At 33.6% G+C, this 72089-nt stretch overlaps 3 protein-coding genes and 1 pseudogene across 3 annotated transcripts; all 4 read left to right on the top strand.

Annotated features, from left to right (window-relative positions):
* The first annotated feature begins 15527 nt into the window (after positions 1 to 15527).
* On the top strand, positions 15528 to 16457 carry LOC100019556 (olfactory receptor 4C12-like). Its single transcript, XM_001372332.3, has one exon. The coding sequence runs from the start codon at positions 15528 to 15530 to the stop codon at positions 16455 to 16457; it is 930 nt and encodes a 309-aa protein (XP_001372369.3).
* Positions 16458 to 25547: 9090 nt separating this feature from the next.
* LOC100019591 (olfactory receptor 140-like) lies at positions 25548 to 27728 on the top strand. The gene has a single exon (XM_001372356.3). It carries the CDS (start codon positions 26710 to 26712, stop codon positions 27643 to 27645), a length of 936 nt encoding a protein of 311 aa, XP_001372393.3. The 5' UTR covers positions 25548 to 26709; the 3' UTR covers positions 27646 to 27728.
* A 14334-nt stretch (positions 27729 to 42062) lies between these two features.
* Positions 42063 to 42968, top strand: LOC100015106 (olfactory receptor 4C6-like). Its single transcript, XM_016423533.1, has one exon. The coding sequence runs from the start codon at positions 42063 to 42065 to the stop codon at positions 42966 to 42968; it is 906 nt and encodes a 301-aa protein (XP_016279019.1).
* A 26882-nt stretch (positions 42969 to 69850) lies between these two features.
* On the top strand, positions 69851 to 70760 carry LOC100617533 (olfactory receptor 4C6-like; annotated as a pseudogene).
* Positions 70761 to 72089: the final 1329 nt, after the last annotated feature.

Raw genomic sequence — 72089 nt, 5'->3', positions numbered from 1 at the left:
TGAGCCCTTACCACTCCTATGCCTTGGAACCAACACACATTATCGATTCCTAGAAGGAAAGTAAGGGTTTTAAAATAAATTGTTTTTTTCTGTAATCCAGGAAAGTATACTAAAAATAAAGACAATCATCTCCTATAAAAGTATTTATATTGAGAATTTTTTTTTGCTTCTCTATCAAAGACTCTATAAAAGACTAGGACTTCTCAAGATTGAAAATATCATTGAAGTACAGATATAGCTTACTAAAAGAACAAACACCAGTACTTAAATGGAACTTAATTGATAGGAGTCCTTGCAATGATAGCAATTACTGTTCATCTGTTCTTCATCCTATAAATATATTATTCATGTCATCCTATTAATACCACATTTAGGTAAGATCTATTTATTTATTGTACAAGGCTACATCTACTAACTTTGAAATGATCAAGGAAACCATACAGTGAATTGCCCATAACGAAGTCGTACTTTTCACTTCAAACGCAAATTATTTCCTATTTCTATATACATCTATTTCATGGTATATCTATATAACATCCTCCCAGAACTATCGGTACTAGAGAAATGTTTCATTTTGTTTTCCCAGAAACAATTTAGGGAAATTGTCAGCTCTTATAAAGTTTCTCAAATGCATTCCAGATTTTGAGTAAGGTCCCAACTTTTCCCCTTTGTGTGTGCTCTAGGATAAGTCAGATAATCTTTCTGATCTCTAAGTTCCTCACATATATTTATGTGTAGTTGAGGGTAGGAGTTTTTTGACTAAGGATAATACATAGTTTTGTCTGCCCCACTTTCTTTGGCCCCCATCCTTAGGTGGACAGAACTTTTTTTTTTTATTAATCACATAGACACAATTTTGTATTATATTTCTTTGAGTAAATGAAGTAACTCCATTTTGTTTAATTTCAGTTTTTTGTTAATACTAGACTAAGTAAATAGAAAATCAAAATGCTTCCCCCCAAAAAAGCAAAAAGGAAAATGTTTTTGAAACAGTTACATATAATCTCCATGTTAGATTAGTTCTTATTCCAAGTTTAACAAACAATATCTTCTCAGATGCTGTTGTGGTACAAGCCCATTGACAGTCTTATCAAAACATGTATGCTAACAATTCTGTGGCATCTGTTCTTCCCAGATTATACTCTCCTTGATCTATCATTTTTCTGCTTGGTATTTACTTTGCATAATATTGTTTCCTGTTGCAGTTCACTTCTTTCCATATGGCAGTAGCTCAGGATATAACTAGGAGTATAAGAGACCCAGGTTGTTGTGGCTAGAAGAAGCAATTACATTTGGGATGGTAAAACTAATGTGCCCCTTCCTTTGAATCTTTCATTCATTCAAGCCAATGTTGGCACACTTTGTGCTGAAGGTCTTACTTTTCTCCCATTCCTCATAAGTCTAACAGTTTCACAGCTCTCTAATGGCCCAATGAAATAGTAAGAGGCCAGATCCAGGAAAATCAGATCAGATGAAATTAAATCCTTGGTTTAGAAATCCCATCAATCACCTTTCATATGAATGAAACCAAATAAAAAAAGAAAAATTAATGAAAAAACATCATCTAGGGAAGGAAGAATATGCTTACTGACTAGATGGTCATGCTGGTTTATGTCTTTGAACATCTAGTGATTCTGGCAATTCTAGTTTAGATGAAATTCTCTCCCTTATAATTCAAGATGGGGAATGTTATTTGATTCTGATGATAAGATCATAGATATAGATGTAGTTAAGTTATTTAATATGCAAAGAAAATTTAAATCACCTATGAAGATTAAATTTAACTCTCCCATGATTATGTAGATGAAAATAATTAACTCTCCCCTGATTGTGAAGATTAAATTGTAACCCCTGCCTATTTTTAGACTTAATCACCAAGAGTGTAAGTGCCCTACTCAAAAGCTGAGTGGAGAGATCTGTCCATTTTTAGATTTAATCACTAAAGGTGTAAATATCCCATAGTGGGAGAGGTCTGTGACCCGCGTATGCAATAGTGGGTGACAAATAAGAATTAAATTAACTGCCGATGGGCAGTTTTAAAGGAAAGCTTCCACTGTGATCAGTAGAGGTAAGATTATGGGAAGGTACAGGAAGTGACACAAAAGAAAGTGTCTTTAAAAGGGAGTGACAACTTCCTGAGTGCAGTTCTATTGTTCTTCCTTTCTTTGGAGTGGAGGCTGGTGGAGAATCTGCTGACTAGACCTGAGATGTGGTGAGTGAAAGACTGACACCTTTCATATTGGATTTTCTGAAGAGACTAGCCTCAGGAGAGACTTCCTCAGGTCCTCAGCTTTGCCAAGGTCTAAGGACTAACTCTCCCTGCCCCAGTTGAACCAGGGGCCAGGAGTAAATTACTTAGTGCTTAAGCTAGATATCTTACCTTATCCTCTCTCTGATTTTCTTACTTCACTCTTACTATATTTTGTGAATAAATCTCTTTGGAATTAATATAAATTCCTGGTGACTCTATTTTTAAATATAACTCAGTCTAAACTTTTTATATAATAACACCTTTCCCCCCTTACACATCAAAGAATAAAAAAGGAAATAGAAATGAAACAATAACAAGGAAAAATTAATGATTACAAAAATAAAATTAAAAAACAAGCAGAAAGAAATTATTTTTAAAGCCATCATGGCTTTATGAAGTTAGATAATAATGAGATACATCTGATTGCTATTTGAAAGACTACAGTATCCAGGAATCTGTATTCTGCTCTGGTGAGACTATACTGATCAGTTGGAGAGTCTAAAGAAAATAACAGAGGATTTCAAAGAACTTCAGTATCAAGACAGAAGAACTGATTGATAGAACTGGGAAAATTTAATTGGGAGAACAGAATTTTGGTTGTGGGGAGAAAGATAGGTATATTCTATTTGAAAGTTTGCTATATAATCAAAAGAAAAATATTTCTTTTTTTGGATTCAATTAAGTCAAAATGAGGAGGAATGGATAGACCTTATAAAAACGAGAATGTATAACTACTTGGAATTTATATCAGATTTACATATGACACATAACTAGTTGGGTTAGCCAAGAAGGAGCATGATAGAATCAGAACCTAGAAATTGTTGAGAAGCTCAAATGTTGAGTTTAATCCAATAAATTTTAGCCTATTAGTCAATTTAATATATTTATCATCAACATGATTGAACCTTCTTCTACAAAAATCCCAACCCATTCATGTCATTTCATTATATGTGAATTTTACCTATTCAGACTTATAATTCTTGTATGATCCCCACTGAAACTTAGAAACCTCTTTCTAGTAGGAAGAATCTAGTAGATTCTTAATATTGTTCGATGGTGTTGGAAAGAGTTACAACATTCATAGGCATTGTTATCTATAGTGGAAACCAGAATGAAGAGCATCATCATGCAATGTATGAAGTTGAGTTCCACTTGATAGCCACATCAATCAATCCATGGAAATTGCATTTCAAATGCATGAAAGAAAAAAATATTTTTCTACTCAGTGATCCCTCTGTAAGGTGTGAATGTCTTTTACTGTGCCATGAAATAAAGTGATGATGCATTAAGAAGATAAGTCACATCCAATGACAATCTATAAACTAGTACTCAGTCCATTAGGTATATTTATTCAGAAGTGGAAGACTTTATTTCAGTTATTAAGAATTTCATTTCATTATGTTACATTATATCAATATATTCCTTTACCAAAGAAAAGCATTTACTCTTCAACAAGATAGATATAATCTGTTTGTTTATTTGTGTGTGTGTGTGTGTATGTGTGTGTGTGTGTGTGTGTGTGTGTAAATATATATGGTAGGGAAGACATAAAGATAGGTAACCTTTGTTTCAGGGACACATATAGGGGGTAATTGCATCTGCCTACAGTACTTAGTTTACTATTATCTTATATTTTTATTCTTTTCCCTATTTCTGCTCCTGATGGTCTGATATTCCTTTTCATCTTTAGCAGCTATATACTCTTTGACAGGTGGTACTATGGGATGATATTGTAAAACTATCACTGGCAGAACTATCATTATCTTCTCTTTAGTCTCATGATCCCAGGCATGAATAAGTTGGTCATGATCTCTGCTTCTTACTTCTCATGCCAGCTGATATTCTTGTCTGTCTTCCCCATAAAAGATAGAAGAATTGATTTTCCCATCTATCCCTTATATTACACCATAGGAGGAAAAGCATCAAAAATTCTTTGGAAGTCTGAGTCCTCATATTTGGAGTCCTATATGGAGAATTGTCACACATAACTTCTTTGTATAACACCATTTTTCAGTTTCCAGGGAAATGACAATGAAAGACTTTTCCTTTCCAAAAGAAGAAGTTTGCTTGTAAGGGTCAAATTCTTATGGAACAAAGAGTAATTTCTCATCAATACCTATCTGAATTGGAGACAGCATGTTCTAATGACTTCTGCTTAATTCTCTTATAGGTAAATTGATAAAGACACCTAGAAAGAATAGCCCATAAGGCAATGAATTAGGAGTTAAATGGATTTGAGTTCAAATGGACTCAGGCACTTACTTGCTGTGGGAGCCAGGGCAAATCAGTTAGCCTCCATATACCTTCATTTATTCTGCTATAAAATGAGATAATAATAGCATCTACTAAGTATCTTTATGGTAGGTGTAAATGAGATATGAAATTTATAAATTAAAATAAAATTAAAGAACTTTGTTATTGTTCTTGTCATTTGATTATAGCACAATAATATTCTATTACGTTTATGTTCAATAATTTGTTTACCTATCACTGAGTCAATTGGCATCTATTTTTCTTCTGGTGCTTTGCTAACATAAATTATACTAATATGCATATTTTGAAAACTTTTGCTTCTTTGGGGTACATGTACAATATGAATGTACAATATCATGTATAATAGCTGGACTTCTAGGTCGAACTGTATAAATGGTCTATATGAATTTAATATACAGTCTCAAATTGTTTCTGGGAATGGATAAATTAGCAGTATTGACAATGATAAAATTTGTATTCTCATCTTATGACTTTTTCTGTTTTCATCATGTAGCATCATTTCTTGTCACAAATAAGGAATCTTTATAAATCGTCAGGAGCCTTGTTGTTTTGTGTAATGTATCATGAATACTTTTTTTTCTCTGCAAAGCAAAGTTGATTTTGTCTGATAAAAACAATGCCTTCAACTGTAGTTTCTACTCTCTGTGTGAAGTTCAAAATGAGGATAATTTTTGATAAATTTAAGATATGACTATAGATGAGAATTTAGAAATCCTTAGTCTCAGATCCTTATCAACTTTCCAATTCCCAGGGAGGCCGCTAAAATCACAAATTCTAATTGGAAAAACTAGCATTCCAATGTTGGCCATTTGTTTTTAATTGGTATACCTTTAATCTATCTTATCTCCTACTTTACTGTAAAATAAGATAGATTCTTCTATTCAACTGAGCTTTTATATTACTCCCTCTTTCAGAAAATTCTCATGAGAACAAAGTTCAAGTGTTTCCTGCCACCTCTTTAGCTGTCACTTCATTATAAAAGTTATTCCTTTCATGCCTCTTTTATATGAGATATTTTAGCCTATTGTCATTCAATCATAACCAACTCACACCTATGCTCTCTCTATATATATATACTCCTTCTAAGTGGACTAATAATGACAAAATTCTCAGGCATTATAAATGCCATATTCCTATGTATGAATGTAAATAGTTTAATTTTATTGAATCCCTTCTGATTTCTCTTTCCTGTGTAATTCTTCATGTTAGTTCAGGAGGCCTGTAATTTTTCATTTCTTTCAAAATGGCATGATTTATGGATAAATATGGCCACTGCTTTCGTGGCCTATGCTCTTGTCTATGAATGATCACAAGCACTCTTATTCCCCTGCAACTGCAGGCATTATTGAATTAATGCTACTCCTTATTCTGAGATTGTGACCAATGTGATATTTAAAATGGTTGATGTCTTAAACTGTAGTGAGTTAAAATGGTGGAAGATATAAATTGTGATAGATATAAGAGAGGGTGAGTAAATTTGACCGCAGAAATATGTTTCACTACAGTGTCTTGGTTTTTAAATCAAATATAAGGTGGTCACCAGGAAAATATTCCCAATTATTCAAATACCCAAGTCAATTGGGTTTTATAGAGATTTTAATTAACAATACAATGAGTAATCAAAGAAAGAGAGAGAGAGTAAGAAAGGAATAAGTATGAAGGGCCTCAAGCCAATATGGCCTAGACCTGAGTCTTAAGAGAGAAATCAGTCAGTTTTTTAACACTCACCACAAGGTCTGTCTAAACAAGGATTCTAGTGACACCAGGCCAGCTCCATCTCAGCTGACTTCACCAGAGAGAGTTCCAGCGAGACTTCCTTAGAGATTGTCCTCCAAGAGCTTCCCTTCTCCAGAGCCTCTCTCAAGAGATTCTTCCCAAGAGATCCTCATCAGAGATCCTCCAAAAGGAATTCCTCCAAAAGGATATATCCTCAAGAGATTCTGCTTTTTTCTTATATAGGGGTTTTTCTCCCATGTCACCTCTTCTAAGTCCCTACATCAAACAATCACTGTAGATGCTTTCCAAAGGACTGCCCATCTAAATTCCTGTTAAGTTGACCAATCTCCTCAGTAAGTCTGAATCAGAAAAAATGCTTCTGTGTCGACCAAATCTCCTCAGTAAATCTGAACAAGAGAAAACACAGCTGAGTGAACTAATCTCATCAAGAGAAAACTTGCCCGACCCTTTTAGGTACCTAGCAACCCATTGTATCAATTCTAAAAACAGGCCTTGCTCAAAGAACTCCTTGCCTTATTATAAGCATGGGTCCAAGTACTTTCATTGTTTAGCAAGGAGTTAATTTTCCCCCTAAAGCAGTCTTAAGTATGGTTGGAGTAGAGGTCCTCACATTTCTGTTCCTGGCGAGTTCTCACATCAAAATGGGGAATGTTTCTCAGTAGGGAATTTGTTCCAATTAAGAATTCCCTGATGGGGAAATTTTTAACATTCACAAGTCTGAGAGATTTCAAGATTTATACCAAGGACTACAGTCCAGATCTGTATGTGGGCAGTGCCACTGAAATCATGTCCTAGAGCTGTCAAAGGGTACCTTTAATCTCATTCTGAAAAGTCATTCCACTTCTTTACTATGTACAGGCTGAGAGCTCTAGAAGAGGTTGCTGCCAACTCGATCTCTCCCAGGAACTACTGATAGTTTTCTGGGGCAGCCTACACTTGTTTGCACTATGTAATAGATAATATTGATGGGGTAAATATTTGATGGGTAAATGATAACTACTAGATCAGTCAGCTATCTTCCTTTTGCCTACCCTCCTCCATCTATAACTCCCTGTTTCCCTCTTCCTCCCTCTTCTTCAGCCTCTTTCTTCTTCCCCTCCCCCTTTATTCTTCAGCCTTCTTCTAAGTCATTCAGAGTGAGCTATGATGTTTCAAATGATATAGTCTTTATCTTCTTTTATTTCTAGTAAAGGGTTTATTTGGAGAAGATAATAAAAGGTAGAGAATGGAGATAAGAGGGTCAGAGGTTTCCCTATTATCTACAATGAGCCTTAGGTTGCAAAATATTGAAAGAAATGTCAATTCAGTCACTATCATGAAACAGAGCAAGTCAGAGAGAGATATATGGATTATTATCCTTCTTCTGCTTTCAAATCAGCCAGGCCACCTCCAATTTGATTATCCAAAGTCCCAGAGATAAACCCAGCTTCTTCCATCAAAGTCACCACCAACAGCCAAGAAGACCAGAAATCAATAAGCAGTTGGCTCTTGCCCTCAACTGTTTCCTGGTAAAATTCCAAATGGAATTTTCCTTTGATTGACAGCTGATCAACCTCCAACCATTGCTTCTTGTCTTGCTGCATGCTTTCCCTCTCAAAAGCTAGAGGGAGCAAGCAAAAGCTCTTGCTTTCCCAATTTTTCATTCACAACTTCACTTTCACCTCAGTGAGAGAGACCTTCATTGCCAACTTACTAAGTTAGGAATATAGGAAATATATAAGAAAAACATAGGAAAATATATATAGGAATATATAGGAAAAATTGTTTCATCTCATCATTTTTTTCTTGTACTCCATAAATCATCTTTAGTCAAGATTTTAAAGTTTTTTGAAAGGGAATTTGAGAGAGCTGAAGTGATTCTTGGTCTTTAATCCACCTACATGGCTTTGCTTCTTAGTTCAATTATTTTAAAATTATCTCCCCTTGATCAGTTTCCCATGTCATATTTTAAATCTAATGAAATATTTCATAGTTTTCTTTTTTATTCCTTTGTTTTATTGTTTCTTGGTTTCTAATAGTTATTACCTTCTCTTTGCCCAATTCTAATTTTAAAGATTATATACTTCAGTGAGTTTTCATCTTGCTTTTTATATTTTTCCAATTCTTTTAAAGAACTTCTCAGTGAATTTTTTGCACCACTGATGTCTTGGGATTAGAATTGATACTATTTCTTTGGGTTTCTGTTCCCTTGGCATAGCAAGCAATACTATTCTTTCAGGACACTGATCAACTGTAAATGAAAGTGGTACTGCTCCTCAGGGCCCTTATCTCAGCCCTTGATCCATGACCCAGAAGTGAGTATAGGCAACAGAATTTCCAAACAATATCTGTTCCTGCATCTGTGGTCTACAGGCCAGTCCACATATCACAGATTTTTATTTTCATTTTGTCACTACAGAATTAAATTTCAGACTTATTTTAAAGTTTTGGAGGGGAATGTTGGAAGAACTGAGTGCATCCTCTAACCTCTCATCTAGACTCTGCCCCACAAACTATGAATTCAGTAATTCTGAAGAATATTCTGTATTAATGAAAGATGATGCACATAGAAACATAAGATTTAGTTATCTGATATGCCAACAATCCATAATATTTGCACAATATATATCTGAATGATTTTTATAATTTTATCTATCATAGAAATATCTATATATGCATATGTATAATGCTTTTTTGGACATAAAAGTCAGATTAATATAGAACATCAATATCTAATCAGTCAAAATTTAATCAGTCAATAAGTTCTTATCAAACCCTTCACATAGTTGGAATCGGATTAAGGAGAAACTAAATTCAAATTTTATATTAGACATGTAGTATTTGTAAGACCTAGGGCAAGTCATAATCTCCCTCAGCCTCATCATCTTCATCTATATAGTGAAAATAATGATAGCACCTACCTCACAGGGTAGTTATGAATATCAAAGGAAATTATATACCTAAAGTTCTTTGCAAACATTAAAATGCCATGTAAATGTTTGCTTTAGAAGCATCAATATTAGTAGTAGCAATAGTAGCAGCTGTAGCAGCAGCAATAGTAGTAGGCCTTGTGATAGGCCTTGAGGGTATAGAGATAAAATAGAAATTATTTCTCAGATCAAGGAGATTACATTTTATCAGAGATGACATTTATACATGAAGAATAAATATTTTTGAAAATACCTCCATTGAATAAATAGGAAATTAATACAAGTAGATTAAGAATTAAGGTCACTTATTACTGGAATGCAGGTGAGGATTCATACAGATAATGCTTGAGTTAAGATTTGATGGACATTAGGGTTTCCATGTATAATAGGACCAAGGTTCTATCAATTTCACCACAAAAAGGATTTATTTTTTCTAATAGGCAATAAAACTGTCTCTAGGGTATTATTGTCCCCTATTTTTCTTCATTTAACTTACTGGTCATATAAGGGTATAAAAGACTTACTTATGTGGATTTCAGTATCATAAAACTTGAATATCTCAAGATTCCACTCATAATGGCCTTCTCTATCCTACTAAAGAGATGAAATTCCATTTTGGAGACAGATGACTTCCATTAAAGCTTTCTATTTTTTACCTTTGGTGAATATCTTTGGTGCAATAGAGCTAAATAAATTCATTTTTAAAATGCTCTCTGAATTCCTTATTTCATCCTGGAATCAAGCCTAATTAAATGGGGTGACTGAATCTGTAAACCAGTAATATTATGTATTGAATATCAACAGGGAGGGCATTTCAATCATGAGGGACGGCCAAATATAGAAACCAGAGAAAAGAGAAGTAGTAGTTGAAGAATATCAAGGCAGATCAGGCTGAACCCAGGAGAGACAGAAGGAAAAAACAACCCAATAATGTTTGACCTTGCACTACATTGTACCAGAGAGACATGTGTCTAAAACAAAATTCGTAAATATCCAGTTGTTGAGTTATCTATAATTGCTTTTAGGACATAAGTTCTATAGGCCAATATTAAGTGCATGCCAGCAATAATATTAATATTTTCTATTGAAGTTTTCATCCACATCTACTACCTCATCACCAGTCACTTCCTATGAGCTGGGCACATCTTATAATTTATTACATAAGTTCTATTATCTGGATTTAAAATGCATTATCCACACATTTCTGTTTGTAAATCCTTTCCATCTGAGAGTTTTCTAGATCTCATTACTTCCACAAAACCTTCTCCACTTCTTCCAAATTAAAAGCATCTATCTTTTTTCCTGTCTTGGATTATTTTGCTTAAATATTTCCCTTGACCTTTTAAAATACTTATTTGTGAAGATATGCTCCATTAGATTCATAATCCAGGTGAGCAAAGACTATGGCAAATAACAACATCTTCCAGCCTACATTTCCTCATCTGAAAAATGGGGATTATAAAGCTTCTATCTCAGTTCTCAGAAGGTACTTTGGGAGATGAAATGAAATGATATACATACGAAACAACATCATGATACTTAAAATGTTCCCTAATGCTAGTAATTATCATTGACCTTGTTTTATGGAGTATGTTGAATAAGACACTCCAAATCTAGAATTAGGATATTTTCAGCCTTTCATTCCTGGCTAGACTTCTCATCCTAGTTATCTCTGCCTTGTGATTTCCCTGGCTTCCTTCAATTTATCTAAAATTACACCTTCTTAAATAAATTGCTCTGGGTGAATCTGTCACTATTCTTTGCTGCCATAGTCTTGTCTTCCACTGAATTACAACCCCTGTCTTCTGGAGAACTTCTTTAAATGGATTTATACTATGAAGTTACTGCTAGCTAGTAAACCCAAGGAATTCCTCAGTCTTTGGTTAAATCCATTTTTCTAACTTTCTTCATTCTAGTTAAGTTCCTACAATATGACCATAGTCTTTTTTTATTTAAATAAAATTCCTTTGAAATCCTCTCTATTCCTGTGGTGAAATCATGCTACATGCAAACCTCTAGTCTAAAACTTTCATTTAGGAATTTTGAGTAGCAGCCTTTAGATAACATTTTTTTTTAAAACTGGTAGTGATATTCCATTTTACTGCTACAGCAATGTTTAGTAGTTGTCCTAAATATTTAGATGATTGACTCAGATTCTCAAGATGCTTTTCCTCATAGAGACAGAAGGATACAAAACAAATACAAATCCCTCAGTACCTTAGTAAGCCCAAATTTCAGTCTATAGTATTCATTTAGGTAATAAGAAGTATAATTGTGTCATTGGCAAGCTTATATAATTAGGGGAATATACTCTTGAGGTCTCATTATTAAAGATGAAGACACTTCATTGAATTTACCCCTAAATATGGCATGTGATAAAATGTCTAAGGCTCAAGAGGAACACATATTCTAAATATACCATATATATATATATCAGCAAAGATATATTGTATGTGAAACATTCAATCCCACTATGCAGGTCATAGTCTTCTTCATACTGAATTCAACTGACCAACTAAGTGCCATCCAGTTGAGGACAAAGGGCCCATAGGTGAGAATTTAGTCAGTGAATGCTTCTTGCTCTGAATATTAATTATGGTTTATTTCTCCACAGCCGTGCAGTAGGTAGTTTTAATGATTATCATCTTCTTCATGACAACCACTTCCAAAGCTTTATGACCACTTTCTAAATGAGAAAAAGTACCTGTCTATTCAGTTTCTAGTTAGCAGCTTATAACTATGAAGAAATACAAACAATTTAGTCTAGAAATACTTTAGGAGGGTAATCTGATTTCAATTTTGAGAAGCAGTATTTGATCATTTTGTTTCTACAATTTTCAGTCTCTCCATTTCACTATTATGAGGGATAAAATCCTCCCACTTCCCATTGCCCCCAATCTTGTTTGCTCTTTAGATAAAAGATTTCCCCCCTTTTTCACATAATAATTTTTTCTCTCTTTTTCATATTCTTCAACATAGAGTAGAAACGGAAATGTTAGATAAGGAGAAAGAAAAGGGTGTTTTCAAATTCCCAAATTGCTAGCTATTTGATTTTAGGACAGATGTTTTACCATTTGATAAGGGCTGAGGAATGCCTGTATCTCTTCTATGCCCATCACTCCAGACACTTTAGCTAATCCCTTCTGAATCAATGAAGATTTTTCAAATTTATGCTTGCTAAAAAAATAAAAGAACTAACAATTTTCTCCTAGTATTTATCTGATAATATTCATTTTCCCTTTCAGACTCAAAAGCTTATGTTTGAAAATTAGAAGCAATCCCTTAACTCCTTCCTTTCATTTTTCTTTGTCATTTTATCTAAAAGGAATTTTCTTTGAGCCTGATTGAAAAATAGGTCAAAGGTAATAAAGCTTATAGTTATCCTTTCAATTCCTATCATTAATTAATACCCAGGAACAAAAGATGAAATAACAAATGGACCATTAGCATATACTATCACAGGAATGTCTATTATATGTCTGTTACACCTACAACTTGGGCTGGGTATCCATTAATTTACAAAATAAATATGCACCATATGAAGGTTAACTATATTTTTATTTTCTATAAATAAGAATACATTTTCCCTTTCTTTTACATAATAAATAAAACTATATTACTAAAAGAAAGCAGGATACTGAGTATTTATGGAATAGTCAAGGGTAAATTTTAAGTCTGTGGTGAACATATAAAATGTCTTTAGTGACACACTGTATTATGCTTGTTTGTAGTTAACCTAATCACCCCCCTCCCCTTTCTCTCTGTCTCCTCTCTCTCTCTCTCTCTCTCTCTCTCTCTCTCTCTCTCTCTCTCTCTCTCTCTCTCTCTCAGAGTGGAGTCAATTTTCCACTTCTGATACATGACTCTGAAAGTCATTTAAACTGTTTTTGCACTTAGACAATATCTAAACAATTTAAGCTGCATAATAACTTCTAATCTGTATTACGAAAGGGAGTTTTTTTATGAGAACAAAACTTGGGTAGACAGAAGATCTATATCTCATGAAAGCCACAGGTCCATATGTAAATATGGAGCCAGATAGATTTATAGACATATATTATATTGTGATATTTATATTCATTTGATACTTTACAAACATTATTTAAATTATATTCTCAAAGCACAAGTATGGTCATATTGTATCACTTCCATACTCAATCAACTCTAATGACTCTTCATTGACTTGAGTACAAAATTAAAAAAATATATTTTTTGCTTCATCTCATGAGACTTTAAACTGTATTTCAAACCTTTACTTTTATTTCCTTTTACCACCTTTATAGTCTACCCAAAATGATATCATTCTTGCTTCTTGATCATGCCATTCCATTTCCTGAATTCTTGCCGATGTGCAAACTGTCCCTGATACCTGGAAGATAATCTCTTTTTATCACTGCCTCTTAGAATTCCTAGTTTCTTTTAATGATCATCTTGAATTCTTCTTCCTACAACCTTTTCTAATCTCCAATAATGTTCTAGTGACAATTCTCAATTACATCAATGGATGAACAGACAAACAGTAAGAGAGAGAGAGAGAGAGAGAGAGAGAGAGAGAGAGAGAGAGAGAGAGAGAGAGAGAGAGAGAGAGAGAGAGAGAGAGAGAGATTTTGTCTTGTCTTCTCTGAAGGAATAACCTTTTTGTTTGACTTTTCAACTTGATCTCTATATCTGAATTACCTAGGTTAGTGGCAGAGCAACCAACACATAGAGAGTAGTTAATGAATGCTTATTAACTGATTGATTGGTTGGTCCATTAATCTCATTTCAGTTTCACAATAACCCTATCTTGTAAATATTACAGGTATTGTTATTTCTATTAAAATGAGGAGATAATCCTGCATGATTATTTCCTCATGGTTACATATAGCTAGTAATTATGAGTAGGGGGATTTGTACTCATTCTTCCTAAATCCCAAATTGATACCATATCTATTTTATTAGATAGCCTTTGTATACATATGTAGACCCCAAATTACAAATTTTCACTCAAAAGGGACCTCAGAAGGCAACTAGTACAACTCTTGCTTTTAGAGGAATCCCTCCTACAATATACTAGCAATTTTTCCTTTACTCTTCACTAACTCTATTGAAGAAAAGCATGCTGGCTCTGGAGGAAGTTCATTCGTCCTTTTGAATTGTTCTCATTGATAGGAAGCTTTTTGTTTTGTTTTGTTTTGTTTTCCTCTCATACTCCCTTTGGGACAGACTATACCTCAAAAGCAGTATACATATACACACAGAGAAACACATACACATACATACACACAGAGAAGGGACATGCTTTGAACAATAAATAGAAACTCCCCATCCTTTCCCTTGAGACCAAATCCATTGTTGATTTCATAAGTTTATCCAAAAAAAAGTGGAAAAATGACTTTTATGTCATTTCTATTTAGACCAGCATTTCTGAGGGTTTTCAAAGAATATGCTTCCTCTTTTTAGGGCTAGTAAAATAGTAGTTTTTATTACTTTGTCAAATTCATGAAGAAATAGGTGGACATGTTTGTAGAATAGAGAGCCCGTCATGGATGGGAAATGGTATAAGCTGCTGTGTATTTAATGTGTCCAGTAATTATGCACTTTCATGCTCCTCATTATAATATTCCTCCTAGATCAATAAGAGAACCCAGAGGGCAAGGACCTTCTTGCTTGCTTGAGTTTTTTATTCCCTAGAGTTGGTAGATAATAAAAAAAAATTGTAATCACTGGGTTTCTCTTTCTGCAGGTTTGTCTATCACTTTCTATGTAAACATAAACTGTATATATATATATATATATAAATATGTATATATTTATATATGCATGTATCTTCTCTTTCTGGCTCCATTTCTTTCCCTGTGTCTCTCTGTGTCTTTTCCCTCCCCCCTTACCTATCATGTAGGTTACTATTACTTTTAACTCTAAAAACTCTGGAACATAACTTTAAATCCTCCCTTGGAACTTATTAGTGTTCTTGTTCACTATTATGACAGTTTGCTATTTTTCTTATCTATTTTGCTTTTCCTATGGACTATTCTTACTGGAATGATTAAATGATAGGGGAGAACAGCCACCACATATTTTTCACTAATGAAGAAAAATGGTGACAGTAGATTTTGGGTATAGTAAAGAGAAATGTTCCAAGGGATTCTGGATTCTGACTAGGATTATTGGCCAATGTAGTATTCTAGGTATTGGTGACAGAATTCATCATCGGAAAATCTGTAACTGTCACTTATGAAATATATGATTTTTGTTTCTCCATACGGTATATTATGTAAAGGAGTGAGTTGTGAAAGATAAAAAAGCTTGGACTCATCAGGAGCTGTCTACATTAGTGACAAGGTGACATTTGCCTCAGAGCTCAGCATTGGCAAATGGAAAACAGGATCAATGTAACTGAGTTTATCCTACTTGGTCTTATAAAGAATCCTGAGATGCAAACAGTCTTATTTTTTATATTTTTAATCACCTATATCATCACTGTGATGGGCAATGTCCTCATTGTGATCACGATAACCTCCAGCCATACTCTGGACTCCCCAATGTATTTCTTCCTTTCTTTCTTGTCCTTAATTGATGCTTGCTATTCATCTTCAATTGTCCCCAAAATGCTAGCCGACTTACTGTGTGAGCGAAAAACCATTTCTTTCAATGGGTGTATGACACAAATATTCGTTGAACATGTCTTGGGTGCCTCTGAGATTGTTCTTCTCATAATAATGGCCTTTGACAGATATGTGGCTATCTGCAAGCCCTTGCATTACACAACTATAATGAACCATCGATTATGTTGTCTTCTGGTTGGACTGGCTTGGACAGTGGGCTTCCTGCATTCAACAGGACAAATCCTTATTACATTGTGGCTCCCATTTTGTGGACCCAATGTCATAGATCACTTTTTATGTGATATAGTCCCTGTGATTCAACTTGCCTGCACAGATACCTTCATTGTTGGTCTGCTGGTGGCTGCAAATGGAGGATTAATTTCCATGATTAGTTTTATTGTGTTGATGTGCTCTTATGTTATCATCCTGCGCTCCCTGAAAAGTTACAGCTCTGCAGGGAGGCGCAAAGCTCTCTCAACTTGCAGCTCCCACATCACTGTTGTTGTCTTGTTCTTTGTTCCATGTATTTTCATGTATCTTCGACCAGTGACCACCTTCCCAATGGATAAAGCTGTGACTATATTTTTCACTCTCATCACACCCATGCTAAACCCACTGATCTACACAGTGAGAAATGCAGAGGTAAAAAATGCCATGAGAAAGTTGTGGAGCAGAAAAGTGGTTTCAGATTATAAATGACATAACATAATCTAACTGATTTAGTCTTAGGTTCAGAGTTGTGTATGAAGAACAGTGCATCACACTGTAAGGAAGGGTACTGGGTAGATAGGGAATCAGCAAAGAAATAGCAAGACTGTCCAAACAATGACTGTATGCTGACATAAGGATAATTTCTAGGCATGTTATATATGTAGCACAGGTGAGCATTGGAATGGGTTATTGAAGGGTGTACCATCGGTATGTGACCAATGTCACTTATTTGTTTCATGCCAATCTTTGAATTCAAGTCCATTTTGTAATTGAGATAAATTCCTATGAATATGCTATGAGTAAAATAATGAATGCCCAATACATGAACATTCAGATATTTTTATGGAACTAAGTAAATGTGCCAGAACAGCAATATTTTCAAGACAAGGAGAACATATACATGATATGAAAATTATCTCTAATGTTTCATTTCCCTTGGTGAATAGATTCAAAGAAACATTGCTCACTGTGGGAGGGGGGCAGTGGAATTTATTTTTCTCAGAAGGCTGTACAATTGGGTGCATAACAGTTCTAATAGAAGGTGGTGCTATTGTCCATTCTACAAGGACATTCTTTAAAAGCAGAGTTATCAGAGACATTATATGAAGCAACAAGAAAAAAATAACAAGTGTCGAATGACAAGAGAGAAGAAAACAGTCAAGTCATTAATTGTGATCAGAATCAGAGAGGGAAGAAGAATAAATTTCAAGGAACTTTATAGATTTCTACAAAATATTCTTCATGGACGAAACCTTCTGACTTTGCAATGAAGACAAGAGGTTACCCAGGACTATAACCTGTCATATGACACTTTCTAAATGAAACCTAAGTTTTATAATATCATGGAATCTGAGAGCTCAAGGGGACCACAGAAATTGCTGTGAAATCAAAAAATAGTTTCTAACCTCCCATATTTTACCCTAGAAGTTTTCAAATTTTGTAATACCAGAATTTAAGAAAGTACAGGAAGTGGAACCCATTTATTTAATGATGTAAATGATACATTAATTATTTGATTCATTTTCCTATTCTTTGTATTGTTTCATGTCTTAATTGCATGCTTTTGTTATTGAATTCATGTGTCTAGTGTGTAGAATGGTAATAGAAAATGGATTCTACAGGAAGTAGAAAAATTTTTTAAGAAAACTGAGTGTATGAGAAGTTCCTGGGCCATGCAAGAGCTTTTTATTTTTTATGGAGTTAGGGAGTTTGTATAATTTTTTTTAGAGAATTGACAACATAATGTGAGAATTACTGAGATCATTATTTGAAAATTTTGTTCAAAAAGGTACAATCTCTATTTTGAGAAAGTTCTTTGAGAATTACAGGAAGCACACTGAGTGAAGGGATATGATGTCAAATGTATTGTGCCATATGCTTTTTTGTGTTAAGAATATGTTTCATATATTTTCTATAGTTTCCAGTTTTATGGAAAGAAATGGACAATTTGTCATATTCTATGTGCGTTTTTGAAAAAATAATTATAATAATAGTTAATGACAATATCATAAATTTGAGGCACATTAAATGAAGGGACTATTTTAAACATCTGAAACTTCACAAGAGTTTTTTTTTTCTTTTTAAAGACATTCATTAAGGTTACTATATATTCTAATGAAGGTGATATGAATTAAAAAAAAGTTCTGTGATTATTTTCTAAGTTAAAACCTTCTCTTAAAAATCTTTAAATATTTGAATAAATTTTATCTTTGAGGTTAGATTTTTTTTTGAAATAACCAAAATTCACTTGGAGCTTGTTCTAATGAATAAAAAGGAAGAGTCATGTTTGGAAATATGTTATAGTTTGATAAAAAATGTGATTCTTCAAAAAAAGAGCATATCAAGAGAAGACCCAAGTTTTCATTATTTCATATTATCAAGTTAAAAAACAACAACAACAACAACAACAACAACAACAACAACAACAACTAATCTTCAAGAGTGGGTAAAGTTAGCCTCCAAAAGGACAAAAATAAATCCCAAGAGATATGCTGAAGAGTCATGATGATTTATGAAGATGAGGTTAATTTTATTTTGTATCTTTTATTTAATTCTATAAACTAAAATTGTTCTCAACTGTGGATAAGCAAACACTGAAAGGAAATATAAAATGCATTTCCAAATTAAAACATATACATTTGAAACATTTTATATATTGTCAAAGTATAATTTTTAATCTGAGATTATATATCTACAGCAATAACTAAATGATTTTAATATTATGAGATTATAAAAAGGAAGGGAATTTATAAATCATTTAGTACCATCTCCTAGTTTTGTAGATTAGGAAGGTGAGGTTCAACTAGGTAAAGGGATTTACCTAAAGTTTCAAACTAGTAACCTGGTGATCTTAGGGTGGAACTCAGTTGAACTTTTACAAACTTTTCTAAAGTTTCCTTTCCTGCTTTCAGTTTCTATGAATTTCTTATGCTTAAATATGTGAGACTACATAGAGTGATAGATAGGTAGATAGATCAGAAAGAGATAATTGAGCTTTTTCAGCATCTCATTAATGACCTTTGTAACATTTTCTGTTATTACATAGGACAAGGTAATATCATTATTCAAATATCATTTGAACCTCACAATTAGTGGGTGGGATGAAAGTCAGACAAAACACTGATTTGCTGTAGAAAACTCCTAACACAGGAACTCATGAAATCAGTACAAACACATTTCAGAACTTTTAGAGGTAGAGTTGCAGGAGCATTGAGGGTTTTAAATGATTTTCTCAGGATCACATAGCTAAAATATACCTGATCATTTTCTACTTTGCCACTAAATTCTGATACCAAGTTGGCACAGTGGATAAAGTACTGGGCCTGGACTCAGGAAGACATGAATTTAAATGTGGCCTCAAACACTGATATGTGACACTAGCCAAATCACTGAAATGTTTCCCTCATTTTATTCATATGTAAAATGAGGTGGAGAAAGAAATGTCAAAGCACTAAAGTATGTTCATCAAGAAAGACTCAAATGGAGTCACATAGAGTAGAACCCAATTAAAAGATGACTGAACAGCTATCTCCTTATAAGACTGAAATGGGAATATGTGTGTGTGTGTGTGTGTGACAGAGAGAGAGAGAACATGAATATATTTTAAAATCAATGAATCAGAAAACATTTATTAAGTGTCCACACTATGTTAAATTTTATACATGCATGATACATAGTTTTAAATATTTGGAAAATGAAAAAAAGGCAAAACCAATCCCTAACTTAAAGAGCTATGATGCTCCTTCATCAGGTTGTGAGCTACATCACAACAAGGATTGTCTTTTATCTTTCTTTGCATCCTTAAAACTCAGCATGATCCCTGTCACATGATAGGTAATATATACCCACATGTCCATAATATATGTATATATGTATGGATGCATGCATGTATGGATGTGTTTCTGTCTCTGTCTCTATCTGTCTGAAAATAGTTTAAGTGAATAAATTTGAGGAAAGTAGATAAATTTCTGGAGATTTTTCAAATAATTTTTATGATCATGATCATTATCTTTATGATCATGTTATGAAAAATGTCACCTTATGATTATCCTGTTGTTATATACAATTTGGTCAGAAAAATCAACATTATTAATTATTTGTGGTAAGGATTAACCTACAATTGGAATTAGAATTTATTTTTGGTTAAATATAACAGAAAAATCAACATTTATTGCCTAATTTAAAGTTCATTTCTCACAATAGCCATAATACTATAGTCTTTAACAAGGACCTCTTTCATTGTATCCCCCTTTTGAGGTTGTATTATATTTTCCCCTATATATTCATTCATTTCATTTAAATTCTAAAATTCATTATATTATTATAATATATTATCAATTATTATCATAATCATGAATAGTAACCTATGGTAATTTTATTGATTTTAGTTACATATGTTATAACATTTCCTTTCTAATTTCTAATTTTGATAATATAAGTTTCTGTCCCTTTTTTATATTTTTAATCAAATTTCTTGTCTCTTAATTGTATTATCCAATCTGGTTTGAACTTCCACCTTTTCTCTATCTCTTAGATTACCGCCTGTGCTACAATCTAAAAGAAGATCTTCTGCATCTCAGACCTTTTTTCCATTTTGTCTTTAGCCCAAAATATTTTCCTTTTGAAGGAAGTCAATGAAACAAAGAAAATTCAAAAAACAAAATGAAAATATACTTTTTTGAATCAAATCTCAAATAACACCTAAGCAAAAGAAGCATTAATCAAATGCATGAGCCATATTGATTAGGTAGTGGGAACAGAAGGGTTTCTGATGGCAATTAAGAGCCATGTTACAGCCAGAAGAAATTACAGAAAGTTTATTATAAAAGAACATGAAATTGATCATCATTATAGATTATGTGAGGAAATGGTAGATACTCTGTGACATACATGTCATGCAGAACAGCATACATTTCTAATTAGTGACAAAATAAGAGAGCAGTTTATAAGAATTTAATTTTTAATAATAATATAGTAGAGTTGTAAATTAATGTTATTCCTTTAAGCCAGAGAAAAGAAAATTTCTAGCAGATTTTAACAATGAACAATTTTGTTTAATTAATATAGAGATAGTCAAAGAATACAATAAAATTAATAGTGTAAAAGAGAGAAATTTGGGAAAGAGGTAGAGAAAGAAAATTTCCCAATATCTATACTAGATATCCTATAACTACCTATAATTACTACCTAAACTTGTCTATATCTACCTATAACTGCCTATAGCTACCATTAGATAAAGTCTATCTGATCTCCCTTAAGTTCAGCTCACAAGGCAGAATTAGTATATATCTATATCTATATGTATATTTATACTTATATCTATATCAACATCTATCTATCCATCCATCCATCTATCTATCTATCTATCTATCTATCTATCTATCTATCTATCTACCTCTAAACCACCAACTAATCAACAACCTATATCACCAGCAACCAACCCCCAAAGACTCACACCTAGCAGCCAACTTCCCAGCACCTGCCTGCCCTGTCAGCAACTGACAGACCAATCAATTGATGCTGTCCCCTTTTAAATCCTAATCGTTCCTCCCTCCTGTCTCTATGGTTTCTACTTCCTGGTTAATCCCTATACATCCCTATGGTAAGAGGAACTCCAGGTCATTAAATTTAAAAAGGGATAAAGAATTCCTTTTTTCATTAGCAAGACTTGACCTGATATTTAGAATTACACATCATAATCTTATTCTAGAGAAGATAGGTTATAAATACTTAATTTTAGAATCTATAAAACTACAACATATATATGTACATATGTATAGTGCATATGTACATATGTACATATCTATATCTTGGGTGTCATTCAGTGTTTTGATTGTGTTGAACTCTTCATGAAGTCATTTGGAATTTTCTTGGCAAGAACACTGGAATGGTTTGCCATTTCCTTTTCCAGTTCATTTTATACAGAAGGAAGGAAGGAAGGAAGGAAGGAAGGAAGGAAGGAAGGAAGGAAGGAAGGAAGGAAGGAAGGAAGGAAGGAAGGAAGGAAGGAAGGAAGGAAGGAAGGAAGGAAGGAAGGAAGGAAGGAAGGAAGGAAGGAAGGAAGGAAGGAAGGAAGGAAGGAAGGAAGGAAAGAAGGAAGGAAGGAAGGAAGAGAGAAAGGGAGGGAGAGAGGGAGGAAGGAAGAAAGTAAGGGAGAGAGGGAAGGCAAGTAGTTAATAGAGTTTGTGAATGTGCAAATCCAATCACCTTATATTTTATGGAAGGAGCCAGGGAATGGTTACTAGAAGAAGAATTATATTATGTATTTTGTTTTGGAATGTCTTGGAGTCAATGAATATGTGTGGGTGTTCTGTAATTGGTTCCTTTAGATCTATTCCATGGTTAGAGGAACTTTTCTTCTGTGTAGACAGATGAGTATTTAAATCCAAACTTTGGCCCATACTGGCTTTATGACCCTTAACTTTATGACATACGACTTCTTTATGTTCTGGTCAAGTTTCTAATACTTTAACTTGAAGATAAAGTTGCAACCTGTATTGATAAGTATTTCCTCACTAAAATGTTGTCTATTAAAAAAATCATAGACCTTGTATCTTTATATGTAGATGAATGCATGCATATTCATGTAAATGTATGTGTGTGTATTTATAAGCAAAATGGTATAGTCTCTAAGTTTTTAAAGGAGACATTAGATAAACTTCAGGAGGACAGAGACAGTAAAACTATAGTAGTGAGGGACCTCCAATTTACCTTTCAGATCTAGATAAACCAAACCAAAATAAAGAAGAAAGAAGCAAGGAAAATGAAATAATATCTTACAAAAGTTAGACTAACAGATCTCTGGAGAGAATTAAATGGGAATATAAAGGAATGTACCTTATTTTTAGCAGTTCATTGATTCTATAAAAAACTGTATTGTATGTCTTAGGGCATAAATATTTCACAACCAAATGCAGAATAGGATAAATATTAAAGGAATCCTTTTCAGATCATAATAAAATGAAAAAATATAATCAATAAAACTCCCTGGAAAGACAAATGAAAAAAATATTAATTGGAAACTAAATAATCCAATGCTAAAAAAGATGTGGATCAAAAACAAATTATAGAAGCAATCAATTTTATTATGAGAATAGCAATGGAAAGACAACATATCAAAATTTAGGGGATGAAAACAAAGTAGTTCTTAGGAGAAATTTTATATCTCTAAACACATATCAATAAAATAAGAGAAATTGTAGATCATTTAATTGAACATGCAACTAAAAAGACTAGAAAAAGAAAAAAAATGTTTTTCTTTCTCTTCTAAATATAAGTTAAATAGAAAACACCAACATTTCAACACTTAAAAATTTCCAATGTTTAGTTAGGTAACAAGAACAATTACAAGTTCACTGAGTTCATCTAATTAGATTGAAATGCTCCTGAGAACTCATTACCCACCACAGGCGAAGACACTTTCAAAGAACTTACTCCCCAAAACAACATGTGTTCAAAATTTGAAGCTCCAGAGAAAGACTTTTTCCCAAAGATTCCCTAGAAGGTTATGTTTATTAATCAACAGAGAAATTATAGCTAAGTCATCCAACTCTTCATGGGCCACATCTTCTCTTCCTTCTTCTGACACTAACTGTATCACCATCAACTGGTATCTAAACTCTATATCTTGCTGAGGAATCAGTATAAAAGACTCACAGGTGAGGCTTAAGGGTTAAGAAAATGTAATTTTTTACCCTTTGGAGTAAAAGTTTGTAGAGTCAGACATCTTAGAAGGGATTGAACAGAAATGGCGATGGTAGTGCAATATTACCACTGAATATTTTCTAATCATTTTCATTAGATTATGTCTCCCTGACTGTCCAACAATGTTAGCAACTCAGCAGCTAGTCAAGTTTTGTAAATAGACTCATACATAGATGTAGATCAGAAAAGGAGTATATATGACATATAAGTAATATTATTTATTTATTTAAAGAGTTACTTCATTTTTATCTGGGGTCAATTTCATTATGTCTCTCCTCTCAGGGATGCTAAATCTATATACCCATACACCTCCACACACACACTTACAACTCTACTACTCTAAACAAAAACATCTTCCTATCTTTGTCATATTACCTAATGTAATATCTGTGTGAAAGAGAAAAGAAAAGAGTCAGATAGAGACTGAGAATGAAAATGTAGAGGATGAGAATACCTGAATAAAATCCTTTGTCCAAAGTGATTCTGACAAACCATTTTTACTTTCTGTAACTGCCTTTCATCATCTACATAATCAAGATAGTCAAACACAATTTAAAGTAAGCATAGAATTTCAAGATAGAAGTGCACTTCATATTATTAAGTCATTTAGTAGATGATGAAATTAAGCACAAAGATATGAAAGGCTTCTTTAACTCAGATATACATTTATGGAGTCCTTATTTAAATAAAAATTATCCAGCTTGAGTCCAAGCTTTTTTATTTTTATATTTCCTCAAATCACACATATTAGGTTAGAGCAAGAAAAGGAATTGGTGAATTATGAAATGCTATGAAATGATAGTGACTAACCATTATTATTGTTCAGTATTTCTGTTCACTGTGTTATGTTCACTTAAAATGACCTGTTAGTTGAAGCAAAATTAGAATGAAATTGTACTTTAGAAATTCATATTTCTATCTTATATGAGCATAAGCCTAATTGTGATAGATTTATGGAAGCTTCCTATTCACTTCCTCTTTGAAAGGCAGAAAATATTTTAAGAATCTTTAATAAAAGTTTATTTTAATGACATCTTATTTTGAGAGATATAGGTAAATTGGTTTAATGAATTGATTGATTGATTATGTTGAGTGTCCCTTATTCTAAAACCAGGCTGGCACTAGATAAGAGAAAGCAAAAGGAGGTTATTGAGGATAGGGGAGGACAGAAAAGAGAAGGTCTGAAAATAAACAGAACAGAGAAAAGAGTGAGCTCTTGGGCTGATTATTTGTCTAATGGACTACATATGATTATTGACTTAGAAAATACTACAGAAAATTATTAAAAGGGAGGTAACATCTGTAATAGGACACCTTGAAAGCACAGTAGATAAAATGTCAGGTGTAGAGTCAGAAAGACTCATCTTCCTGAGTTCAAGTCAGACCTCAGACACTGACTAAATATTTGACTCTGGGCAAGTCACTGAATTCTATTTGACTCAGTTACCTCATTTCTATGAGCTGAAGAAGAAAATGGCAAACCACTCCATTATCCAGCATATTATAATTCTTGCTCATATTTTTCTATTAAAAAGTAATTTTAAGTACGTTATAATAGATTTTACAGAATTATGATCTTGTGTAGCAGGTTCTGTACATATGTTGCTTATGAGTGTTTCCTCTTAAAAATTTAGTGGATGATGACTACATTTAATTGTTTTTTGTACACAATCGACCAAACAATTACATAATGAAGAACTGCCACTTTATTTCTCATATTCATATTGAAAATTGGGAAATTATCTAAATTATTTTTCCTAAGTAAATTAGGTCTTTCAACTACTTGTGACTATTTAACTATAAGAAATTCTTAGGACCCTACTGGCCTAGACAAAAGTTTCTTTTTCTTTTTATTTTTTTTTGTTAATGTAATAGGATTATAAGATTTGCTAAACACTTTATCTCATTTGATTCTAAGAACAACTGTAAGAATGGTGCTCTTATTATTCCAGTTTTACAGATAAGGAAAATTATGTTGAGATATATTAAATGACTTTCCCTTGAACCTGATAAAAGTCTGAAGCAAGACTTGAACTTAAATCTTTCTGATTATATATCTGAAAATCAATCTGCTATGATAGTTTCTTAATATTATATGAAAGAATATAGTATTTTCATAAAGATCAAGCTAAGAGTGAGGAATAAACTGTTAGCATTTTCTTATTCCTTTAATGCATGAGCTAATTCTTAGACTCATAAGACTCATGAAATACTGGAAATTTTAATTTTTTGTTTAACACATGAGGAAACTGAGGCTCAAAAAAATTAGTTTTCTTTCCCAAGGTTGCAATGCCAGCTCTAGTGGGTACAAAATCTGCACTTAAGTCCTCTGACCAGTGTGATATCTATTGTGATAAATTATTAATGTCTATCATTTTTAGTAGTGTCTTACTCTTGTGACCCCACTTGTAGTTTTCTAAGTAAAACTACTGGAGTGGTTTAACATTTCCTTCTCTGCTTATTTTTCATATGTGGAAACTGAGCTAAAGAGGTTAAGTGACTTACCCAGCATCACAGAGCTAGTAAAAGTCTGAGCCTGGAAGTGAACTCATGAAGAAGAGTATTCTTGTCTCTAGGTCCAACACAATCCCCTGTGCCACCTAGCTTCTTTTATGTCATACATTAGGTATCTTAACTGTGAACTACCATGGAATGAAGGCAGGAAGAATAGGGGATGGAAAAAGGAGGATGGTGAATAGAAATGAAAATAAAAGATCTTTCTACTTCAGGATTTAGAGACAGTGCAGTGGAGAGTGATGATTTGAGGATGAGAGGTCCAGAGTTCAAATTGTAGCTTTCTTTGTCACTTACTAATTTATATAAACTTTGGTAAATTGCTTATTTTATTTGGGCCCCCATTTCCTCATCTGTAAAATAAAGGATTTAGGCTATGTGACTTCTAAAATCCTTTAAACTATAAAATTATGATCCTATGATTTCTATCCCTTGGAGAACCTGGCTGTATCACTGATCTTATTAATTAGTTATCTTTCCCTTTATAGGTAGACTGGCTTTCACAGCAGTCTTTCCTCCCTGAATGGAACGCTCTCATTCTTCAAACAATGTGACTGAATTTATCCTACTGGGACTTACCCAGAATCCCAGACTACAGAAAATATTCTTTGTAGCATTTTTATTCATCTTCCTCTTCACTGCCTTGGCCAACCTGCTCATTGCAATCACCATTGCCTTGAGTCCCACTCTTTCAGCCCCCATGTACTTCTTCCTTACTTATTTGTCTTTTATTGATGCCTGCTATACATCAGTCACCACCCCCAAGATGATTATTGACCTTCTTTATCAGAGGAGAACTATTTCCTTCAGTGGTTGTCTCACTCAACTCTTTGTTGAACATTTTCTTGGAGGCTCAGAAATCATTCTCCTCATTGTCATGGCCTATGACCGTTATGTTGCCATCTGCAAGCCCTTGCACTACATGACTATTATGCGTCCTCGTATATGCCACCTCTTGGTAGTAGTGGTTTGGGTTGGTGGTTTAGTGCATGCCACTGCCCAGATCCTCTTCATGATCCATCTCCCCTTCTGTGGCCCCAATGTCATTGATCACTTCATGTGTGACCTATTCCCCTTGCTGAAACTGGCCTGCACTGATACCTACATGCTGGGTATGGTTGTTGCTGCTAATAGTGGAGTAATGTGCATGCTGATTTTTTCCATGCTTCTTGTGTCTTACATTGTCATCTTGCACTCCCTGAAGTCCCACAGTTCAGAGGGGCGACGCAAAGCTCTCTCTACCTGTGGCTCCCACTTCCTTGTGGTTGTCCTGTTCTTTGTCCCCTGTATCTTCACATACACACGACCTGTGTGTACTTATTCTATTGACAAGTTAGTCACTGTCTTTTTCGCTATTTTAACCCCTATGTTGAATCCTATAATCTACACAGTGAGGAACACAGAGGTGAAAAATGCCATGAAGAATTTGTTTCAAAAAAGAGTCACTTCTACATCCTAGAAATTCAAGGAGAATTTTAATATTTGCATGAATTGAGGCAGATAATTTTCTGTGCTTGGAATGAAGAAGACATGGACATTTGGGATGATTATCCAATAAAAAGAGATGGGAAATTGATGTGCACAGAATCAAGATTTTGTCTCTAGTTATGTGGTTTGAAGAATGGGATGTGAACCAATGGCATTCCAAAATGATGCTCCCTTATTGCCAAGTATTCAACTGCTTATTAATGAATTATATGAAATTATGGATTATTAAAGCCAAGAGTAACTTAAGGAATAATTTTAGCCTATTCCCTCCTATCATAGATAAGAACCTCACACCTAGGATGATGTGACTTACTCAGAATCATATAATTATAATAAGATCTACACTAGTACTATCATTTAGCCAAGTCACATATCCAGAGCTTTCTTTTCTCATGTTGTCATTGGATATAGCTTGGCAGAGAGTAAATAGTTCAAACACTTGATTATCATAGAATGTAAGGTTTCAGAAGAGGTAACAATAAAGATGATGTTCCCTCATTCCTGGGTAAACTTGAGCATGGTATTGATGGTATTTGAGTTAAGTAGAAAGACCACTTCTTGTTACAGACTCTGAGTTCTAATCTCACCCCTACTATTTGCTATCCATATTTCCTTGCGTAAATATTTTATCTCTCGGATAATTTTAATGTTTTAAAAATATGAGTATTCAGACTAAATGATCTTCCATTAGTAAATCTAGTCATGCTATGAATATTTTCATCCTTTAAAATTCAGTATCATTAGGAAGAGAGAGTTTTAAAACCAATTATAGACCTTTACCCAGTGGTTAAGAACATTGGGTGGGGAGTCAGAAAGACGGGAGTTTCAAATCTGGCCTCAAACACGTCTGGAATGAATGACCCTGAAGAAGTCACTACATCTCTTAACATAATGAAGAAAGGATTAATAGAGGAGGACATGGCAAACAACTCTAATAGCCTTGCCTAGAAAACAACTTGAATATCTATGGTCTACCAGGTTACAAAGAGTCAGAAATGTCTGAATACCAATATAAGTCATTTAATTTGAGCTTTTATTGTGGACTCATGGTAGAAAAGAGAATAGGTGATCTTTGGTAATATGGAAGGGTAGAGTGAGGTTATATTCTACCTCCTTTCTAGTAATCATGAAAGCTCCTAGAGCTAAAAAGGGCAAGGTATATAAATTACTGATCAAGCTTTTCCTTCAAAGAGTAAATATTAAAAAAAATTCAACCTAACCAAGTGTATCCTATTTTTGAAAATTGCTTCATGACTTCCAGTTAATTTTAGTGTTGGGTCTTGTTATTCAATAATTTTGACAAGAGAACAGCTCATCTTTCTGAAATTCATCATCAATCATCTGAAAAGGCTTCTTCTGCAACTAACCCAAATCTATTACAATATAATTTGGAGGTAGAGTGATGAATTCCCATAAGAAAAACATAGGAAGCTGAGGATATGGTGTTCAATTACTGACTTGAGTCTTATTCCCTCTGTGATTTGAGAAAATCACTTCTTCCTCTTTCTATCTCCATTTCCTCATATATAAAATTAATGTTCAGAGTGAATATTCACTGTTATCTTTCTAAATCTATGATACAATAGGGACATAGTTTGACCTGAGATCAAGAAATGAACCTTGGTTATTCATTACTGCCTAGCATTGTACTTGACATACAGGTATTGAATAGATTCTTTTGTTTCTGTGAATGAGAATTCACACTATTCTTCAAGAATCATTCAATTAACTAGAGGGAAAAACGTCATGAAGAATTCCTTTCATGAAGCACAAGTTTTTTTGTATTATGTGTACACATACATATTCACACATGTATTCTTAACTATCTTTTATTTTTACATAATTTGATTTACTGAATATCAGATTATATTATCTTTCTTCAATGCAGAATGTTATCTCTTGTAATAAATGGGATGGGAAAAGAAAAAGAGAGAGAAAGGCAGAAAAAAGGAATGGATAGAAAGAGACAGAGATTGAATCAAAGAAAGAGACAGAAATGAAGACACTTAGAGAGAGACAGACAGACAGAGAAAGTGAGCAAGGCCACAAGAGAAAAATTAATGCATAGATGAGCCTTTTCTATATTTGATAATCATATTGAATTACCTGGTCGACAAGCTTTATGACCCAGACCTTTTCATACAGCTAATATCTGCCAGAGCACCTATGTCTTCCTGGCTTCAAGGCCAGCTCTCACATGCTAGTAACAGCTACACTATGGTGGCTGTGGATGCAGTAGTAATGGAAGAAAGAATTGAACAGAACTAATCAAATAATAAAATTATTCTGATGATATGGAATTGGGGGGTGGTGGTTGGAGACATACTATTTTTTGCAAGTATTAGACAAGCTATTCTTGGTAGAGTTGAACATATTTTGCCTGACAGGAATGAAGGAAACAGAACTTTATTAAGTGTTTTTTATGTGTTAAATGTTTAACAAATATCATCTTATTTTATCTTGATTACAATCATTCCTTCCCTTTCACAATGACAATCAGTTGGGCTTCCAGATCAGTTCTTGGAGCCTTCAGTCTTGGAAATGAAACCTGGAAAATGTTTATACAAGGATTATAGCCCATTCCTCCTCAGCTGCCACACTGAATGAAGGAAAATTGATTTCTCCCACCAAAGTCCTTGACACTTTCAAATGTTTCATCATATGAAATGTATATAGATTCACTCTCTCCCTGCAGCCTTAGGCCACTTTGCTCCTCCTGTCTTGTGCTCCACTTACCACAGCTATGTTCTGTTACCTGTGCCTGCTCAGCACATCTCTGTTTGTAAGGAATGTGGCCAATGACACCAGGTGTGTGTCTGAAGACTCGTACTGGGAATTTGTTCATTATGGTTCCATAGCTAAAGTGTATGGGTCACTTGATTCCTACACTTGTCCCAAATTCACTTATGTTCAATTTGAAGATGCAGCTGACATTGAAGATGGTCTGTATAATTTGGACTGAAAATAGATTTTTGAATGGCCAACTGAAATCCCATTGCACCAAATTAAATGGAAGCCAAGGAGGAGAGAAATGTATTCAGTTCTTCTTGCTCTGATAAGTATGACTGATACAGGGGATAGAGAAACCAAGGTAACAAAAGGATAAGGTTAACTAAAAGATATTATAGTCCTAGAAACAGTAAACCTTCTAGACAGCCATCCCTTAGGAGATGTTATTCAGACAGTAAGAGGAGTAGAAGACATGTGTCCTCAGCCTTAATTCAGCTCTTGGTTTCATCCTCATGAAAGCAATGTAGCTCCACTACCTCTTGCCCAAAGAATTTCCCAAATATAAGACTGTTAAGTGAGACTTCTGAAAGTCTGAGAACAGAGAGTAAACTGAACAGGAAAAAAGGATAAGGTTGTATCAATAAAAATGAATTTTAAAATGTATGACAACTTGCTTTAGTGCTACAACTTAAGAACCACAGTTTTCTACCTACCTTACAGAATAAACTTCCACAATATATTTTCTCCCTTATTATAATGTAAACTCTTTGAAAACAGAGGATATCTTGCTTTGCTAATTGTATGCATAGAGCTTCTCATTTAGGAAGCACTAAACAAATGGTTAATTTGTTCATTCATTCATTTAAATTTGTATCCCCCATTACTAGCCCTGTGTCACAGAAAAAGAAGTCACTAAAATGTTGTTTGATTGATTTCACATCTAAAAGTTTTTAGAATCAATCACCAACCTATATTTACAGAATGAAAACAAATTTTTCTTCAAAAAAACCATCCATGTCATAAATCTTGTCTTCTTAGTGTCCCTCACACAACATGCAATATTACATAGAAGCTTGAAAAAATCTTCATTTTTCTCCCATTGTTGTCTATGGTATACATTGCTTTTTATAAAATGATTTCATTACAAAACTTTAAGGAACATTTTATTAGAAACATGAATCTCATTTTGTTCCTGAAGCACCTGAACCTCAGAGGGAGGACAATTTGCCCCAAATCATGCATTCTAGAGAACAGAAATTTTCAAGTATTCATATTTATTGGGAGGAGTTACATTAATTGTGATGACAATTGGGAAAGTCAAATTGAGTTACATAGTCTTTTTGCACCTCTCAAACCACCAGTAAAACTCCTTCATATAAAATCTATTGGCTGGAAACATATCAGTGATGACTTCCATTAAATCTTTTCTAATGTTTCTTAAATCAGGAAATAAAATGATCATAATTTATAAGACCATCTAAGTAGTAAAAGGAACAGCTTGTTGGACCTGATGTCAGAAAGAACAAGATTAAGTCCATCCTTAAATACTTAATAGCTGCTTGACCCTGGAAAATGTCCTTGATGTTTGTCAGCATTAGTTCTTTCATGTGAAAAGGAGAATATTATGTAACTCCTATGATCAAAATGAGATGTTCACAAAATGTTTTCCAAACCTTAAAGTGTTAAACAAATACTAATTGTTATTATAGGTTTTGGAGCTAGAAAAGGTATAGAAGAAATTTAGACTAAGATTTCATCCCCATTTTTAAATGAGGATAACGAGGGCCAAGAATATTGTGAATTGTCCAAGGTCTTATGTGGTGTAATTATCAGAAGTGGATCTTGACTCCATGTCCTCTAACTACAAATTCAAAGATCATTTCGTTACATTACACTAAAGGAGAAAATCAGGAGGAATCATTTTAAAGCATTATGAAAGCAGTAACCAAAGGAAGCTTTATTATCATCTTATTGGATTTCATTAGTTTGGGGTCTTTGGCTGTAAATAGAGTCCTTGTGTAATAATCAGATTCCTTTGGGGAAGGAGAGAGTATCTATGAAGGATGCATCTCCATATGGATTTTCTCTGCCAAGGAACTTCTCCATCATAACATCCCAGAATAATTAGAGATAACATAATATCGTTATTACCTCATAGGTGCCACCTTTTTTCACAATAAAACTTTGGAAATATAACAAAGAATTAGCCAAAGAATGTAATTATGTGATTTTCTTTTAATTAGCTTAACCTTCACCTGAAATGATCAATGTTTGCCCTTTTCCTTGATGAAATGGTGAACTCATTGGCATGCTGATTTAACAGTCAAGAGAGACATAGCCTCAGAGGGATTCTGTTGCAATGATGCAATATTATTTGGTTTTATTGCTACCAAGAGATATTATTACATGCCCTAGTCATTCCTAGGTTCTCTGTACTGTGAGCATTATTTTAAAGGAATGCTACTGACAATAAAGAACTTCTAAAATGGAGAGTGAAGTAAGTGCTTTTCTTTGTTTTATTTTAATAAAAGACTTATTAATATCTTGAAACCTTCCTGAGGATAACTTTTTTCTTCAAATACTATTTCATACGGACATATATTGAGAACTTGAAGGGACTTTAAAGGTCACTTCCTCTAGCTCTCTTATTTTACAGATGAGGAAATTGAAGCCCACAGATATTAAATTATTTGTCCCATGTCATGGAGCTTGTAAATGGCAGTCATCATTGCCACAGTGTCGAATTAAATAAAAGAAATTATTTCAAAGATGTGAAGTGCCAGAGAGAATAGTTATTCTGAAAAAAAAAGCCAGAGGGAGGAATTCTCATCATTTTTGTGGATTGAAACTTCAATATCTCTTTGTTATAATATAATGACCAAAATAATATAATGAACACTTAGACTTTCTAGGAAGGGAGGGACATGGCTTCAAAGAATAATGGGATGACATTCTCACTGTACTTTGCTTTTGTGAAAACTCATCAAAATAAATATATTTTGCATTGGAAACCATAGTTTACAACATCTATAAAAGGAAAATACAAATTGTTAAGGAATTTGAACTCATGACAAATGAGAATTAGTTCATGAAATAGGGAATATAAAGACTAGAGGAAAAGAAATGTTGATAGACTTGGTATTTTAATTGATTATTTGAAGGGATGTCATAAGGAGGAGTTATTAAACTTATCTAGTTTTCTTTCAAATCATCAAGGGTCAATCAGATGTAGAAGTGACAAAAAGGATAAATTTGGCTTGATATTAGAGAAACAATAAACCAGAAAAAAAAAAAACTTTACCTTTGCAATTTAAAGCTATTTAAAGGTATGTGTGGAGTTCCTTCTTCCTAGAATCATTCATTTTGAAGTGGCAGAACTATTAATCAGGCATGTAATTATGTTAATTTAATCTAAATTGTAGCCCCTTTCTCCTTTGAAAACCCATTTTGGACACTATCCTCTGACTTGGAACTCATGCATCCTATGGGAGGATGCCAGAAGCCTCTGCGCTACCTGGTGTTTGGGAAAAGACTTGATTCTTGTCACCATGTTTCCAGGCATCCAGGAGACTGGCCTTTAACCTGGACTGAGATAAAGTCTATCCAGCCAGAGAGACCCAAAAGGAATGACACCTATGACTTCATAAGAAAGGAAACTGAGGACGCAAGGCCTTTGTTTTGGACTTTTTAATTCTTGACACTCTTGGTCTGGAGACTTTTCTTGGTATGGCTGCTTTGGGCTAGCAAACTGGGGACAAGAACAGCAAACATATTAACTAGGCATGGCTAGGTAATTTTATTGCTATATCTCTTTCTCTTTAATTCCAACCTTTACTAATAAATAATTACAGATTAATAGTCTTGAAAGAATTTTAATTATAACATAATAGTGAATTTTTTAAGGTATGGCTGATTAGTGGGATATCGAGATCCTTTCTATCTAAAATTTGATATTTATTGAGGTAGTGAATTTTCTCCTTCAACTTTGCCCCTTCAAATATTCCAAGCATGATCAGTTATCATCTCCTACATGACACTATTCCCAGTTTTCCTGGTTTTGAGTCTTTGTTCTATCTTAAAATTATTTAATATAGGATATAATTGGGAATGTAGACTCTAAACAATCACCCTAGTACAAATACTAATAATATGAAAATAGGTCTTGATCAATGGACACATGTAAAACCCAATGGATTTGCTCATTGCTACAGGAGGGGTTTGGGAAGAGGAAAGAACATGATTAATGTAACCATGGGCAAATATTCTAAATTAATTAATTAAATAAATAGACTTTAAAATGTATTTAATATAATTTGCATTTACATATTTGCTTTTTCTACAAGAGGTTTATTTTTTAAGAAGTCACAATTTGACCAAGATAATAAATGTCATACAGAACTAATAGCATATTTATTAATATACATATATATGTATCATAGCATAATGAAATATATATAAATTTGCTTTTTTAATTTTGAGCAATTTCATTAGGATAGAGATATTACAATGTGTGCTATCTCTCTGGCAACTAGAGATCATACTCTAGTTATAATTTCATAGAAAAATTCTAGGCAATTTTTTTAAATATACAGAAATAACCTGTCCAAGGGTATATGGTTCTAGGCATTAGAATAGAGATATTAACTTTGAATTTTCTGACCCAAAGTTCAACATTCCATTCTCTATACCCCTGCCTAGGAAAGATTCATTCATTCATTAATTTACACATTAGCAATTTGTGAAAGATTGAAGTGCAAGACATTCCACTAGACAATGACTCTACAAAGGAACAGAGAAAGTAATTTTTAAACATAAACAATTTCATCATGTAATGCAGAATTAGTTGTCAGGAAGAAAATGTAATCAGCAAATATATTGCTTTTTGAAATATATTTGTGCCTATATTTACAGTTTATTTATTAAACAAAAGATATGATCATCTCCTCCATTCTTAAATTGAAGAGAGAAGCAGGAAAATAAGGAAAATAAGAATGCAACTATATATACAAAGTATATATAAAGTAATTACTAACAAACTAGGAAACTACCAACTAAGTCTTCCAGAAGAGGTTTGATTTAGGACACAGCACTTGAGTTGATCCTTGGAGGAAATTAAAGATACATGAGAAAGTGTGAACAAGGAATATTTTTTCAAGCAAAAGGAACATCCTATGAAAAGGCAAGGCAGTCAAAAATAGAATATTGTAGATGCAGAAGAGAAAGTCAGCTAATTGGGAGAGATTGTAGAGCTTATGATGGTAGGTAATTTCTAGTCATCCTGGAAAGGTAGGTTAGAGGAAGATTGTTAAGGACTATAGAAGCGAAGCAGAGGAGTTTATATTAGTAGTCATTATGGAGCCATTAGGTTCTTGATTTAGAGAATAATATGGAATGCCACTATGATCTGAGTTTTGGGAATATCTATTGAGCAACTTTATAGAAGAGGATAGAGTGTACAGATGACAAAGTGAAGGTGTGAAGAACAATTATTATTTCAATACTAAAATCAAAAGATGCTAAAACTGAAAGGCAAACTGGAGATATAGAATTAGATTTAAGAGACAGTGTGAACAGAGAACTGATAAGATGTGACAGTTGCTTAAAAGGGGAGAATGAAGATGATTAGACTAGAAGGATACTGAAACCACCAAGAGTCTAAAATGTTAGGAAAAGATTGGGGTTGAGTTGAAAAATAATTCATTAATGTTATTCATGTTGTAATTATTGATTATGAGATTTCTATGAGGAATCTAGCTGACATTTGAAAATGGTGTAGGACTAGAGCTCCAAAGAATGTGCTATATATATGTACATATAATGCACATATATGTATACATATACATAAATACTTCACATGTGTAATATAGTTTTATATCTGTATAAGTGAACATATATACATAACAAATTCACAAACATTCACACTGATATAGGAATAGATATATGCACACTTACACAGAGTTCTAGTATCTTTCTCAACTCCACTTCTCTTTTGTAACTGTAATCCCTGATTAGCTTAAAGAATTAGATCAATTGTTACTCCCTACCAGATGGTTATTCTAATGTGTCTTGTTGGAACTGTCCTTGTCTCTTTAATTTTAAGTTTTACATACTTGTTTTGTTAATTATTCTCCAACCCCAACTTTTCCTGCTTATCGTTTTTAATCCCTTTCCCCAGGAATATAGAAGATGATAGAGGAAATAAAGATACTGGAGGGTTACTTCTACATTTTTCTTCCTTTCTCTCTGTCTTTGTCTCCAAATCTGTCCTATCTATCTATATTGTCTCTGTTTTTCTATATCTGCCTCTGCCTCTCTGTCTCTCTCTCTTACTCACACATACACAAACACTCATATTCAGAAGTATTTAATTACTAGAGAGTGGGGCACATGATACAGCAGAGGTGATTGGATCGTCACTGTGGGAATTAATAAGGCCACATCACCAACTTTAAAGTTGAGAAGAGTAAGCTCTTCTGGAGGTAATGCAATCAATAGTATCAAATGTGATAGACATCAAGAAGGACATGGATGAGGAAAACCCAACAGATATTATGACTAAAGATGTTTTGTAAGTTTAGCAATAAAGACTTAATTGAGTGAGGATCCTAAAATAAGAAAAAAAATTGCCAGTGATTTTGAGTTAGAGTTGAAGTGGAGGGGAAAAGTAGATTAATTTTGTAGCAGTTTGGTTGTTTAAAAAGGATAGACAAAGGGATCAAAATTGAAAAAAATGACAAGATCATGTTTTTCTTCAATATGAGAAAGATTTGAGTGTCATTTTAGACAAGCAGGATAGGGACCAGTGAATGGAGAGAGTTTGAGAATTATAGTAAGATATGTTGATTTCAATTTTGAGCATTTGAGCAAGATAGGAACACATGGAATTAAGGGCTGCAAGTAGATATTTTAGCCAAATGACCAAAAAAGGCTCCTCACTTTCAGAAGATATAGCAAAGGAGAAAAGAATGAAGAATAATATTAAGAGGATGTGAGACTGAGAGTTGGGGAGAAGAGGAAGATCAAAATGGATTCTATAAAATAAGGATGAAAATTTTTCATCTCCTTAGAGGAAAAGAGGAAGTGGTATGATGTTAGTAAGTTTTGAGGTAGCTAGGTGATAATAGTAGATAGAAAAGAGCACTGACAGTTGGGAAGACTTTAACTTGAATATGACAGTCATTTACTATCTCTCCAAACCTTATCATTCTTTTTAGACCCTTGCAACCTCACTTTCTTCATCTGGAAGATAATGTGTTACTAATAATTATCAGTAATATTACTGAGAGCATCAAACAAGATAACTAATATTTATTTCTTAGGTCAGAGTTTAACACTTTATTTTGTTTGTTCTGCTACTCCAGGTTTTATTTTGAGGTGCTTTCATTCTTTTGTGGTTGTCCAGAGGGCAGTTGGTAGGTTCCAAGGGTTTCTTACTCTGCCATATTGGCAAACACAGTATATACAATTTTATTCCCCTTTAAGAATGGATCCCAATGGCTCTTCAGAATGGTTGTATTCATTCACAGTTCCACCAAAAGTCAATTAGAGTCCCAATTTCCCCACATGCCCTCAAATATTTATCATTTTCCTTCTTATTGTAATTGCCAATATGATAGGAATGAAGTGTTGCCTTAGTGTTGCTTAAAGTGTTGCTTTAATGTATATTTCTCTAATTAAGAGTGGTTTGGAATATATTTTCATGTATCTAAAAATACTTTTAATTTCTTCATCTTAGAACTGCCTATTCAAATTTTTTTGATCATTTATTAATGAGAAAATGACATCCTTATGAATTTCACTCAGTTCTCAATATATTTGAGAAATGAGGTCTTTGTTAGAGACACTTGATGTAATTTATTTTTCCAAAGTTTGTTGCTTCCCTTCCAATATTGGTTACATTGGCTCTGTTTGGGCAAAACATTTTTAATTTAATATAGTCAAATTTATCTATTTTGTGTTCTCTTATTTATCCAATTATGTTCTGTCTTCTTCTTTCATCATTAATTCTTCTCTTATTCAAGATTTAGTTACAAGATATGACAAATAAGCTATTTTGTGATTCCCTAAATTGTTTATGATATCATGCTGTATTTTTAAATCAAGCATCCATTTTGAGTTTATCTTAGTATATCAAGTGAAATGTTGGTCATTGTCTAGTTTCTGCCATACTATTTGCATTTTTACAGCAGTTTTTGTATAATAGTGATTTCTCCCAAAACCTAGATCTCTGGATTTGTCAAAGATAAGATAAGGTTATATTAGATTACTAAGGTCATTCTATTACTGGGTTATGACTAGCAATCTAATATATTAATATAATGGTTTTCCTTCTAATGCTAGCTATATTGATTTTATTTGTAAAATCCCTTTTGAATGCAATATTTTGAATTTTTTCATTTTACATATCACTATATTTTTTGTTTTTATTTATAATTTTCTCCTATCCAAAAATTGTATAGGAAATATGTTCCATCTTCTAATTTGCTTATGATATCTCCATTTATACCTAGATCATGTAACTATCTTGATATATGAGATATTTGTCAAATATATGAGATATTTGTCTATATTTAGTTTCTTCCAAGTTTCTTTCCAGTTTTCCCAACTTTTAAAAACAAATACTGAATACTTATTCTTGAAACTTTGATAATTATTTTGGCAAATATAAGGATACTCTAATCTTGTACACCTGTTTATTGCTATCCGTTCTGTTCTGCTAATCTACTTTGCTATTTCTTAGCCATTATCAGATAGTTGGGAAAATTACTACTTTATAATTTAATTCAATCCTGATATGACTAGACATCCTTCTGTGACATTCTTTTCATTATTTCATTTCATACTATTGACATTTTGTTTTTCTTTTTTTATTCTGAAATATTGAATTTTCTATTTATTGCTCCTGAAGTATAGTTCTTAGTCAAAGAGTTGGCAAAGAACAAGGATGAATAATATATATTTGGACAATAACTGAATATTTCTAGCATATAAATTCTGAAAATGGACCAAATAAATTAAAGAAAACTTTGAAATACATTCTTTTCCATCTTTTGTCTTCCTCATTCCTTTCTTAACCCTTTCTTTGCTATAGTAAGGAAATGCCACAGCATTCTAAAGATCAGTGATTAATATCCTAGTAAGTTTTTCTAGATTAGTGATTATTATTATAGATCAGTGATTAATACTCAAGTTAATACTTGTTAATTAGAGATATGGAAAAGTACATGAGAAAAAATTATAATATGCTAAAATATAACTATTGCTAAGAGATAAATAGGATATTATTCCAAAGGAAGGAACTGAGATAAAGAAACTTTAAAGATCACTTCATTAGAAGTCTATGATATGAGCCATTTAGAGAAATTTTTTCATACATAAAAAAGATGGAAAGCACATAAGCTCCCTCTTGGGCTTCTGGGAATAATTTTCATTTGCCTGTCAGTTAATTAACATTTACTCAGCATTTGCTAAACTCCTAACATAAAACAAAACACTGGGTTTAGAATTCAAGGCAGAAACATTGTTCACAACCCAAGAATCTTGAATTTGAAATGAGATAAAATGAAGACAAATATTTATAGCACACATATAGAAGAGATTAAAGAGAATCTTGATGGGAAGATGTAATAAGTAAACAAGGAAAAAAGGTTTATTAATATTTCATTATTATATTATATAATGAAGTTATATAATATATAATTATATCAATATAGTATATAATATGATTCTATAATATATAATAATAATTATTATTCATTGTTGAGATTAAAATAGATTCATAAGGTATTAGGAAGGTTTACATGTTTCAAAAGGCACAAGGGAGCACTACAGATATAAAGGAAAATCAATGAAAAGGCACATAAATGGGGTATGAAGTTTCATTGACTAAGCAAAAAAAAATAAAGAAAACAAAGAGGCCATTGTAACTGAAATGTGGACTACTAGGAAGATAGGAGAGCATAATGTTAGGAATATGAATAATAACTATCTAATGGGGCTATTTTAACAGTCAAATTAGATTATATAAATCTATGCTTTATAAAATATAACAACTCTTATCTAGAAATATAGGAAGTTTCAAGACATGATATGTGCTAAAGATATGATGATATCTGCTGAATTAAAGTTCGGTGATCAATGGAAAGATTTTAGAGTCTGAACAATAATTGTCCCATTTGTAAAATGGACATTTATGCTCTTGGACCAACCTCAACTGGTTGTCCTGTTGCCCTAATAAAGTCATGAATGAAAATAAATTTAAACTGTAAATGAAAAAAGAATTTTTTTTATTATTCTCCAGTGTTTTCTGTTTTAATTTCAATTAATAACTGTTACATTAAATACCTAGTTAATTCCCTTCTTTCTTCACTCATTAGAGAATGAATCACATGACAAAAGATCTATTTATATATCTATCTATGTCTTATTTATTTCTATGTATCAGTTCTTTATCTGGAGGTGAACATACTTAAGTCATTCTTCAAAAACTTTTCTGCTGCTGTATATAATATCCTTGGGGTTCTGTTTATTTCCCTCATCATAATTTTATGTGGGTCTTTCCATGTTTTTTACAAATTTAAAGTGTTAGTCATTTCTTATGATGGAGTGGTATTCCATCACAATCATATTTCACAACTTATTTAATCATTCACCAATTGATGGACACGTATGCAATTTCCAGTTCTTTACTAAAACAAAGAAAGCTGCTAGAAATATTTTATAACATATAGATTCTTTTCTTTTTAATCAAACCTGTGATTTCATTGGTTACCAGATACTACAAATAAAGAAACCCACATTGATAGTGCATTTAAGCAACTGTCATGTAACTAACAGCTTTAAAGTGTTTTTTAGGCCTTTTCTAGATGAAATGGTTTTCCCATAAATGTGGAAGAAATGTGCTAGAAATAAGACTTGAATTAAATACAACTTTCTGCCTCTCACTGACTTGATGGTCTTAGTCCTCTCCTTCTGGGTGGCCTTTAATGAATAGCATTTGTTTTTTAACCACAATTTCATGTATAATTTAAAATGTATGGTTTTAGCATTAGGAATGATTTTAAATAATATCTAACTTGTCTATTCATCTGTTTTATTATATTTCTTAACAGGCATGTTGGATCATTTTTTACTCCATCAGGATTCCAATTCAGAAGGCTAAAACATGTACCTTTCACCAAATACATCTAACATTAAAGAAAATAAACTCCACTGTTTAACTTTCATAAATCTAGTTCCTATAATTAATTAAGTGAAAAATTTATTTCTAAAAAATTTCTAGTTTCATTCCAGATGTTGAATTTTGGCTGAACTTTAAACTAAATCAACTTGATTTATGTAAAAATGATAATAACTAGTAGCTGTAATGTGATTTAAAATATTCAAAGCAAATTGTATATAATATTTCATTTGTTCCTCAGCACACTTTAAATAATAGTGTTATGTTATTATTCACATTTTATGAATGAGGAAACTGAGACTGAAAGAAGTTGAGCAATTACTCAAAGTCTGGGGAAAAATTTGATATCTAGTCTTCCCCACACCAATCTCGGTGCTCTATGAACTTCACACAAGGAAGAAAAAGAAAGAAGGGGCAACAGAAAAAAAAAACAGATAGGAATATGGAATAATCAAGAAGTTGGCAGAAAAATAGAAAGAATGGAAAATAAAAATACCACTAAATTCATTTTGCTGGGCCTTACACAAAGTCCAGAGCTTCGAAAAATATTCTTTGTCATTTTCTTAATCATATATATTATCACTGTGACAGGGAACCTACTCATTGTCTTAACTATGACCGTCAGTCAAAGTTTGAGATCACCCATGTACTTTTTTCTAACCTTCCTGTCCCTCATGGATGCTGCCTACTCTTCAGTCATTGCTCCTAAGATGATTGTAGATTTACTCTATGAAAGAACAACCATCTCCCTGGAAGGCTGCCTGATCCAGGTCTTTTCAGAACATTTTTTTGGTAGTGTTGGCATCATCCTTCTTGTGGTGATGGCTTATGATCGCTATGTGGCCATCTGTAAACCCCTGCACTACATGACCATCATGAATCCTCGTGTATGCCACCTGCTAGTGGCAGCAGCTTGGATAGGAGGTTCCATACATGGCACTATACAACTACTTTTCATGATCAATGTTCCTTTCTGTGGCCCTAACATTATAGACCATTTCCTATGTGACTTGTTCCCATTGCTGAAATTGGCCTGCATGGATACTCAAGTTCTTGGTCTATTAGTCATCGCCAACAGTGGAATATTGTGCCTGTTAACCTTTCTTTTGTTAATTGTCTCCTATATTATTATCCTCTCCTCCCTTAAGGGTGGTAGTTCAGAAGGAAGGCGAAAGGCCTTTTCTACCTGTAGCTCTCATATCACAGTGGTCATCTTGTTTTTTGCTCCCTGTATATTCTTGTATGTAAGACCAGTGACCACTTTTACTATAGACAAGGCTGTGTCTGTATGTTGTACTCTAATTACTCCTATGTTAAACCCCTTGATCTACACCCTTAGGAATACAGAGGTTAAAAATGCCATGAGAAAACTCTGGATAAGATGATTACCTTTGGCTATTTAGGAAAAACCATGCAACCAACTGGAAATCATTAAAATCTAATGGAAACAAGAACATGTTTGGATGAAATTATATTTTATTCATTGAATACACTCCTTTCACTAACAAAGAGCACAATGATTTCATGAGTTGAAAAAGGAAATATGAAACTGCTCCTGCATCCTTGCCAACAAAACCTGGAGTCAGGAAGAATTAGATATGACTACATCAAATGAACAGCAACAACAAAAATGAGTATGCTTATCTATACAATTATAGACATGAAACTATCTTTAAAATTAGATAAACAGAGAAAGAACAAACCAATGAAGGACAAAGAAAGAGATTAACAATGCAATGCTTACAAGTTATAATTGTTACTTATATGTTTGTATTTAAAATTAATTAACTTTTAAGTTCAAATTTATAGTAGGTTTTACAGAGTTGTAATCTTGTGTAACAGGTATCTTGAATATGTTGCTAATGATATTCTGTTTCCTGATTTAATTGAGGTTAAAAATTCAGTTTATGATATCTATATTTACTTATATGTTGTGCATAATCAACTCAATTTATAATAATGGATAGTCATTTTCCTTCTGGGGCTCATTCTCAAAATTGGGATATTTCGATCTATTGTTTTCATAAGGAAATTAACTGTTCCAGCTGACTGATTCTGTATATCTACAGAAATGCTTAGGACTCTGCTGGCCTGGAAGAGAGGATTTCTTTCTTCTTGTCAATATATATTTTTTCAATTTAAACATTTTATTTGGTCAATTTCAAACATTATTCATTGAATACAAAAATCATTTTCTTTTTCTCCCTCCACCCCTCTCCTAGCTGATAATAGCTGACATACAATTCCACTGGGTATCACGTGTGTCCTGGTTCCAAATCCATTCCCATGTTGTTGGTATTTATGCTAGGATGTTCATTTAGAGTCTCCATCCCCAATCATGTCTCCTCGGCTCCTCTATTCAAGCAGTTGCCTTTCTTCGGTGTTTTTGTTCCCACGGTTTGTCCTCTGCTTGTGGATAGTGATTTTTCATGTAGATCCCTGCAGGTTGTTCAGGATCACTGCATTGACACTAATGGAGAAGTCCATTACATTTGATTGTACCACAGTGTGTCAGTCTCTGTGTACAATGTTTTCCTGATTCTGCTCCTCTCACTCTGCATCACTTGCTGGAGGTTTTTCCAGTCTCCATGGCATTTCTCCACTTTATTATTCCTTTGAGCACAATAGTATTGAATCACCAACATATACCACAATTTGTTTAGCCATTCCCCAATTGAAGAGCATCCCCCACATTTTCCATTTTTTTTTGCCACCACAAAGAGCGCAGCTATGAATATTCTTGTAAAGATCTTTTCCCTTATTATCTCTTTGGGGTACAATCCCAGCAATGCTATGACTAGGTCAAAGGGCAGAAAGTCTTTTATCACCCTTTGGGTATGGTTCCAAATTGCCCTCAAGAATTGTTGGATCAATTCACAGCTCCACCAGGAATGAATTAATGTCACTACTTTGCTACATTCCTTCCAACATTCATTATTTTCCATAGCTGTCATGTTGGTGAAACTGCTATATGTGAGTTGGTACCTCAGAGTTATTTTGATTTGCATCTCTCTGATTATGAGAGATGTAGAACACTTTTCATAAGTTTATTAAAAGTTTTGATTTCTTTAGCTGAAAACTGCCTATTGGTGTCCCTTGCCCATTTGCCATTTGGAGAATAGCTTGATTTTTTTGTACAATTGATTTAGCTCATTGTAAATTTGAGTAATTAAACCATTGGAAGAGGTTTTTGTTATGAAGATTGTTTCCCAATTTGTTGCTTCCCTTCTGATTTTAGTTACATTGGTTTTGTTTATACGAAACCTTTTTAATTTGATGTAGTCGAAATTATTTATTTTACATTTTGAGGCTCTTTCTAAGTCTTGCATGGTTTTAAAATCTTTCCCTTCCCAAAGGTCTGATATGTATACTATTCTGTGTTCACATAATTTACTTGTTTCCTTCTTTATGTTCAGGTTATTCATCCATTCTGAGTTTATCTTGGTGTAGGGTGTGAGGTGTTGATCCCAACCATATCTCTCCCACACTATCTTCCAGTTTTCCCAGCAGTTTTTATTAAATAGAGGATTTTTGTCCCCAAAACTAGGGTCATTGGGTTTTTCATAGACTGTCTTGCTGAGGTCACTTACCCCAAGTCTATTCCACTGATCCTCCTTTCTGTCTCTTAGTCAGTGCCAAATTGTTTTGATGATCACTGCTTTATAATATAGTTTGAGATCTGGGACTGCAAGGCCTCCTTCCTTTGCATTTTTTTCATTATTTCCCTCGGTATCCTTGATCTTTTGTTCTTCCAAATGAACTTTGTTATGTTTTTTTTTCTAGTTCAATAAAAAAAATTTGGAAGTTCAATGGGTATGGCAATAAATAGGTACATAAGTCTGGGTAGGATGGTCATTTTTATTATATTGGCTCATCCTATCCATGAGCAGTTAATGTTTTTCCAAGTGCTCAGATCTAGTTTTAGTTCTGTGGAAAGTGTTTTGTAGTTGTGTTCATATAGTTCTTGCGTTTGTCTCAAGAAAATAAATTCCTAAATATTTTGTATTGTCTGAGGTGATTTTGAATGGAATTTCTCTTTCTAATTCCTGCTACTGAGACGTTTTAGAGATTTTTATAAATGCTGATGACTTGTGTGGGTTTATTTTGCATCCTGCAACTTTGCTAAAATTGTTGATTATTTCCACTAGCTTTTTGGTTGATTTTCTAGGATTTGTTAAGTAGACCATCATGTCATCCATAAAGAGTGATAGCTTGGTCTCGTCATTGACAATTTGAATACCCTAAATTTATTTTTCTTCTCTAATTGCTACTGCTAGTGTTTCTAATACAATATTGAATAATAAAGGTGATAAGGGGAATCCTTGTTTCACTACTGATCTTATTGGGAATGCACCTAGTTTATCTTCATTGGAGATGATGTTGGCTGATGGTTTTAGATAGATACCGTTTATTATTTTAGGAAGGGTCCTTCTATTCCTAGACTTTCTAGTGTTTTCAATATGAATGGGTGTTGTATTTTATCAAAGGCTTTTCCTGCATCTATTGAGATAATCATGTGATTTTTGTAGGTTTGCTTGTTGATGGTCAATTATGTGGATGGTTTTCCTGATATTGAACCATCCTTGCATTCCTGGTATAAGTCCTACCTGATCAAAGTGAATAACCCTTGTGATGACTTGCTGAAGTCTTTTTGCTAGTATCCTGCTTAAGATTTTTGCATCTATGTTCATTAAGGAGTTATGTCTGTATTTTTCTTTCTCTATTTTTGGTCTGCCTGGATTTGGGATTAGTACAATATTTGTGTTGTATAATGAATTTGGTAGAACTCCCTCGTTGCTTATTATGTCAAATAGGTTGTATAGTGTTGGGATTAGCTGTTCTTTGAATGTTTGATAGAATTCACTTGTGAATCCATCAGTCCCTGTGAATTTTTTTCTTTGGGAGTTCTTTGATGACCTATTCAATTTCTTTTTCTGATATGGGATTATTTAAGAATTCTATTTCTTCTTCTGTTAATCTAGGCAATTTATAATTTTGTAAATATTCATCCATATCACCTAGATTGGAATATTTTTTGCCATATAGTTGGAAAACATAGTTTTTAATCATTGCCTTAATTTCCTCTTCATTGGAGGTGAGTTCTCCCCATCTCTAATACTGTTAATTTGACTTTCTTCTTAACTCTTTTTATTAGATTGACCAGTATTTTGTCTATTTCGTTTGTTTTTTCAAAATACCAGCTTCTAGTCTTATTTATTAGTTCAATAGTTCTATCACTTTCCATTTTATTAATTTCTCCCTTAATTTTTAGGATCTCTAATTTGGTTTTCTTCTGGGGATTTTTAATTTGTTTGCTTTCAAGTTTTTTGATTTGTTTTTCCAATTCATTGATCTTTGCCCTCCCTAATTTGTTAATATATTAACTCAAGGATATAAAATTTCCCCTGAGTACTGCTTTGGCAGCATCCCATAGAGTTTGAAAGGATGTATCATCATTGTCATTTTCTTCAATGAAATTATTAATTGTTTCTATTATTTGTTCTCTGACTAGTCGATTTTGAAGAATCATATTATTAAATTTCAAATTAGTTTTTGATTTAGCTCTCCTCGTACCCTTACTGATCATTATTTTTATTGCCTTATGTTCTGAAAAAGGTTGCATTTATTATTTCTGCTTTTCTGCAGTTGTATGCCATGTCTTTATGACATAGTACATGGTCAATCTTTGTGAATGTGGCATATGCTGCTGAAAAGAAGTTGTATTCCTTTTTGTCCCTATTTATTTTTCTCCATATATCTACTAATTCTAATTTTTCTAAAATTTCATTCACCCCTTTTACCTCATTCTTATTTATTTTTTGATTTGATTAATCTAAATTTGATAGCAATAGGTTCAGGTTTCCCACTAGTATGGTTTTACTATCTATTTTCAATATAAAACTTTTAAGTTCTTAAAACACTTTACCTCAGGAAGTCTCAGAACAACAGTAAGACAGATGCTATTATTATCCCAGTTTTAAAGATGAAGAAATATGCTGAGATATATTAAATGAGATACTTGATAAATATCTGAGTGAATTTTTGAATGTAAAACTTCCTGACTACAGGACCAATGGTTTGGCCTCTGTGCAATCTAAATGCTGGGCTTACTTCTAGATCAGTCTATGTAGCAAGATTTTCATAAAGATCATGCAAATAATAAGGAATAAAGTGGAAACATTTTTTACTTAAAATTAGACTCACATAATATCATATCTAAAAATACTTTAAACCAAAACTTTTCTATTAACAAATGTGAAAACTGAGGCTATCTTTGAGATACCAAATTGCACCTATAAGATTAGCTAATATGATAAAAAAAGAAAATAAACAATTCTGGAAGGGATTTAGAAAAATTGGGACACTAGCAGTTTTGAACTGATCCAACCATTCTGGATAGCAGTATATAAATCTATTCAAGAACATTTTTTAGAATTTTTTTAATTAATTAATTTAGAATATTTTTCCGTGGTTATAGGATTCACATTCTTTCCCCTCTGTAAACCTCAAAATTTCTTAGACTTATAAATGTTGGAAATTTCACCATTGGGATATTTCATACTTGGAAAATTTCTTACTGATAGTCTATTGGAATGGGAACCCCATTGGCATGGGAGGTTCCCCCTCTTCCCTTCTTCAGATTACTTTAGGACAGAAACCTTTTGCTGAACAATGGAAAGGACTTTGACCTATGCTTAAGCATAGAACAGGAATTTCTTTGAGTCATGATTGATTTTAGAATTGATACAATGGAGATACTTGGAATCAATCTCCACCCTATTCAGTCCTAACAGGATTGAGTAAGGGCTGCAGCCTAGATCAAAATTTAATTATTCCAATCTCTACCCTACTCAGGTTAACAAGATTTAGAAAGGGCTGTAGCAAAGGATCAAAGATTTAATTATTTGAAAATATGACCTTCAACAGACATGTGCAAAGCCAGAGACCTCTGGGCGGTCCTGGGTTAAGCTAGAGCCTCCATTGGCACAGGGAAATTGATGGACAGGTGATTGGTAGATGTGAGGACTGAGGGGAGAGAACTTGGATGGTTTCCTTAAGGATAGGGGGGTCTGAAGACTCGAGGAGGAGGGGGTTGAGGAGTTTGTCGGAGTGGTTGCGGTGTGCTCTGAGAAGCTTGCTCTGAAGGAAGCTGAAGGTGGGGGCCTCTGAGACTGTTTCTCCATTTTGGTCACGTGAGTAATAGGGACTGATCTCCTTTCTTTGCCCCAGCTATCTAAGGGCTTGGGCCTTTTGGCCCAGCCTAAACAGAAGGGGTATTTAAGCCTTATTCCCTTCTCTCCCCTTTCTCTCTACCTCTATCTCTCTATCTCTAATTCCCCTCTACCTCCTGTTTGTAATTAAAACTCCATAAAAGGTTGACGGCTGACTTGAGTTTTCATTTAGGAATTACATAGCTGAATTCCTTGGTGACCTTAAATTAATATATATCAGTCTTTTAAAAGTGATTTCCTTGTCACACCTCCCTCCCTCCCTGTCTCCCATTGCCAACATGCAATTCCACTGGGTTTTACATGTGTCATTATATTTCTAATTAAGAGTTTTAAAATTATTTGTATCCTTTGATATATCACTACAAGGTCTGTATCCTAAAAAGATTTAGAAGGGGAAATGTTCTGTTTGTTCAAAAGCTTTTTGTGATGGCAAAGAATTGAAAATTATGGAGATTCCCATTAATTAGAGAATGGGTGAACAAGTTGTGGTATTTGATTATAATAGAATATTATGATGAGAAGGTTGATGCCAAAAAAAATAAAAACACCTGAAAAGAATTATATGAACTCATGCAGCAAGTGAACAGAATCAGTAGGAAATTGTTCACATTAAGAGCAATATTATATGAAGTAATAATTTTGTATATATCTATGTATGCACACACAGATATATAAGCATCTTTTTAACATCAATTGATTCACTGTTTATCTGATTTTATTATATCCCTCCTTATATCAGAATATCATCGTTCTTATAAATGAATGGAAGAGAAAGCAATGTACAGAGAGACATAGAGAGAAATAGAAGTAAAGAAACAATGACAGAGTGAGACAAATAGGAACAGAGTCTTTAAGATACAAAGAAAGCCATGGAACAAGATATAGACAGGTATGAGACTTATCTAAGAACTTTATAATAAATTTAATCTTCTCAAATTGTGTAACCTACATGTTAAGTGACTAAACCCTTTGTCACATAGCCAGTATCAGCTGAATAGTTTGTCTTCTTATTTTCTTTTTTATTTATTTTTTAAGCCCTCACCTTCCATCTTGAAATCAATACTATGTATTGGTTCCAAGGCAGAAGAGTAGTAATGGCTAGGCAATGGGGGTCAAGTGAATTGCCCAGGGTCACACAGCTGGGAAGTGTCTGAGGCTAAATTTGAACCTGGGACCTTCAATCTCTAGGCCTGACTCTCAATCCACTGAGCTACCCAGCTGCCCCCTGCCTTCGTTTTTCTAGCCACTTCTACATGTTAGAGGTTGTTATGGTGACTTGATGGTGGTTGCAAGGTAGAAGGAATTGATCAAAACTAATGAACACATGAAATTAGTCTGACAATATGGAATGGGAGGGCTGCACTTTTATAGACACTGTATCTTTCAAAAGCATTACACTAGCTATTCTCAGTAGAAATAAAAAGGTATCATAATATAAGAATGAAGGAAAAAGGAATTACATGCCTACTATGTATTAAATGATTAACAAATATTACCTCATTTGAATCTCACTACAACTGTGTGAAGTTTGTCAGGTCTTTAAAAGTTGTTTGTTGTGTTTGTTTTATGGGTTGGTTTCTTTACATCAAGTTGAACCTTCCTCTCTTTCAATCCATCCTATTTTTTTTCTTGATTCTACCTTCTAAGATGAAACGTAATTATTCTATTTCTTCTTTCATGCCATTTTCAAATACTTCCTAGGATATATTTTTGCCTTACTGATGGTTCTGCTCTTCAGATAAATTTTATCAGTTCCTACAACCAGGCCTCCTTTGAAATGATCCTGAGATATTTTGTCATCCAAATTTCTTTAATTTCTAAGTTTTTACTTTACTAATACCTGAAAAAATGTGGATTCTGAACAGAAATTTCAAAATCCAGATATATTTTCATAGTGGTAGTATATGATGATACTATATACTTTTCTATTTCAAGCAACAATGCCTATAATGAAGTTTAGAATCTCTTTATCTTTTGTGACTGCCAGATGATCATTAATTATGAGTTTGTGGACCAATGAAAAGCAGAAATATTTTGGGAGTAAAACTATTTTATAACTAGACTTCTGGCATATTATATTTGGAAATGACACTTTGATCACAAGTGTAAGAATTAAAATTTATGAAATTAAGATAATTGGTCTCCTTTGAAGAAATCTTTTACCACTTTAGTTCATTGTCTACACAGATACAAAACTGATTTTCTTAAAGCTTGGATTTGATCATGTCATTCCTCTACTCAATAAACTTCAATTGTTTCCAACTGTTTCTAGGATTAAATGGAAACCCAATTTTTCCGTTAATATTCCCCAAAGTTCTAACTTGTCCACACTGTCTCTTGGTAACATCATTAACTCCCATGAGTTTAACTACTATTTCTATGGAAATCATTCACAGATATGTATAACATCCCCATCAACCTCTGTCTTCTCTTTCTTCATGTATTGATCAGAGTTTACACATTTCAAAGTGATTTGCACACTCTTGTTTTATTGCATAAATTCTCGTTATTTAGTACATTTCATTCTTTATTATTTTATAAAAGTTTTCAAAATAGTTTATTTTTAATATTGATAATATAGTATATTCCTCTTGTTCTACTGAATAAACTCTACATCACTTTACAAATTCTTTCTATGTCACTAAGAATTCATTTGTTTTCTCATTCCTAATAGCAAAATACTATGGTGTAACATCCTTTTAACTTCATTTTTTTAACTTCCTCCCTCACAATATAACTGGTACACAAATGACTGCTATAAGTATTTTTGGTTACAGAGGACATTTCTCCTCTAATAGTATAGCAGTATATAATAATATAATAATAAAAGTAATAGTATAGGAATGGGATAGCTATATACAAATGTGTATATTATTTATTAAGTATTCTTTGTGTGTAATTCCAAATTTCTTTTCAGAATAATTGATGTAATTTTCAGTTTAACCAATCAGGCATCCTTATGCTAGTTTTCTTATAGTTCCTTCAACATTTGTCATTTCTTTTGGTCATTTTTACCAATGAGAAAAGTCTGACCTCTTCATTTAATTACTATTCTTGTACAGGACATCATTTTCTCTCCTCTAGATTATTACAATGTCTTCTTCCCTACCTCAAGTCAAAATATTTTATTTACTATAAACTACTGCCAAAATAATATCTTTTATGGAAATGTGATTTTGTGTTTCCCTTATTCAAAAATTTCTTGTGTTTCTTTGTTTCTCCTAGGAAAAAATATAGCTTTCTTTGTTTAGCTTTCATCTTCCATTATGCAATATTGCTTTAAAGGGAGTGCCTTATAAACAAACATAAGATTTTTAATATTAGCATATGTACACACATTCACATATACAAAATAGAATTTTATGTATGTGTACATAAAACATCTTGTATGTTTTTCCCAATATCATCTCAACCTATTTTTATGTCTTTATGAAACACCATCCACACATACACTAGGTAGAAAACCAGATACACATGTAATATTTTGTGATACAGCCAAATGGGCCTTCTGTTTTTTCATTACACAAAACTCCCTTTTCTCTCATTCCTGAGTTTTTGTGTTTTTTATTGGGACAAATAATGTGTCTGAAATATTCTCTTTTCTTATCATTACCAAATATTATTTCTTTTTTAAAAATAAATAAATTTATTTATTCAATTTAGAATATTTTTCCATAGTTACATGATTTATGTTTTTTTCCTTCTTTTCTTCCCCTCCACTTTCCCAAAGTCAATAAACAGTTGCACTGAATTTTACTTGTATCATTATTCAGAACCTATTTCCATATTATTACTATTTACAATAAAGTAATCATTTAAAGTCAACATCCACAATCATATCTCCGTCAAACCATATGATCAATTGTAACCGAGGGTTAAGTCTTTCAGTATAGAGAAAGAGAAATAGAGTGGAGACCTCTCTTCTCAAAACAGGGTTCAGGGGAGACAGCAGATGTAATGGAGAAAAGGTTTGGGGATGGTAAAGGGAACAGTATCTTGGAGAGGACAGATGATGTTTAAGATTGGCTCAGAGAGAGGAGAGGGTGTGTGAAGATTTCCTCCCTCTCCCTTCCCTCCTTAACTATGGCTGCTCTTCCAGATTTGCTCTTATCTCTTTTGTCCCCTCTTCACTACTAGAGACCAAAGGGTTTCTTCTTAGGAAGATATCTCTTCCCTTGATCTATTCATTCACACTTGATTCACAGTTTGAGGAAAAGATAACTACTATAATGTCAATTAACTCAATCAGGGTAATACAGAGGAATAACTGGAAGAGAAAAAATGGGAGTGGAAAGTGGGAAAAAGGAGTTCCTTTCTTTAGCTAAAACCCTTTCCCTCCCTCCTCAAGTATGGAGGGAACTCAGGCCATGGCAGCCTGAGTCCCCTGAGAGAAAGTCAGGTTGACTGACCCTGGGTTTGGCCCTCAGCCAGAGTTCAGACCCAGGGCAACAGGAGCTGAGGTAGTCTGACAAAGATTCAAAATGCCTTCCTCATGTTTCTCTTCAATAGTCTTTTTCAATTGGGAAATGTTGGGGGGAAGGATTTCCTGTCACAACCAGGAAAAAGTGGGTAACACTCAAGAGAAAGTTTCATTCAACTTTCTCTCTTTGGCTTCTCCTGACTGAGAGACCAACTGTTCTTCCATCTGAAGTCTCTGACCCTCAAGATTCCAAACTTCAGGGCCCCTACCCCAACAAGGAGAAAACTCTTTCTTTGTTCCAGCCTCTGTCGTAGAATTAAGTGTTTTTCTTTTGTGTTTCTAATCCCACAGTTCTTTCTCTGGATGTGGATAGTGATCTTTCTCACAAGTCCCTCAGAATTTTCCTGGATCATTGCATTGCTGCTAGTAGAGAAGTCCATTACATTTGATTGTGCCACAGTGTATCCGTCTCTGTGTACAATGTTCTCCTGGTTCTGCTCCTTTTGCTCTGCATCAATTCCTGGGTATCTTTTCAGTTCACATAGAATTCCTCCACATTATTCCTTTCAGCACAATAGTATTCCATCACTTTCAGATACCACAATTTGTTCAGCTATTCCCCAATAAAGGGACATCTCCTCATTTTTCAATTTTTGCCACCAAAAAGAGCATAGCTAATAACATTTTTGTACAAGTATTTTCTCTATTATTTCTTTGGGGCACAGCTAATAATGTTTTTTTAAACTGCTTATGTTGCTAATGCCCTAACAGAGAAATAACATTATATAATGTGTATCAAGTGACTTTATGTTTTAAATTTTATACAGTTGTGATAGAGGTTGGCACTAGAGAAAAAGTGACAGACTGAAGAGTATGTGAAATTGATCACCTCAATGGGGGAGAGGCCCTAAGAGTGGAATCCAGAGGAGGAGAGAAGACTCTGGCTGGAAGAACAGTGAGGGTCTCTTGGTCTTGAGATGTGGATGAGAGAAGGTGGGAAAAAGACTTGCTACTGAGGGTTACCCACTTTTCCTGTTGGTGACTGGAAATCTCCCCCCACCCCCAACATTTCCTGATTGAAGGAACTTTCTGAAGAGAAATCTGAGCAGACTTTACCTCAGCTCCTGTTGCCCAGGGATGAATCAACCTGACTCCTCACTCGGGGCTCAGGCTGCCAGGGCATGAGTTCTCCCCAAACTCGAAGAGGGAGGAGAAAGGGTTTAGATAGAGACAGAGACTCCCTTTTTCCTACTTTCCTTTTCCTATTCTTCCCTGCTCTTTATTCCTTTTGTATTATCTGATTGAGTTAACAATAAAATTTATCTGTTCCCTAAGCTGAGTGTGAGTGAATGGATCAAGGTGAGACCTTTTGGTCTTGAGTAGTGGAGAGGGTCAAGAGGAACAAAAGTGAATTGGGAAGAGCAGCTTTAGCTAAGGAGGGAAGACAGAAGGGGGAAAATCTTCAAACCCCCTATCATCTCTCTAAACCACCCTGTTACATCTGCTGTCTCCCCTGAACCCTGCTTTGAGAAGGGGGTTCTCCTCTCTTTCTCCCTCTCCATACCAAAAGTCCCAAACTTCCCTTTGGGGGTACAAAAACTTCTTCTATTTTTAAGACAGTTTTACATACACATTTGTTGCGAATTCCCTACAAGAAGGAAGTATCTTTTCTTTTTTGTCAGTTGTAATGAACTGGGTCATATAGAAAATAATTAAAAAGGACCACCCTTACCTCATCTATAGTGTCCCCTAAGATACTGATGGAGGTAGTCCAAGCTGAACCCAAGAGAACTGGGATAAACAGTAGCCTACTATCAGTTGTCTTTTCTAACCAGGACTGTAAGACCATCACTGAGGGCTGAAATGATTGTGGAGTTAGTGACCTTCCATCTCACCACTACTATTACCACAATCAACTGCTAGTCATGATAGTGGGAAAAGCAATATCACAACCCTTACCTCCTCAACTACCATGAGTACCAGTTGGGCTTGCAGACCAATTCCTGTAGCTATCAGTCCAATAAATGCAATCCAGAAAATGTATATGCAAGTATTACAATCCCTTCCTTCTCAGCTGCAATAGCTAACTAAGGAAAATTGATTTCTCCCAACAATGTTCTTGATGTGCTCAAATAATTCAGCAAATGAAATGAATATGGTTGCATCAAAGGGAATGACATTAAAGATGCATTACAGACAGCCTTAGTGCTTCATCTTAAGGATCATGGTGCTTTTCTACCTGCCTTACAACTAAAATTTCTTGCATATATTTTCTCTCCTACCCTAACATGAATTCTTTGAAAACAGAAAATGTCTTGCTTTAATAACTCTATCCAAAGTCTGACTTTTAAGAAACACAAAATATTTCACTTATTCATTTATTTATTCTTTCATTCATACACTCATTCATTCATTCATGATTGAAACTTCCATCACTAACAGTGTCATGGACATAGCAGTCACTTAAATGTGTGTCATTTGGTTAATTAATTCACTTAGTATTTCAAAAAAACCTATATTTTCAAAATGATTATATATTACTCCTTGTCACAACCTCTAGTGTCTAATCAAACTGGCCTTCTTCCTGTCCTTAAATAATATGCCATTTACCATTTCTTTACTTTTGTGCTCACTATTCCAAATGCTGAAATTACCCTCCTCAATTTCATCTCCAACAAATCTCTGATTTCCTAAAAAAGCCAAATTGTGCATGAGGCTATTGCTAGACCTCCCTGTCTCTATTAATTTTTCCTCCCAAAATTACCCTCCAGTGCCCTCTAGTGCTTTCTACTGCTCCTCAGTTTTGTGTATGTGTATCTAGATTTAAATATATAGATATTGAGATGGATATGTGCATATACATGTTATACATATATAACATATAATAAATATAAAAATAAATATATAATAAATAATGATAGATTGTACATGTAGACTCCAACTGAAAATGTAAGTTCTTTGGGAGAATATTTTCCTTTCATCTTTAAATTTCCATTGACTCACAGTGCCAGTAAAACCAGTCATTAACAAAATATTTGTTGATTGGGTTACCTAGTTAAAATCTATTTTATCTGCAAAGACACAACAATTTAGATTGTTTATTTTTTCTGTTTTATGTGATTCCATCTATTTGTTGTTCTTTCTTGCATTGGGTCATTTCTGAATTTCATATGCAGGCTATCTGTATTCATAAGATGCATGTCTATGTCTTCCCAAAAATCCTTCATGGAAAATTACCAAAACATGCTAAAGTTCTTCTTGATTTAAAATATTATTATTATGAGAAGGGTATTGCAATATTCATATTCTTACCACATAACTAACTCACCTTCTTTTCCATACTTTATTGGATAGATCATAATGACACTTCTTAAATCCATCTATTTTTGGTAATTTGCTACAGGTTAGTAGTTCCCAACATATAGAATATCTCTGTTTCCCTTTGGCTAACTTGTAACTTTTAATATTTTCAAATAATAATTGTCTGTGATTTATAATGGGATCCTAATGATCATGATCATTATGGTGATTATAATGAAGTTTTTATATAAAACTTTATATTTATAAAGGTCTTAAAATATGTCTATTCATTCAATACTCCTGGGAGCTTTTATTATCCCCATTTTACAGATGAGGTAACAAAACAGGGAGGTTAAAATATTTGACCAAGGACACAAGGTCACTAAAAATCTAAGGCACAATTTGAATTTAGATTTTCTTGACTCCAATGCAAAATTGTTATTCAGTTCATAACCTTGCTCTCTGAAAGGTGGAGTGGAACATCACAGAAGAGCTCAGCAACACTGAAATTACAATACAATTCTCCAAAGATAATCCAGATACTCTCCTCTCTTTTTTCTATTTAATTATGTAACTGCCACATCATTTCATTGGGGCATTCTTCCAAGATTTTTGTAGTGATGGAACTTTAAACTTATAAATTCTAATAAAATTTAGATCAAAACTTGGGCTAAAATCTCTAAGTTGCCATGATGCTATCTATGTCTTACATAAATTTTACATTTTGTTAGTTACAGAGTGATTTCCCCATAAAAAATTAAACACATACCTTCCCTCTTCAAATCAATACCTTGTGTTGGCTTCAAGGGAGAAGATTGTAAGGGCTAGGCAATGGGAGTTAAGTGACTTGCCCAAGGTCACACAACTAGGAAGTGTCAAAGTCCAGAATTAAACACAAGACTTCTCATTTCTAGACCTGGTTCTCAATTCACTGAGCCAACTAGCTGCCTCCTTCATAAAACTCTAAGGTATATATAAGTAACATGAATCCTATTTTATATCCAAGGAACCTGAACTTCAGAGGGGTTTCTTAACTTGTCAAAATTCATGTATTCTAGAGACAAGACACTTTCATGTATTCGTTTTTATTTGGAGGAATTACAGGTGTTGTTATCACGGTTTAGAAAAGTCTTCAGTGAGTTACAAGCTACTTTGATGTCTTTCAAATTATTGAGAAAAGCTTAGATTGTTTAGAAAATATTAGTCGTAATCTTCACTTAACCTTTTCTACCTTTTTTGATTGGAGAAAAATGATTTAAATTGAAAAGAGCATCTAAGTGATAGAATGAATAGCTTATATACCTGAAATTGAGAAGAGTAGAGTTTAAATCCTACCTTAGGTACTTTCTAGCTATTTGAACTTGGATCATTCTATTAATCTTTTTTTGCCTTAATTTTGTCATATGTGATAAAGTGAATAACACATAACTCTTTAAGTTTTGAGATTAAGATGTTTGTAAAATATTTTCCCAACTACATGATGTTATATAAAAAGAAACTATTAATATTTTAGAATTTGGAGGTAAAAATGGTCATAGAATTAATTTAAACTGAGTTTTTGCCCTCATTTTTCAAATGAGGATACTGAGGGATTGGAAGTTTGTATATTTACTAAGGTTTTATAGGGTATAATTAGCATAATCCCAAATCTCCTGACTCCAAATGCAAAACAAAACAAAACAAAAAAACCTGAACATTTCATTACACCATGCTAAAAAGGGAAATTAGGAGGCATTGTTTTAAACGGGTTATGGAAGCAATAAACAAAGGGAACTTTATTAGTTTTGACTATCTAGTTGAGAATATTCTTTTAAATAAAGATCAGATTCTGCTGGGAAAGAGGGGTAATGGAAGATGAACCTCTGCATGCATTTTCTCCTCCAGTGGAGCTTCTCCATCATAACATCCCCAAATCTTTAGGGATAACATGGTTTCATTATTGCCTCAATGATATTACTATATTTTATCCAGTTTTTGACTATGATAATATAACAAAGATTTAGTCAACGAATAGAGTGATATATTTTTTTTCTTTTGTCACATTTAAACTTCACCGATATAATTTATTCTCTGTTCCTTCTTACTGAAATGGTGAACTCATTGGAATGCTTACTGACTGAATAGTCCATAGAGACTTAGCCTCAGAGGCATGCCATTGCAATGACACAATGTTATTTGGTCTTATTGCTATCAAAGGAGCAATTCCATGCTTTAGTAATTCCCAGGTTCACTGAGTGAACTTTATTTTGACTACAAGTCTTTCTGTAAATAAGTTCTTTATAAATCTAAACAATATTTAATTACAGAGGTGGGTAAGTGCCAAAATTATTTCTCATACTCCTGATTTTTTTGATAATTTCCTCTATTGGATGATAATTTAAATCTTTTGAACCCACGTGGTATCCTCTTCTCTTACATCTTTGACTTTTTTCTAGTATCCACTTCAACTCTCCCTCTTTAAATGGAGAAATATAAGTTCCACCAATTCCTGCTGAAGGTAAGATTTTCATAAAACCTATAACTGCCTCAGGGACACACTAATTAATAATCTTCTCTCAGAAAGTAACTGAAACTTAAAGAAATAATGCATGTTTGAATTTATGCACTTCAGCAGATTCAGAATTGGGACTGTGACTCAATGCAGAATACAATTATAAAAACAGTATTTCAAGGTCAATTAACACCTCAGATAATGGATGCATAGTTTTTTAAATATTCTGTAGTTATAGTGAGATATAAAGGAATAGCTCTTGTTCTTCTACATGGAAAATAATTTCAGTCCTGAGATTACAGTTTTTGAGAACTGGCAGAGCTCGAGTATAGAGTTGAGCACCTCATGAGATAACAAGTGATCATGACATTAATATGTTCCTCAAGTACTATGTTGGCACAATTTCTACCTGTCATTTTTTCTTAATTTTTTTTTTTATTTTTAAAATGAGAGATGGAAGATCCTGTATTCTAGGCCTTTAATTTTACAAATGAAGAACCTGAAGACCATGGATATTGAATGAATTGCCCAATGATATAGGGCTTATAAATGGCAGAGCCAATGCTGCCTTTGGGTTAAATAAAATAAAACAACAACTTTGAGTGTGTGTGTGAGAGAGAGAGAGGGGGGGGCGGGGAGATCTTAAGAAAGCAGTTCTAAAAAAGGTCAGCTTTTTTTTTAATGGATTGAAAGCTTAATATAACTGTAATACTACATGACAACCAAAATAAGCTGATGAAAGGTAGCTCTGGTGCTCTCCCCCTCAAGCTCAGAGATTCTAATATCTATTGATTAATGAAAGATATAAGATCTAAAATAACTATTATGTAAAAATAGTTTCAAAGCACTTCTAGGATTTTAAACCATTTCCCACAGCCAACCTCATAAATTATAAGTGATACTTATCCATTTCAAACTTTGCACAATTTCACCAAAATAGAAATATTCTTATATGCACTATCCCTCTGGAGACCATAGACCATAGTCTATCCATAATTTCACAGAAAAACCCTAAGGAGTTGTTTGAAACACATAAAAGTCAACATACTAGCTGAAGATCACATGGTTACTAAGCATTAGAAATGACACATGAACTTAGGTCTTCCTGACTCAAATCCCAACATTCCATCTGCTCTAACACACTTAGAAATATTCGCTCTTTCATTTACTGTTGACCTTTTGAGTAAGAGGCACTCTACTAGATAATGGCTCAACAAAGGCTCATATGAAAGAGTCCTAAGACATAAAAATTTTCATGATGTAATTCACACCTTGAAGTTAGAAAATGGAATCAGCAAAGATATTTGGGTGTTTTGTTTGTGTTCTTATGTACTATTTATTTATGAGGAGGAGAGACCATTTCCTCTAACCCTAAAGAAAGCAAATGAAAAAGATAAGCAGGAAACTCAGGAGCATCAAAACATGCTCATAAATACAAAGTATATATCACATATTTTCCAGTGGGCTGGGAAACTACCAACTGAGTATATGCCAAGATAGATTTCTTTTATGGAATAAGATCTGAGCCTTAGAGGAAAACAAAAACTTTTAGAGAAGGTAAATGTTAAGGAGTGTTTTTCAGGCATAAGAGAAAACTATGGAAAGCTAAAGGAGTCAAAAATACAATATCCTGGACACAGAAGATTAAGTTGGCCAGTTTGGAAAGATCATAGAAATGAATCATTTCTACTTGGAAAGGCAAATTGGAGACATATTTTTAAATTAAAGAGTTGTTTACAGCTCAAACAACAGTTATGATATTAGGGTATATTAGTGGCAAGAAAGCACCATTAGGATCTTGATTTGAGTAATGATATGGAATGTCACTATAACCTGTGCTTTGTGAATATCAATTGGGAAAGTTTATAATGGAGGATAGATTGTATTGATGAGAAAGTGGGGGTAGAAGATGAATTATAAATTTTGATCAATACTAAAATAAAAAATGCTATAATCTAAGGGTGAACAACTATGGTAGTTATTAAGTGGAAACCAAAGTATAGATTTAAGAGACTGTGTGGATATAGAATTAATAAGATGTGGCCGCTAGGTGGAAGGGAATGTTAGAATGAGTGATTACTGAAGAATTACTCCAAAGGGGCAACCAGATGGGTCAGTACATAGAGAACTAGGCCTGGAGATAGGAGGTCCTAGATTCAAATCTTATCTCAGATACTTCCTATCTACATATCCCTGGGCAAGTCACTTAACCACAGTTGTTTAGGCCTTGGAACCAATGTTTAATATCAATTCTAAGACAAAAGGTAAGTGTATAAAAATAATTACTCAGATTTTGAAATTAGGGGGCTAGAGGGATATTAATTCCACCAACCAAAACAAGACAGTTAAGAAAAAATAGAGATTAAAGAAAATATATGTTAATGTGATTTATATTAGAATTAGTGATTTTGATATTTCTATGGGACTTCTATTACTCAGTGCCATTAGAAAATGGAGATATGTGGAACTCAAAAGAAAGACTTGGATTCATATACACATTTATACATACTTCACATAAACATGGAGAATACATATTTTATTCCTATGTAAGTGAAATATATATGAATATCAAAAGCACATTATACATATTGGAATGTGTCTATACATATAAACAAAACTACATATACATAGAATTCTATCTTCTTTCTCATTCCCCCCTCAAATTTCAATCTAGTTCTGCATTATAATAAGAATCTCTAATACTAAGTGAAGGGGTATTGCACACAAGAGAACTATTTTGATCCTTCTATTTACTAGTGTTCCTTTCTCTTTTAATTTAATATTTATATGTTTCAGATTTTTGGATTATCATTGTGACACAACTTTTCCTGCTTATTTATTATTTTAATCATTCTTCCCAGGAATGCCAGAGATGATTCAAGAATATGGCTGTACATGCAGAGACACAAAGATATAATTTGCTCTTTCTCTCTGTCATTGTCTCTCACTTTCTGATCCTGAATCTATCTGTACCTCAGTCTGTCTATCTCTGTCTGACTGTCCCCCCTATTCTCCTCTCTCTCCCTCTCTCTCCATCTTTCTCTCTCTGTCTCTCTCTCTGTCTCTCTGTCGCTCTGTCTCCCTCTCTCTCTCTCTCTCTCTCTCTCTCTCTCTCTCTCTCTCTCTCTCTCTCTCTCTGTCTGTCTCTCTCTCTCTCATACAGATGCCCACAACACACACATACACACAGTAATATATACAAATACATAAAGACACAATGGGACATTGTTATGATCCAGCAAAGAAAACTGGATAGTCCCTGGGAGATCATTAAGAAAAAAGCCATCGCTTTCGGCTCTTTTGGACTTCCGTTTTGGAGCAGAGGCGTCTCTTCCATGATGTGAGGTTATTTTGTCTAGGCCTCTGGCCTAGGCACATGTTTCTTACTTGTATATTCTTAATCTTTAACCTTTAATAAACCTCTAAAAAATATAATACTCCTTGCAGAGAGAAACTAATTTCTACCTGCCTCAGTCTCCCCATCTCCCCTAAAATTTAACTGTTACAGTTGGCGACCTAATGGAAAAAAGAACTTTCAGTCTTCTGATTTCTTTTCTGATCTTAAATTCAGTTTTAATATCTAGTACCTAGAAAAAAAAATTTTTTTTTGAGCCATATCTCTCTGGCCAAGGTTTTCTACCCTCGCAAAGCTGCTACAGGCTCCGGACCTGCCCTGCCGCTTCCTGCCTGCAGCCCTGATCGTCCTCACCTGGTACCTGGTCCCGGCCTTGCCCACCCCCGCAGCTGCTCCAGCTCCTGGCCTCTCACCAGCCCGCTGCCTGCCTATTTCTGCGCCCCAGACCCATGAGCATGACACCAAGCCGGCTCATCACCCAGATCCTTGGAGCAGATCGCTCAGGACTCATTGCGACCAGCTGGTAACAGTATTGGCCACGTGGGCGGAGGGGAGAGACCAGAGGGAAAGGAGACCAGGCAATTTTCCCTTAGGCTAAGCCTCCACGTGGCTGGGGGTATTGGCCACAGGGTAATCAGAGGGGAAAGAGAGAAAAGACTAGAGAGAAGAAACAGACTTTTCAAACAGAAACTTAATAGCAATGGGCTGTTTAAAAGGATTTTTGACTCTTCTGGCAATTTCATTGATTTTGCCTGCCTATCTGGGAGCAGACTCAGCCCAAAGATTCAACTTTAACTTTGGGGAGGAAAATGGGTGGCCCAGTGAACTGGAAGCCAGGCCCAGAGGTCTCTAGCTAAAATCTGGCCTCTGATGCTTCCCAGCTATGGGGCCCTGGACGGATCCCTTGAACCCCGTAGCCTAGCCTTTACTACTCTGCCTTCGGACAATAGACATTTAAATGGATAATTAAAAACAAACAAACAAAAAAACCCCAAGGAACTTTGAAGAGACTAAAGGCTATATTCTAAGACATTTCAGACTCCAATGGTTTATAAAAAAATCTCTGTATTCTATTGCATTGTTTTGTTTAAAATTTAACTTTGTGATTTTAAGTTCATATATTACTGGATTGAATATTATTCTGTGAACTGAAGGTTGATTGAATTTATTTTGAATGTACTGAGTTTTGAAATTCTGTTGTGTTTCCCCTATAACTGTTGAACAAATATTGTTGCGAATAAGCCCATATATGAAAAAACAGCTTTTTCTATTTTGCTGAGGATAGATGGACTTTAGAACTGGTTATAATTGTATTAACAACCTTTGGAATTTTAATGTGCTAAATACCTCAAATGATTTGATTTTAAGGTTTTTTAAATTTAAATATGATTGTTGGAATTTTTTTTTTAACAGTCTGGTTATTTTTGCCTGCCCCTACCACGAGGTAAGGCCCATTCTAGTAGCTGAAGTGAAATGTATTTTATAAACCCCCAACCTTCCCACATGTAAATGGAAGTTGGGCAGTTAATTTCAGGGCATTTGTACCCTTAAAAAGCCTCCAAAAGGAGCACCCTTTATTTATACTCTTCAGCTCACTATTTTACTTCTACCAGAATGATATATAGATTTCTTGATTATGTTCTAAACCCAAGATGAGTTTTACTTTGTTTTAAAAAATATGTTTAAATACCAAGGTTGAAGGATTGCTACGTTTGTAAAAATTGTGACAAATGTCCATCAATTCGTAGGCTTTAAAAATGTCATACAGCAATTTATGTGAAATATGAAAGTGTGTTTGTTTGCTATTGTAATTAATTGGGCTATTGAGAATTTTGGGGATTTTGGTATCTACATATTTGTACTACTGTATTTTTAAAGATGAAAAAATTGTTAACCTTGTTCAATTCATTTGCCTTCTACTCACAGTGATCATGGCCAGATACAAAGAGGAAACGGATCTCATTTTTTGGTGAGAAAGCCTTGTATTTTATTTTTCTTAACTGACACAGAGTGTCAATGATTATAAGCTATATTTTTGAATTTTTTAAAGCTCTTTTATTATTATATTTTTCTTGCATGTGCAATATACTTTTTCAGTTTTTTAATTATTTTTTCTCTCCTTTTTATATTTGAAGCACATGTCACCAGCATTAAGATTTTCTTTAACTTTTTATTTTTTCAGTGCTACAAGTTTAAGATACATTTTCTAATGCATGCCCTAAAAAGCTTGTGACTATGAAAATGATTCCACTAATTATTTAAATAAATTATGGGACTTTGCTTAATGATTCTGTCTGATTCCAGGACAAGAGCTACACACAAGAGCCATTTCATAGGGCCAAAGAAAGGCCAATCTAGGATGGATTGATGCACTTCTAGGCTAATACAAAGGTCTTGAACCTAGTGTGAAGACTCGAGGTTACTATGTTTAACATGTGTTAAGACATAGGCTTTCCTTGTATCTACACTCACTCTGAAGATACTCAAAGATGAGTATCCCCAAAACCTTGGCTCCTACTTGGCTTCTATAATCTGGTCCCCTTTTCTGCCTCTCATAGTGTGGTACCTTTCTGTAGTCCTGGCACTGACTGGGTAAATGCATCATTACTTAGATCATTTTGATTGGGCCCTGATTGAAGGACCTGTTATAGATTTATTTTTCTTCTACTTGGAATTTTTACATATAAGACTTTGATAGTCTATATTTTCATCCAGAAATTTTTCTTTTCTTTTGGATTTTCTGATGTCTTTTTAATATCTCTTGCCAATTGATTCATATACCTCATACCTCAGCCATGCATCCCTAACTGATTCTGAATCTTTCAATCACCCACAACACGGGGGAATGTAAAAAAAAAATCATTATTTAAATTGCAAAGTTTAAATTCCTTTTGAGAAGAATTTTAGGTAAAGAAGATGCTACCTCTCTGAATCCAGAACTGAACTGTTGGAGAAGCCACCGTGAAGAAGCCTCCAGACCACAAGTTGCACAAAATTGAACTTTGGGTGTGGTTGATTGAACATTTATTTGTATGTATACTTTTATGCCAAAGGGGACTGCCCCCTAACGGCTTTTTGTCAATGTGTTCAGAAATTGTTGGTTTTATTCTTTTTTCTCTTATCCTCACACTATTGCAATCTTTTAAGTTTATTATGTTTTTATGATCCTTTTGGGGAAAAATTAATTTTTCCAAAATGATCACACGGGGGAATGTGAAAAATAGACTCGAATACAGGACTACAATCCCCATGAGCCTTTGCTCCACTTCCCCAGAATGCCTTGTAATCTCACCTGGGCCGAGATCGAGAAGGTATTTAAGTGGATTCAAAGGCTTTTGAAGGTCTTTCGGCTCTTTTGGACTTCCGTTTTGGAGCAGAGGCGTCTCTTCCATGATGTGAGGTTATTTTGTCTAGGCCTCTGGCCTAGGCACATGTTTCTTACTTGTATATTCTTAATCTTTAACCTTTAATAAACCTCTAAAAAAAAAAAGCCATCAAAATTAAATTGAACATAAATTCTTCTGGAGGTGATATTTGTCAACATTGTGAAATCTGATGCACTTCTAGAAGTACATAGATGGAAAAAAATTATCAGATATTTTTTACTTTCACTTCCTTTCCTTGCACCTTAAAAACCCTGTCAGTATATATTTTGATCTTATCAATTCAATCTTTTACATCAAAGTTACAAAATATGTTTATTTATAATATATGATTTTTTCAAATAAAATGAATATGTTTTTGAGTCAACAGGGAAGAAACCAATGGATAAAGATAGTTTTAAAATTAAAGCAAGATATGTTTATTTCAAGATCAAGGTTTTAGACAAGATAGGAGGATATGAAATCAAGACATAAGTAGAGATTTTGGCCTTAATGACCAAATGAATTTGCTCATGTTCAGAAGCTAGAACAAAGGAGAAAACAATGAAGAGACTGTTGAGAGAATTTGAATAGAATTGAACAGAAGAGGAACATCAAAGATGATAGCTTTTATTTTTTTTTAAATGAAAGGTTATCAACACATTAGAGGAAGGGAGGAAGTGATGACAATTAATTTTGAGGTAGCTGGATAGTGTTGTAGATAGAGAATAGGACTTGGAGTTTAGAAGTTTTGAGATTGAACTTCACTTAGTCGCTTACTATCTGTGTGATTCCTGATCATTCTCTTTAGGTTCCTGCATCATGAATTTCTTCATCTACAAATAATAGCAGTATAAATACTAAGTATCAAAAAAGTTATGGTGGACATAAGATTTTACATATATAATATATAGTAAATATTAATATATTTTAAAACTATTCATTACTAATTACTTCCATTAAAGAGAGAATAAATGGTTTCATATAAGCTCCATAGTGAATTAAATAGATTTGATTACAAAAGGGCAAGGGTATTTCAACTGTGAGAACTCTGATGATATCTGATGAAAAAAACCCTATTAAGGATATGATGATGTCCTACATCACTGTTTAAAATATTTTATTAGGAAAAACTGAAAAAGAAATGTGGGGAATATTTAAAATTAGACTTTCACAAGGTATCAGTGCTTATAGGAGAAGAGGGTTCTAGTGTCAGACTGAAATTCTTTTCTTTTTCATTTTCTGCTCCCCTACCAACGGCCTCATTCAAGCTTGTTATGGAGACAAGAGATTTGCAGAGATCAGGGATGAGTAATATAGATTTGAACAAAAACTAACTATTCCAGGACATAAAATCTGAAAATGGACAAGATGGATTAAAGAAACTGAATTATCCCTTTCTATACTTTCCTTGTGCCCTATACCTTTTAACTCTCTCTTAGTTCTATCAAGGAGATGTGGAAACATTCTGAAGATCAGTGGTTAGTATTCTAGTGGTGACATTGACTAGAGAAAGAGGGAAAGGGATAGAATAAATCAATTTAACGTATAGAAACTTAAAATTTCATTTCATTAGAATTCTATGATGTGAACCATTTAAAGAAATCCCTCCACATATCAATAAGAGGGAGAGCTAGGTCGTTTGTCAGTGTTCGGGGAATCATTTTAATCTGTCTGTTAAATTAAGTTCTATTAAACACATGTTCCAAACACTAAAGTAAGCAGCAATTATATTAAAAAAAACATAGCAGCATAGCTCTTGTTAACAGGGATTTAAAATTTTGATGGTGAAACATGTAAATAACTGTACTTATAACAGATTTACAGAATGGATTAAAGGTAGTCTCTAAAATAAGGTACTATCAGCAAAGAAGAAGGAAAAAAATTCTAATAAAAATTGGTTTTCGAGCTGAGATTTATAGGGGACCAATAAGGCTTATATATTTCATAAGAGAGAAGAGAACATTATAAATAGAGTGAACAATCAGTAAAAAGGTGCATAAATTAGAGATGGAATGTTATCTTCAAACAAAAATGGAGACCATTGTAGCTGTACTGTCAAAAATATAGAGGTGAGGAAAGATCAGTAATAAGAATAACAATAGCAACTATATAAAAGAGATAATATGAGTATAGAGAAAAATTTTATATCTGAATGTATAAATTATATGACTACGAATCTTAACATAAATATTAAATAGAAAGAAGGAATTGTAAAACATTAGAAATTTGTGTGACATTGTGAGATAGTGCAAAACAATAGATTTCCCACGTATAAAAGAGGGAATGATGGTTCTTGGACAAAACCTGGATGATTTTTTTTTCTTGTACTAATTAAGTCAGGAAAATAATTGTGAAACATTAATACAGAATGTAAACATGTATTCTTATTACTCAGGTTTTTTTGTTTATTCATTAATTTTTGTTTCATTTTTCATCAAACCTATGATATCATTGGATTCAAGACACTTTCAATAAATAAACCCCCATTAATAATGTATTTAAGGAAATGTCTTGAAATTATTTGTATTAAAGAACTGCTGAAGGCTTTTATATGAAGGGAGTGAGGGAATATGGCTGCCTGTGAGGTAAAAGGAGAAAGATGCCCCCTGCCTAGAGGATATTTTTGAAAAATGAGGTTCCTGAGAAATGAGTCACTTACGATAGCCTGAGGGAACATCTTCTCTATAGATTGATGTTGCAGATACCCCAGAGCAGGTACGCATGGACCTTCCTGTGGGACAAGCCTCCCCCAGACCAAGGTATCCCAGCAGGGGTTCAATAAGGACTGTTTATAGTTGACTGGCTGTCCTGAGGTTCAACTCCCTCTATGTCCCTTGAAATGTTAGTCCTCTTATCTGACTGTGATATTCAAATAAAGATAAATTTTAATAATAAGTTTGGATTGGAGAGGCATCAGGGAAGAGGGAGGAGGTATTTCCCTAGATGAGTCTCTCTCAGCTTTTGAGCTGAGGCCAGACCTTACAGGGTGGAGGAGGGTTTCTTTTATTCCTGTCTATGCTAATGCAAGCTTTCTTATGTTTAAAGTCTTAGCAGTAGACAGCAAGAGTAAGCAAGTTCTGAACTTCAGAGGTGGTTGGGCATGTCTTTTCAGGTTGATGCCCCTAAAGACTGGCCTTACAGTTCAAACTGCTTCCCTTAAGTTCTTTGTCAACAACATGTTGACAGGAGAGAGGACATAGGGAGAGCACACAATTGGTAAAATCAGGAAAATAGAGCCACTTCTATCCAAAGACTGGGAGACTCCTCTAGTTCCAGGGCCAGGAAGTGAGCTTGTTACAAGACCAACTGCCACTCCCAGTTGCCCCTCCCCTCACAAACTGTCATTCTTGTCAATATCTTCTTTCAATAATATACCCACTTTTGTTTGTTCCATCTCAGTTGTGAGAAAGTCCCAAACTTGCTTTAGTTTTCCTTTACACAGCCTTTAATGAATAATACTTATTATCCATGTGGTTTTATCATAAAAAGAAATAATTTAAAATAATACTTAAATATGTTAATCTGTTATATTATATTTTTCAACAGTCTGATTCATTTTTCACTCTATCAGACTTCAAAATCAGAGGGATCAAATGATACAATTAACACAAGCTACATATAACACCAAAGGAAATACACTTTACTCATTAACCTTCATGATGCCATGCAGAATTAATTAATTCATATTATTTTTCATTCAGAGTTCCAGAAAGAATTACAAATTCATGCAGAATATTGAATGTTGCCTGAATTTTGAAATAACTGGATATTTATGAATAGTAAAAATAATAACTAGTAGTTATAGTAGACTTTAAAATACTCAAAGCACTTCATATATAATATTTCATTTATGCCTTACCAAAACTCTGTAAGGAATTACATAATATTATCCACACTTTACAGATGAGAAACCAAGCCTGAAAGAATTTAAGTGACTACATAAGTTTACAGAACCAAGTGGAGAAGCATCTGAATTCTGGTCTTCCTTACACCAAACTCAGTACTCTATCAACTGCAGACAAGGAAAAAAGAGAGAGAAAATGGGGAAAAAAAAACAGAAAGGGAATATAGAATAATCAATAATTTGGTAGTGGAATAACCAAAATGGAAAATAAAAACAATGGCACTAAATTCATTTTACTTGGCCTTACACAAAATCCAGAGCTTTGAAAAATATTCTCGGTAGTCTTTTTAATCACCTATGTTGCCACTGTTACAGGAAATGTACTCATTATCTTAACCATGACTGCCAGTCAAGGTTTGAGATCACCCATGTACTTTTTTCTAACCTTTCTGTCCCTCATGGATACTACCTACTCCTCAGTCATTGCTCCTAAGACACTTGTGGATTTACTCTATGAGAAGACAACCATCTCCCTGGAAGGCTGTCTGACCCAGCTCTTTGCAGAGCATTTTTTTGGTGGTGTTGGCATCATCCTCCTTGTGGTGATGGCTTATGATTGCTATGTGGCCATTTGTAAACCCCTGCACTACATAATCATCATGAATCCTTGTGTGTGCTACCTAATGGTAGTAGCATCCTGGTTAGGAGACTCCATACATGCCACCATATAGCTTCTCTTTATGGTCCATCTTCCTTTCTGTTATCCCAATGTTATTGATCGCTTTATGTGTGATTTGTTCCCAGTGTTAAAAATGGCATGCATGGATACCTACGTTCTAGGCTTACTAGTCATTGCCAACAGTGAAATCATGTGCCTGTCAGTCTTTCTCATATTAATTGTCTCCTATGTTGTTATCCTCACTTCCCTGAAGGGTTGTAGTTCAGAAAGGTCCTTTATACTTGCAGCTCTTATATCACAGTGATGGTCTTGTTTTTGTTCCCTGTATATTCTTATGTGTAAGACCAGTGGCCACTTTTCCTATAGATAAAGCTGTATCTATAAGTTTTACTATAATTACTTCTATGTTGAATCCTTTGAACTATGCCCTTAGGAATTCAGAGGCTAAAAATGCCATGAGGAAACTCTGGATCAGTCACTCTATTATATGAAATCATTCAAATACTGCTGAAGTAGGCAAATAGAATTAGATTTTAATCAGTAAACATACTCCTTCCACTAGCAAAGAAAATGATGCTTTCCTAAATTCCGTTTTGATTTTTCCCAATCCATTTTTCCTAGAAATATTTCAGAGAGGTTATAATTGACATGCTAGATATAGGACAATCCAAATACTTAATTGAGTTGACATACTAAATATTTTTATCAAAATGTTCCACCTAGCAGTTATAATAATAGTTAACATCCTTTTAGCACATTAAAATTTGCAAAGTGCTTTACTAGCAGTTTCTAAAAGCACTTTACAAATATCTCATTTTGCTCTCATAATCTCCTTGAGAGTTATGTACTATTAGCCCCCTTTCATAGACAAAGAAATTAAAGCATATTCCATATACCTGACTTACACAGAGTCATACAGATAGACATTATCTATTAAAAATATTCAGATTGATATATTTCTCACTGAAGTTCAAAGTTCTATCTATTGTACCATGCAGCTACCTGCATGGTACCTTTTCTGCCAAAAAGAGAAGGAAGTGTATTTTCACAAGTCCTCTCTGGGGCTGGACTTGGGAATTAAAATTGTATATTCAGTTTATTTTTTCCTGTGTATTTAATCTCTCCTTTCTTTGTATATTATGCAATTATACAATAATTGTGAAGATAATTTTTCTAGTTGTCCTTACTTCATTTATATATGTTCTGATTTTTTTCCATACTTATTCCCTAAACTGAAGTACTATTCTATTGAATATTCCATTCTTGTTCCATAATTTCTGTAGCCATTTTCAAATCATATGTACTTTATTTCTAATACTTTGCTACTATAAAAGTACATTCATGATTATTTTTATTCATTTGAATTTATCCCATATAACTGCCTTTTAAAATTTCTCTAATTATAGAAGATTTTAGCCAAAAGGTTATTATATTTTATATTATCAGTTATGTTTTAATAATTTTTTTCTGGCATCTTCCTAAATTGTTTTCCAGAATGGACAAACCAATTTGAAGTTTCACCAACAGTTTATTATTGGGACTGTATCTATATAGGTCTTCCAAAACAGTCTATTTCCTTTTTCCCCATATTTATTTTTCAATTTGGTAATTATTTGGAACATGTCTCAAAAGATAATAACTTTGTGTAAAAAGATTTATTTCATTGAAAAAAAGAAAAAATTCATTGAAAAAAGTAGTGCATCTTATTTTGTCTTAAACCCTTCCCATATTATTTTCTAAATTTGAATAAATACTTTCTGCTTAAGACATAGTAATAAGTATGAAATCTTCCTTTTCCTTGTATTTCTGTATTCATAGCT

Source organism: Monodelphis domestica, chromosome 6 (assembly GCF_027887165.1).
Source record: "Monodelphis domestica isolate mMonDom1 chromosome 6, mMonDom1.pri, whole genome shotgun sequence".
In the NCBI taxonomy this organism is placed as follows: Eukaryota; Metazoa; Chordata; class Mammalia; order Didelphimorphia; family Didelphidae; genus Monodelphis; species Monodelphis domestica.
Note: the sequence above shows the minus strand (reverse complement) of the source record. Positions and strands in the feature narration are given on the sequence as shown.

Coding starts and splice junctions, on each gene's coding strand:
- LOC100019556 (XM_001372332.3), top strand. CDS start 15,528: ATGGAAAACAGGATCAATGTAACTGAGTTTATCCTACTTGGTCTTATA.
- LOC100019591 (XM_001372356.3), top strand. CDS start 26,710: ATGGAACGCTCTCATTCTTCAAACAATGTGACTGAATTTATCCTACTG.
- LOC100015106 (XM_016423533.1), top strand. CDS start 42,063: ATGGAAAATAAAAATACCACTAAATTCATTTTGCTGGGCCTTACACAA.